A 72,089-nucleotide genomic window follows, 5' to 3' on the forward strand; every position below is an offset into this window, starting at 1 on the left:
AAGTGCTTTCAATTGAATTGATGGCTTTAGAATTTCACAAGTGGGCACTTGCTAGAAACTAGAAGGAGCAACTATCCCATTTCCCCACCATTGCTTCTTTCCCTCTCCCTGTACTTTTTTCAGTCTCTCATTCATTCCCCTCCTGCCCATTCTCTTACTCCTCTCGCCTCTATTCCTGCCACTGTCTCTCTTTTTGCCCCCCTCATCACTCACTCTTTCTGTTGGTCCATCATTCTTCCAGCCTTGCACCTGCTTCCTCTCCACCTCTCCTAGCAGCAGCAGTGGCCATGGCTCTTCTGGAATCACAATGGGTCTTCCATTAATAGAAATCAGTTCCCCTTGTTGCCAGCTACAGGTTGGGTAAATCCTGGAGATGTGGGGGTAGGAGCATTAGGAGAGTGAGGCTTGGGGTGGAAAATAGCCTTGAAAAGATACAATGCCATAGACTCCACCATCCAGAGCAGTCATTTTCTCCATCTCTCTCTGGACAGCAGTTGTAATTCTGGGTGATCTCGCGCTCTCACCTGGAGTTTTTTAACGCTGAATCCCCTGGAGGACTATTTTTAAAGGTGGCATCAATGGTATTAGACTTTTCTGAGGTCTCTTCCCCTCCTCAGACACTACCTTTCAAATCTCCAGGAATTTTCCAGCCTGGAGCTGGAAATCCTATTTCCTTCCCACCCAACAGCAAACCTATCTTTCTCTCCCTCTGCCTTACATTTTCCATCTCATCTCCTGCTGCAGCCTCTACCTTGGAAAACTACACTTTTTTTTCACAATGGGAACCAAAACAGTGGTGGGATTCAAATAATTTAACAACTGGTTGTTTACAAGCACCATTTTAACAACCAGTTCTGCCAAAGTGGTGCGAACCTGCTGAATCCCACCACTGAACCAAAGCAACTTACTTGGGTCTCCTCTCCTCCTTTTTATCCACACAACAATTCTGTGAAGTAGGTCAGGTAGAAATATGGGACTGCGCCATAATCACCCAGTGAATTTCAACAGCAAAATGGGGATTTGAGCCTGAGTCTCCCATGCACCGCACTGAAGCTCTAACAGCTGCACGACAGTCATAAAGTGGCTGTTGTTGAACAGTAGCAAGCAGCCAAGCTAAGTCGACTCATGTAAGTCAGGTGGTCTCAAGTCACCCAGAGGTTACTGTCAGGCCTGAGGTTGCCAACATCCAGTTGGCACCCAGAGACTCCTTTGAATTACAACTGAACTCCAGACAACGAGATCTACCCCCATCCCTGAAGAAAAGATCTACTTTGTAAGATGGATTCTACAGCTTTATACCCTGCTGAGGCCACTTCCCTCCCCAAAATCCATCCTCTTCCATCCTCTTATCAGACTTCACCATAAAATCTCCAAGAATTCCCCAAACTGGAGCTGGCAACCCTAGTCAGGCCTCGCCCAAAAGTGGCCTCCTTCAGAGGCCAAAATAGGCCTGGAAAAAGCATATATTCCCACTTTTTACCTGCAGAACCATGCCTGTAATTTGTGGTCACCTAGCAACAATCACTGAGGGAATCTGTTGCTTAAAGCTACAGGTACTCTTTTTATCACTTTTGGCTTTTTCAAACTCCACACACAGAAACACACACACAGAGGCTTAGATTTCATCTATTTCCCCTTCCTTAGCAAAACCATGACAACACCAATCAGAGGCTGCAGCTCCCTGCCCTACTGTCCTTGGTGCCAAGCTCTTTTCTGCCCATTCTGCCATCTAACCCCTTCGCTGTACTTTTGCTATCCCAGATGCCTAGTCTGCTTACTTACAAAATGTAAGGGTACAGGTGGATGTAAGATAAATACGAGCAGCCGGTGTAATACAGTGGGAAAAAAGGCTAATGCGATCTTGGTGTGTATCAACAGAGCCATAATATCCAGATTGCAATATGTCATAGTATCACTGGACACCACATTGGTCACACTGCACGTGGAATACTGTGTGCAGTTCTAGGGACCTCGCTTTGAAAAGAATGTGGACAGGATTGAGACGGGGTGCAGAGGAGAGTTATGAGGATGATGAGAAGTCTGCAGACCAAGTCCTATTAGGAAAGGCTGAGTGTCTTGGGAATTTTCAATACAGAGAAGAGGAGGTTGAGGGGAACCCTCCCACCCACCAAGTGAAGCTGGGCCCCTGGAGGGTCTGGCAAATTCCCTCCCACTTACTCAAGTGAACCCTCCTACTACCCCAAACCTCACTTTTCCATCCTCCCCTCACCCCAATACTAACCTTCCAAACTGCCACCACCCTCACCCTCACCTTTCAACTCTCCTGCCACTCCTAACCATACCTTCCAACCCTCCCGCTATCCCACTTTGCCACCCTGTTCCACCAGAACCTTCACCTTTCCGCCTCCCCACCTGAAGCCTGTTCCACCCTCTCCCAATCTGCCACCCAAACCTCGCCTTTCAATCCTACCATCACACCAAGCCACTCCGTCCCATCCTCCCCACCCCACCCCACGCCCTACCCCAAGCCACTCCTCTCCACCCTCTCCCTATCCTCACTTTCCAACCTACCCCAAGCCATACCTCTCCCACCCCTGAGCCACAAACCCAGATAAGTGTTGCGCTGTGAGCAAGAGTGGGGTGGGAGTTGCTACAGCCCCAGTAAAGCCCACTGCAGAGGAAGATACTTCCTCATCAACCCTTTGCTAGGACCCATTGCATCTCCCCCACAATGGGCTTTGCTGCTTGTAAGGAATATATGGGTAATATGAGAAACTTCTGAAAACTTCTTGAAACATAAAATCATGCAAAACCTGAACTAAAAGCAATTTTAAAGGTTAAAGGGAATATTAACAAGCAAGATTATGCTATTGCAGGGTCCAGCTGATCCCCAGGAGATTTAGAAAAATGCAGGGTCAACTAAATTACATCAAAGGAGGCAAGTTTAGAATTTAGCCTGCAATTTTCTCCATAGGCATTTAAGATATTTTTCTAGCTTTTTGTTCAGATATTCAGTCACTTTATAACCAGCAACTGTGGAACAGTGGGCTGCTGATAAAATTGCCTCTTGAAAACAAGATTAGAAATTCTCCACATGAAACTGAGAAAAAATGTGAAGCAGTGTTGGACAAGAAAACTAAGATACTTGGTCCCCTAAAGTTGATGTCAGTCCAAAATATAAGTCATGTATCATATCCTCAGAAGGGTGCAACCAAATTGAACTGACTTTATATTATTGTTGAATGCTGAATCCGTCAGTCTTGGAAACTTTATGATCTGATCTATCCAGATTGCAATTCTATCAAATCATGTTGCGATCTATTTCTAAACGTTTCTTTAGCATGGATCCATCTGCCATTATCCAAAATTAAAATTAGTTATTGTAGTTCTATTGTATGCTGTAATTAGTTTTCCCATTGCACAGAAAAATATAGAAATATAGAAAGATGAGGAAATTAGATCATATCTAAAATATACCTGCAGTGGTAAGAGAAGTGCTATTCTATACTCCGAATACTTGATTTTTTGGGGAAAAAAGTTTGTACAGAAAATAGCTATTCAATATTGTAATGCAATTAAATAGGCAAAGCTGATGCTGAATGGCATTCATGTAAGTCGAAAGAAGCTATTTTGCTAGTAGCTGCTTTTTTCCCCTAGGTACATCCCACCTGTCTGCTCACTACCACTGGCTCACTAAAATCAAAACCCAAAGCTTCAAATAACTCCTCTTCCTAAATGGTACACTCAAGTTGATTATGGTGACACAATCCACACTTAACTTCATTGTCCTCTTGCCACTTGATTACGTTATTATGATGATAAGAGATGAGCATAACATTAATTCAACAATGTTTTCCAAACCCCATGTTTGTCCACACTCACCTTCTCCAAATGCTTCATGTATGCCATGAGGGGTTTCTAATTTTTTGTGTGCTTATTTGGGTAAATGATGCTTTATGGATTCACTGCCTGAACAAAGGTCGGACCCGGTTAGGGCCCACGTTTTGCCAGTCAACCAAGATTCTTCACGTGGGCCCGGGAAGCAAAAGCAACCCGGTGCGTGCTCCCTCGTGTAGGTTAGTTGCCGAGCCAAGATGGAGGGGCTCCCCGGATCCTGGGTATCGGCACCAAGAACTGGGAACTCTCATTGCCAGATAGCAACAAGTTTATTACAGAACATTTGTGAGGGAGGAGTTCATGGCACAAAATACATTTCTAGCCCCTGGACTGTTGAACATAGTAGTCCTTAAGAAGATACAAATTAATTACTCTTACATTACAGGATTTCTTGAAGTAACATTAGTACCTTGGTCAGTGACTGGAACAGTAGCCCCAATGTTGAGATGGCCTTGGATTATAATAGCACTAGGCATAAAGTTATCTGGCAGCCAGAGAAGTACAGCAGACAGAACAGTTAACAGAAAGAATGGGTTAGCATATAAGATAGCAAAAAAAGAAGATTGGAAGAGGGCATGGTCCTGAGGAAACGGACACAAAATAGAGGCTGGAAAACTGGACTAGGGTTACTTACCACCAATAACAGGAAAAGTGAGAAAGACTAAAAGTTCACATACTTATAGCCAATCCACTCCTTGGCAGGAGATCTTTAACTAACATTCACCCACTGCATACTGTCTGTTACTACAATTTACAGAGACTTGTGAATCCCTTGCAAATGAAGCCCACTCAGTACCCTGCCATCTTTTCATGCAATCATTCATACTTATGACTAATACCAGATGATTTTCTCAGAATGCTTTCCTACACTGTGCAATCAAGTCTCACTGTTTATTCAATACAATCACTTCAGGACTGTACAGTAAGAAGACAGATCTCTTCTCTACTTTTGCCATAGTTTAGATTGTAATTTCTGGGATGGTTGGACTTTTTTTCTTTCTTTCTCTGCAAAAATATTTCGAATATATTGGCCACAAGGCTTTTCATCTTAAAATGCCACACATTTAACATGAAACAACCACAGAAGGTTGCAAGCTCATACAAGAGGAGAGAACTTCAAAATATGCCAGTTAAATTCTTAGTACAGCTGTGCAACTGCTATTACACCAGCATTGAACTGGAAGACAGCTTTGGTTAGGTTTTCATCACAGCAGTGGTACAGCACCAATGGAGGGGGGTGCGACGTGGCTGGGGGGGTTCTGGAGCAGGGGCACAGGGTGTGCGTGTACCCCGGGCGCAGTTCCCCCTCGCTCTGCCCCTGCATCAGTGTAAAGAAATCTTATTAGAATCTTCATATGAGTTTGAGCTGATCGACCAATTAAATCTCTCGAAACTGATGTCTGAAAAAAACCAGACAGTTCAAATGACTAAAGCTTACTGCATATTTTAAATGAAGCATTTTACAGCAGTTGTAATTGTAGAAGACGCATTCCACTTTTTATCATTTAGGATAAAACAACTCTTCAAAGATTATCCTGGCAATCTCTAGTTTGCATGTGTTTTTGGTATTAAAATACTACTTCTCTGCTTCCTGTTTAACCAAGAGCACCTGCTTAATTAAAATGTTTTAAATCAGTTCATCTGGTTAATCATTGGCACAGCCCTACTTTCTGAAGAGTGCCCACTTTTAGATAACTTTAGATTTTTCAGTGTGACTTCAATTGGACTTTGCTCAGAATTCTAATTGATTCACCTTGTTGCATTATGGACATTAAAATAATGGAAGTTAAATGTGTCTAGATGTTCTAAAGCTACACACACACACACAATTTATATATATTCACTTATCATATGAGCTTCCTCCATTAAGGACCTCAACCATAGCCTTGTGCTTGAATGGGGCTACTAATTCTGGCAATGCTAGACAGAGGCATATGGACAATATAAATTTGGCCTGTTTAGGGGTATTCATTTATCATATCAAAACAGTGTTCATATTCAGAAGGAATGGACGAAGATCTAAGAAATCTCTCCAGAAGACTTAATGAGACGGCTACCACAGGAGACTACTAAGCCAGATGTTTCCAAATCTTCAACAATAATATATTATATTATATAATTATAATTATATTATTATATTATATTACAATAATACATTTCCCACAGATTTTATCAGTTTTGTTGATCAGAATTCATTTACAAATTCCATTCTTAGAAACAAAAGCATCTTTGTACTGAACCCAAATATCCACTCCTAGCAACACACTTAGGAAGATCCCCAACTTTTTAATGCGAACTCAGCCTGTAATTTGCCGACACACATTACATGCCATGGCACCACTTGATCACATTTTACTAGACAATCCCTGTGGGCACTTGTCCCACGATGCATCACTCTACCACATTGTTCATTTTTGGGACTTTGCAGTCTGTATGATTAATTGTTCAACGAACCGCAAAAAAAAAGTGAAAAAAAACTGATGGAAATTTATTTATTCAAGGAAGATGCATGCAAAACCAATTCCTGGCAGAACACTCACACACAGTTTCATGAGTGCATTGAAAAAATACATTTCTGAAATAAATTCCTATGCAGAATGAAGCACAGAACTAAAAATAATAAAGACCTCCTCCTCTTGTTGGACTCTGGTTGTCATCACAACTCATCTTTTGTAAATTGTCCTCAAATGTTGTTATTTAGCAGCTAGAAATGGACATCTATAGATTTGTATAGTATCGATGACGGTTCTGAAAATCTCTATATGCATATTTTGCATCTTGTTTACTGTGAGGCACTCTGCCAAATGGTTCGTGATCATTGAAACAGGAGTCAAAGACTTCATCCACGGCTTTCTCGGCTACCTCTTTGCTGACTTTTCTAACAGCCAAGATGGAGCGAACAGCTCTGTCTCGTACACAGATCTGGAAAAAGAGAGAAAAAAACACAGGGTCATGTAACAAGCTGTGAAACCTCAATGTATTTACATCTATCAGTGCCCATAATTACAAACCACAGGAACATTTCAAGAGGATTGCTTGCTGCGATTGTTCACAAATATACTAACTCAAGCCAAATGGACTTGTTTCCATTTTCAATATACGCTATAACCTTGGGAACATACCAAGATGCTCAGCTTGACAGCCAGTATCAAATTGTTTATGGTAGATATTTAGTAGCTATGAGTCAATCCTTGGAGAACAGCTGCCTTGATTGGTGCAGCAGCTGATGGGAACAATCTGCATCCGACTTGGACAAAAATGAACCAACATTTCATTATACCCAACTGAGCTCTCATTTGCTGAACCTCAGATACAGAATCACCCAACTATATTAATTCAAGGAATGCTGACCTGATGCAGCCAGTTGCTGAAACAAAGCTAAGACAAACGTTAGCATTTATCAGAACATTTGATTAGAACCACACTGAAATAAGAAAATGTTCCACTTGCCCAGTAAACAGCTGTTCCAGGCAAGGCAACAAACAGCAAGATCTACCCTTCCAGCCATCACATCTGTGTTGTTGCCATCTAAAATGAGCTCCTTAAGACTGAGGCACGAAATTTGCAATAGCAATTACTTACTTTACTTATCACAATTATACTCTACTTTTTGCCCCAATGGAGACCCAAGGTAACCTATACAGTTCTCCTCTCCTCCACTTTATCCCTGTGAGATAGGTTAGGCTGAGAGTGTGTAACTGGCCTAAGGTAAGCTTCCATAGCAGACTCAGAATTTGAACTTGGGACTTCCAGATCCTTGTCTAACACTTAAACCACCACATCACATAGGATATCCACATACTTCCCTTAGTGCAGAAAAATTGGCAGCTGCTTCACCTGGGCCCTTCTGTTGTTACAAAAGGGTTAAGACACAGCTTTTCTAGTATTCTAGCATTCATTTCAACTAGAAAATGGGCAGTAGGTTAGTGCTCCTTACAGTGAAATAGGAGATGGTGTATGAACAGGCAGGGTGGCAGGGGAAGAAAAATTAACAAAAAGGAAAAGCAATTCTGGTTGTGATGCAGGATTTCTTTTGCAAAAGCTGGAATGCCTCAATATGTACCAAATTCATTTGGTGTGTTTGAACAACTGAAGTTGCACCCTACTGTGTTATTGTGTACTCGTGTGCACACACATACATGGGCTCACACACACAAAGAATGGCTGAGATGCTGCAAAAGAGCAAAGAACAGAAAGGTTTCTGACAGGGTGGCAAGCTGGTATCACCGCAAGAGACAATCTTCTCTCAGTCTTACTGTACCTTTTATCTCTCAGCAGTTCCCCTTCTATCAGAGAATTGGAGCCTCAGAATCACTGGGACAGCCCAGCCCAGCCCAGTGTAAGACAACATGTAAATGGGAACTCCCTTTTCTCTCAGGGATCAATTCCAACTTACTTGATGGTGTTGCTTCAAGCCAAATTTAAACCGGGACATTTCATTCATGAGTGAGCAGTCTCCACTGAGATTAGCAGCTCGAATCTAGGAGGAAAAAAATAGCAGCACAGGAAAATATTTTTAGAGACCTTCCAACATAATTACCTATATTTTAAGTATTCTCTGGACAAGAAACCACTAATCAATAGACTGAACCAAAGAACATTCTTTTTAATAGGCCTCCGTGCTTCCCTAAATCTACCTCGTTTCATAACTACTTGAAGCTACAGAACTTGGGGAGGTGACAAAGAGAAATCTATCTGTGGGAAGGCCAAAATTAACTGGACCTGATTGGTTATTCACACAAAAACTTTCAGTAACATTCCATGGTTGTTTCTCCAGCACTGGTGAAAGGTTAGCTTCATGATTTATTTAGCATTTCTTTGCCACTTCTGTAGGAACCTGCCCACCTTAACAGAGCATTGCATTCCTTGTTCTTCATCAGTGTCAAACTGGTCACAGTCACCTCAGCCATTGCCCTACAGTGCACAATAACAATCCCACTTTGTTTAACAAAATGGGTCTTTAATTCCATCAAATGACTAATCCTCCAGAGCACTGGTTCCAAGTAAAAGTGGTTAAAACTCCATCAGTTTAAGGTGTTAGGAATTAACACATGAAACTGAAGGATTATTTATTTAATTATTAACATGTTTAAGTGAGTTGCTTGGGAAATATTATTGTTTGGCCTTAACCTATGCTTGGGGATTAACCCCTGCCCCCCACACCTTTTAATTGGGATGGGAGAAGAAAAAGACATTAAGGATTCAGTTCAGACGATCCTACAAACTATAGTCAGAACATCAAATACGTGCTGCTGACACCCTTCTCGTTAGTTGATTCCATCTTAATTAGGAGTCATCATGACTCCTACATCATTAGTTGTATTTTTCCCTGTATTGGTTATATATGAATTCCATTTGGTTTGGTTGTGATGGGTTTTCCAGGCTGTGTGGCCGTGGTCTGGTGGATCTTGTTCCTAACATTTCCCTGCATCTGTGGCTGGCATCTTCAGAGTGTAACAGACTGCCCTCTGTGATACACCTCTGAAGATGCCAGCCACAGATGCAGGCGAAACGTTAGGAACAAGATCTACCAGACCACGGCTACACAGCCCAGAAAACCCACCATAACCAGTTGAATCCGGCCATGAAAGCCTTCAACAATATATTACATTTGGTTTGATTATCTTGCCATTAATTTTTATAAAAAACCTGCATATTTTCCCAATTTTGAATGTCAGAATGGTTCAATCAACATGGCCCATTTTAACAAATACATTGAAAGTGGTTCATTTTGTTTTACACTAAATATGTAATATAAATGCCATTTTTAAAAAAATTGTAAATAGCAAACCTGTACTGTTTTTTTATTCTATATCTCCCACCTCTCTCACTAGGAATGGCAAGTCACTCCAATGTCACCATTAGTCTGTATTTTAGTCATCAGAACTAGAATTCAGGCCCTTACCGCACGGGGCCAAAACAGCAGCCCAGGGACGGAAAAACACCGGTCCCTGGGGTGCTGTTCGCACAGGCGCCGCTGCTGCAATGCAGCAGCGCCGTCTTGTGCAGCCCCGAGCAGTGCGAAGGCGCCGCTTTCCACCTCCCTTCCCGAGGGAGGTTTTTGGAAAGCATCGCCATCGCGTTGGTGTGGTGTGAACAGCATCGCGCTGTAGACGCCGCTTTCCCGTCCCCCCCCCACTCACCTCGTTCTCCAGTGTCAGTCTGGAGGGCTTCTGAGACCCGCCCACGCTGCCCTCCGCCCCTGGAGGTCAAAGGGCAGCATGGGCAGGTCCCTGCAGCCCTCCAGACTGACACTGCGCCGGCCTCTTCTGCGCCGGCCTCTTCTGCGCCGGCCTCTGCGGTGGCTGCTCGCATGCTCCCATGCAAACGACGCCCTCCCCTCCACCGGCATAATTTCTGCCGGTGGAGAGGCACCCTTTCCGCCATGCGGAAAGGGCCTCAGATTGTACAACTAGGAACCTGCAAGACTCAAGGGAGAAGTATCACCTACTCCCCCTTGCTGGTTAAGCTGACTGCACATCTGATACCAACAGACTCCCTGATTCACAAGGGTGTTGGTGGTGAGGCAGCTCCAGCTCCCCTCACTTACCTTCCAACTGCAGCATTGTTACCTCCTTCTGCATGATTCATAGTGTTGAAGCTCCCGCTTTCAAATAAATCCCATGGTTTAGCTGAATAGCTTTAGATCCTTTTGCTAGACAGGCATGTACATTTTTTATATTTGTAAGATAACAAAATTTGCCACATAAGACAACTTGCCCTTTTTATTTTTGAAAATTCACTATATTAATAGAACTTCTTATAGAGACTTTTAAATTAACTGCAGAGTTAATGAACCTTGAAAAATTAAGCTTGTGTTGGATAAATCTTCTATTCTATGCCCATGGGTCAATGTAGGGAAGTCTGTGCAGACTTGAACCAGCTTCTTCATTCCTTCTACAGTTTTTGTCTATATCTCAAAGGACAGATGATATCACATCTTCGAGGCATACCAGGATTTCCTAAGTCAGTCCACGTACACAGTTATCCCTAAAGCACATTCACTGTACAAAAAGCTTAGTATTACGTCTAAGTGAAGGGCAGACACCAGATACAATATTTACTGGAGCATCCTGCAGTTAATATATAAGCTTGATCAGCTTACCAAACAAAGGGCAGTCAACCCGCAAATCTATATACACATATGCATGCATGCAGAAATGTGCATTTGCACACACAAAATTAACCAGGCTTCAAATTTTAATCCAAAAAAGGAACTGCATATCAAAACTTTAGAGAAGCACTGTTCAGCCATCTTACAAAGATATTGTCCCCTTTTCTGAATGGTGCATCACCGTGTTTAATTTATTTACATATACAGGGCCATAATCTATCAGCTTTTTTGCTGGTGAAAGAAGGAGGTGTCCTTTCAGATGGAAAAAAAGCCAAATGGAATGGATGCTTCATTGAGAAGAGTCAGGCAATATTGAATGGAAAAACTGGCCAGATGCAACCCATTTGATTTATTCTGCTAAACACATATCAATCAATAAAATTAGGCATAAAAACTCATATTTATCATCTGCATTTTTAGTTCCCTAACCACAACCCTTAAAAACAGCTCCTTCGTAAAATAAAAATACTACGGAACTCAAAAAGATGTATGGCTTTATGATTTGCTTGCTTTCCCATGTCCTGCTTTGTATCTTTTTCACCCTTTTGAAATGGTGATTGCTTGATTTTTATTTACAGTTTGAATGGAACAAATTCCCAGATTACTTCTGATTGCAAAGACAAAATAAAACCTGTCTCAAGAATGGAGCAAAGAAAATCAACCCTGCTATCCTAAGAACGATGGGAATAGTCCCCATTAAAAATATGGAACTTCCATCTGAGAAAACCTGCTTAGGTTTTCTCTTGAAGTCATAGAGCTGAACTATATTCTGGATTAATTATACATTCCTGCAGCATTATTAAGTATGCATTCCCACAGCATTATTAAGTATGCATTCCTACAGCATTATTAAGTTAGCTCTCTAAATGAGGCCAGTGTTTCAACTTACCTCTGAGCAAGCTAAGTGCTTGACGTTGTTGAACCAGTCCACATGCGCACGACAGTGATCAAATGCATGGATAAGTTCATGTGTAACAACTCTGTTCATGTGCGATTGATAGTGAATGTTGTTTTGACATAGAACAATCTTTAATAAAAACACAAAAACAAATAAACCAAGTAAGTCCAAAGATGTTTTTACCTGACAGTTTTATGTCTATTTGCTTTACAACTCTGAACAATAAAACCTCAACCTTTTCCCTTTCAAATACTGAATAAAATATTTGGGGATGGCCATCATCTGACACTGATTAACTAGATTTACAAAATAAACATTCTGCCTCTCCAAAACTTTGTTTGGTTAAAAAAAACCTATAATAAAAACAGGCATTAAAATATCAGTATATTAAAACTAGTCTGATACCCCCAAAATCATTTAATGTTCTTATTTAGGCCCAACACAGGTAGGCAAAGAGCTGTTTTCGCTCTAACAGCTGAGTGACACAAGCATTGGGGTGGGGGGGAGAGATACATATCTTCTTGATGAAATATGAAAGAGGGGAAAGAAAGAACACTATATTCCAGTTTTCCTACATTTTATGTGAAGGAACAAGAAAGGAAAAGATTGACAGGTTATGGTATAGCCTAACAGAACAAGGTCTCCCCATCTCTTCTTCCTTTCACTCAGGTAATACGGAGTGAACTTGCAAATATGCGTCTCTGTCAAAGGAGAAGCCAGTCTAAGAACCTTTAAATGAGGCACTCCAGCTCTTATGTCCCCTGGCTACACTGAACACACCCAAGGCAAGAAACTACTGCAATGCCTCTTAAGTACAGCACCGTCTGAAATTTGCACCAAGGAGAACATTACAAAAAATATTCTCAAGTGAATACAATCCCAAGCTGTTGTAGCTAGTGTTCCTAGCATTACTGTTTTTATGATGGCTTTTTGTTTGTTTGCTTGCATGTTCTGCCATCAAGTCACAGCTGACTTATGGGAACTCCATAAGGTTTTCAAGGCAAAGATTTTCAAAGGTGGTTTGTCATTGCCTGCTTCCATATCACAACCGTGGTATTCCTTGGAGTTCTTCCATCCAAACACTAGCCAAGGTCAGGACTGAGAGTGTATGACTGGTCTAAGGTCATCCAGCAAGCTTCCATGGCAGAATAGGGATTTGAACGGGACTCACTGGTTCTAGAGAGACAGCCAGTGTGGTGTGGTGGTTAAGGTGTCAGGCTTGGACTTGGGAGTGCCAGGTTTGAATCTCCATTAGTGCCAGGGAAACTTACTGGATGACCTTGGGCACACACACACAGCCCTGACCCTAGTTGGATGTGTGCCCTTAAGAAATACCAGGAGCATTATGCAGAGGCAAGCAATGACAAGCCACCTCTAATTATCTCATCTTGAAAACTCTACAGAGTCACCATAAGTCAGTTGTGACTTGATGCGGGGGGGGGGGGGGGGGGAGGGAGAGAGAGGCCAACACCTTAACCACTACAACACACTGGCTGTCACATTATGACTTGCAGCCAATACAAATGAAATTTACTACTGCTAATTTTTGCATAGGACAACTATTCTGCTAATTTTTGCATAGGACAACAAATCACCTTTCGGAACACTCTATTTTAATGGTATTTCTCTAACATGCGATGGATTATTCCCTCTCTAACCACTCCTTTGATAGAGTGGTTGGAGTACTGGAATAGGACCTGTGAGACCCAGATTTGAATCCCCACTCCTCCATGAAAGCTTTCTGGGTGACCCTGCTCGAGTCACATATTCTCAGCCTAACCTACCTCAAGGGTTGTAATGAGGATAAAATGAAGAAGAGAACAGTATAAGTTGCTTTGTGTCCCTATTGGGGAAAAAAGAAAGGGTATGCATGAATACAAAGCCATTTGTAAGGCGAGTACTGTTTTCAAATATTGGTAACTTTATTATATTCTCTCAACAAACCTACAATATACTTATCAGTTTATAAGAAATCATGAATATAACTGATTCCTTATTAAAATTATGCAGCAACTTTCTTTTGCTAATACAGTAAAGTATAAAATGATTTTTGTCAAGAATACAAGATATTGCTCAATATCCACCTGTGACGTTGAAGAATCAAATCCACCACTAACACATCCATCACAGTCTTCACAGGAAAAGTGTCGATCTTTGAAAACAGTGCTAAGAAATGCAAGCATAGTGATATAAAGTACAAGCATAATTCCCAATTTTACCACAAACTTAAATTCAGTAAATATAAAAAAGCTTGGGTTAAGAACAAACAAAAAGAAAAACCTTACTTACCAGCCAGAACTGTTCATAGCATCAAGTAGCAGTTTAGCATATGGATCTAGAAAAAACAGCAATACAATAATACATATTCCTAAGCAAACCTCTTGTGCAAAAAAATGAAACTACAATGTTTACTGTCATAGTATATCATTTATTCATTTGAAAAGTTACGGTATTCAAACTGGCTGTGATGTTTTCACTGTGTAAATATCCTTGTGTGTTGGTTTAATTCTGTGTTTTATATATAAAAAACATAAAGGTAATTCACTGTGCAAGCAGTGAGTCATTACTGATACATGGAGTGACATCATCTCACAACATTTACAGGTTCTTTGCCATTATCTTCCCCAGTCATCTAATTTTTACCCCCAGCAAGTTGGGTAACTCATTTTACCAACTTTGGAAGGATGGGAAGGCTGAGTCAATTTTGAGACAGCTACCTGAAACTAACTTCCACCAGAATCAAACTCAGGTGTAGATTAAAAAGCAGGCCTGTGGAGTAAGAAAGAAGGAAGTATATGGGTGACTGAAGTGTGTTATAACTGAATGCTAGCTGTACCCGAAGGCATGGAGTTGAATGGATTGTAAAGAGGGAGGGTGAGACAGTGAAGTGTGTGAAGGGACTGGATGAGGTGCTGCAGAATGTTGTGGGAGAAATCTTTGTGGAAGTGATTAGCCTAAGTGGCAAGTGAGTTTTTGTGGCTAGGTTTATTTAAGGAATTTCAGAGAACCTATCTAGAACCATTATACTTATGTACCTATTGGAAACCATTAAGATTATTAAACATATGGAAGCTGTTACAGTGTTATACTTAAATTCTATGTTTAAGAAAATCAACTGTTTTGTTAGGAATAAAGGATCCTCTTTTACCTCAGAGTTATTCCCATGCACTGACTATTCTGTCATTCTACCATATACAACTAACAATGCAATCCTAAAGAAAGTTACACCAGTCTAAACTCATTCATTTCATTGGGTTTAGACAGGACTAACTCTGCTTAGGATCATCTTGTTCTATAGATTCAGCTAAGAATTAAAAGGTGAGAGCTTTTGATGGCAGCAAAAATAAAGAAGGCAACGAGGCAGCTTAACACAAGTCTCTTCAGAACACTACAAAGAAGTACCTTTCAGATGTTCTCTTAGCGGCCTCACAGAAAAGGATTGGAAACCATTACACTGGCTTATAGACATAATGAGATAATGATAACCAATCCAAGATACAGTTTTTATGGGCCTTTAAAAATGTTTCTAACATCCAGCCTGACAAAGAGTTCCAGTGAACTCAAAAGTTGTTGCGCTGTTTTATGTAATTTCTATTGAAATAAACAAAAAGTATTGTGTGGACTGTGATCATGGTTATAAATACTCGCTGATCCGTTGCCTTCTTAGTTATCCACAAGCCTTAGTTATCCACTATCCACAAGCTAATTTTAACAACTGGTTGTTTACGAGCACCATTTTAGCAACTGGTTCTGCCGAAGTGATGCGAACCTGCTGAATCCCACCACTGACCTTAGGGTAGGAAACAGGTTCACTTATCCATGGCCAGGACCTGGGCAGTGATGCTCCCATACCATCCCACTCTCTACAGATAAAATTAAGGATTATGTTTACTTAAGCTATTGTTGCCCACGCCCTACATGATACATTGCCAAAGATTCTAACTTAACAGTTGTACTTTAGCCTGTAATTGACTGGCCCATACTGTCAAAAAGGCAGTTTGCCCAGGAATACCAAGATAAAAGTTCAAATGTCTGCAATGTGTTCTCAACAGCAGCAGTGTGAGAAAGTCACTCCAGGGACTTTGCATTACCTACACCTGGTTCACAAAGGTAGAAGAACAATGTCGCAGAGTGGACCATACCACTTCAGAATGGAAGCTGGAGATTCAGAGAAGCTTTTATTTTTTAACATGAAAAACATTTCTTCATGTTAAAAAATAAAAGCCTCTCTGCCAACAGAAAACTATCATAGAAGGGAGAAGGGAGAAAGTCTTTTCTTTTTTTGCCATCAAATCGAGCTAACTTGTGGCAAGATATTAGGAGGTGTTGGTCATTACTTGCTTCCGCATCATGACCCTGGTATTCCTTGGAGGTCTCCCATCCAAAAAGTAGCCAGTGTCAGGCCTGAGGGGGTTACCCAGCAAGCTTCTATGCTGTGAGCAGGAATTCAAACCTGGGTTTGCCAGGTCCTAGTGCAACAACTTAACCATTACATCACACTGGCTCTCATAGAAAGGCTCTACCATGCTCCTTTCTGCTTGCAGTGATATATTTGCAGGGAGATTTTTAATACAAAGGAGCATGCCAAACCATAATCCTCCAGCTGCATTCTGAAGGCACTCCTACTACCCTTTGTGTTTATTGGCTTCTTCCCTCCAGCACGTGGGAATCGGCCCAGTATATAGACATAAGAACAGTTTTTCCAGAATGCCATCACTCTGTTAAACAAATAATTCCCTCGATAATGTTAAACTATTTATTATATACTTATTATATAATTACTGCACTACTTTTTTCATCATTCCTATTACCCATCTCCTCCCACTTATGACTGTATGACTATAGCCTGTGCTGACATTTTATTTTATTTTATTTTATGATTTTACATTTTATGTTTTCATTACTACTGATTGTTTCCTGATTGCTTACTAGACCTATATGACAATCATTAAGTGCTGTACCTTATGATTAAGTGCTGTACCTTATGATTCTTGACAAATGTATTTTTCTTTTATGTACACTCCGGAGCATATGCACCGGAGACAAATTCCTTGTGTGTCCAATCACACTTGGCCAATAAAGATTCTATTCTATTCTATTCTATTTTATTGTATTGTATGTACTGACCTAGCCATGTATATATTGGCAATATACTCCCCCTTTTCCATTTTCCGGGAGTTAACTTCTCTGCCAAAGGAGCTGAATCCTGAAGAATAATAGTTCCAGATAGTCAAAAAGAAGGTCAGCGACATATCAGGAACCAGTAAATAAGGCTGTGACTAAAACGTGGAGGTAGTTGGATCTTTGTTCTCCCGCTCCTACTCAGACACATTCCAGGAAGCGCTACCTCTGCTTTGCCCTCTTGCCTCCTTCCCCAGGGGAGATGGGCACTTACTGGAGACCAGGGCGATCTTCAACATCACCTGGCATTTGTGGTTGAAGGTGAATAGGCTGTTGTACAGGAAGGACTTCTGCTTCGTTGCCTCACTGCGTCGCCGGTCTGGGAACAGGCCGTACCCGAAATCATCCTCTTCCTTGGTGCTACTACCGCAGCTTCCTGAGTCCGGTGGCTTCTCCGGGGCCATCGGGGAGTCAATCCCACGTATTCAAGTACGGGAAACGGAAGCGTGAAAAAACAAAGTAGAGAAACGCTTATTTCCTTGAGATGTGCCTTCTCGGCTACCGTAACCTGGAAGGCAACTTCTCTACTCCGCCTTATTGTTTCCACCAATCACAAACAAGATTGGAGCTAGCTCTCTCTCTCTCTCTCTCTCTCTCTCTTCCTTCCCTACATAGTATCCGTAACTATGATACCAGGAACGACGGCAATACGCATGCGGGCTGGAGATAATCGCAGAGAACCTAAGAGGAGTTAGAGGGAAGCTTTTAATCTTTGACGGTAACCGGGCTCTTTCTTGCGCGTGGGATTCTGGGAAAGAAAAGGGAAGCGCGGTCTCAGTGGGGTTGGAATCAAGCAGGTCAGGAGAAAAACAATGTCTAGGGACCCTTCGAGTTTGGGTTATTCGCCGCAGGGGAGTCTGAGGTGGTGACTGTAAAAGAGCGGCCTGTAGAGAAGGGGTGTCAAACTCAGTTGCACAGGGGGCCAAAGCTCAAAGCACACTTTAGGTCGGGGCCGAACAGGCTAAACATTTATTGCCAGGCATGAAAAACCCCTCGGCCCCACGGAGAAGGCAGCAGCCTGCTCTGTTGGGCAGAGGGGACTGCAGCAGTGGCCTACCTGGTGCTGCCGGCAGTACCGGGCATGCAACCCCCTCTGCCCCATGGAGAAGGCAGCAGCCTGCTCTGTTGGGCAGAGGGGACTGCGGCGACGGCCTGCCTGGTGCTGCCGCTCTTGCGCCGCGCAAGCTGGCAACACCAGGCTTGCAAACCCTCTTTACCCCACAGAGAAGGCAGCTGTCTGCTCCATTGGGCAGAGAGGGGACTTGCCTGCCTGGTGCTGCCGCTCTCATGCCACATGAACTGGCAATACCAGGCTTGCAAATGCTCTCTTCCCCATGGAAAAGGCAGCTGCCTGCTCCATTGGGCAGAGAAGGGGCAGCGGTGCCAGGCATGCAAACCCCCTCTGCCCCACAGAGAAGGCAGCTGAGCCACCTGCTCCATTGGGCAGAGAGGGGATAGCAGCGGCAGCCTGCCTGGTTCTGCTGCTCTCATGCTGCGCGAGCTGGCGATACTGGGCTTGCAAACACTCTCTTCCCCATAGAGAAGGCACCTGCCTACTCCATTGGGCAGAGAGGGGGTGGCGGCGGCGGCGGCCTTCCCGTTGCCGGCTCTTGTGCTGCATGAGCCGGTTGCACCGGGCATTCAAACCCTCTCTGCCCCACAGAGAAGGCAGCCGCCTGCTCCGTTGGGCAGAGAGGGAACGACAGCAGCAGCCTGACTGGTGCTGCCAGCAGCACTGGGCATGCAACCCCCCTCTGCCCTACGGAGAGCAGCAGCTTCTGTTCATCCCACATGGCAGCCTACCCTGCAGGTATGCACAGAAGTCAGAGCAGGACTCCTCTGGCGCAAAGCTGAATCTGGACCTCCCATCCGCCCCTTCCATACCCAACGCATGACCCAGAGATGGGGCAGCTCTTGCAAAAAAATTCATGCAAAACACCAGGCAAAAAAACACACACCAACTTCTGCCGGCAAAGAGATGCCACTAGACTTGGAGGCGGGGAGTTTGCAAGTTTGGGTGGAGGGAAAGAGGAGGGCTCGGCCTTCTTTTGGCTTGGAGTGCTGTAACTCACGCCCCCTTTTTTGCATGGATTACAGGGCTGGGGGCGTGCGTTTGCAATGGGTCAGCTCTCTTGCAAGGAGAGGAGATTATTTTCCTTCCCCTTTTGGGTCTGCAACTTTAGGGAGGGGTGAGCATTACTTACAAAGGATTGCAAAGTTTGCATGCAATACAATTCCCTGGGCGGGAATCTCTCATCCAGGCAGGCCTTTTGCAAATGCGGGGTTAAAAACAAAAAGCTGCAGAACAAAATGGAAACTGGAGGCAGCTGATGCTCAAGTTGCAGCCCCAGAGGTTCAGTTGGAACTGCTCTTCGAGTGCCAAGAAACCCCTGCTAATAAATACGAGTGTCCCGTGTGATTCTCTCTGCAGTCCCCAGAGCAGGTTTGCTGCCAGAGAAGCCCCAAAGGACAGCAGCTGGGACCCAAGGGAGGGGCAGCTGGGCCCAAAATGGAGCCAGAGCAGCTCGGGGTGGGGAAGCCCGCCCAGCCCGTCCACTACCCCCCACGCCTGGCCTGCCTGCTTAGTGCTTACCAGTTGAGTTGCTTCCTCCTTCGTCCCTCACTGCAGGGTGCAAGCTTCAGGCTCCTGCTGTTGGTTTGGGTGGGTACAAGAGGCTCCCTTGGCTGCAGCCTTTCCCTGACTGCTCTTCCCCAGGTCCCGTGCACGAGATCCCGTCTTTCGCTGTTGTCTTGGAAGCCTTGTATGTATATATATTAGTTTTATTAGAAAATTGGGTATTAGCTAATAATAAAGTAATGTCTTGATAGCAGGACCTATAGTAAGAGCAGTTTCCTTCTTGTTTACTGCCACTCTGCATATTTGTCTGTGGGTATCATAGGGCATCTGACCTATGGGTGCTTGTTTTCAACTATATCCATATTAAAGGATATTGAAGCATGATTGGCCTTTCTTGGCCTTGGCAATAAGTAGGAAATTGCGAATCTCCTGCACATAAAGGGTACTTGAGGAATGGAAAATATTCAGAAAGGCCATGTATTAGACTCTTCCTCATCCAGGATAAGAGATAAGAACATTAGCCAAAACACCATTTATGAAACCTTGCAGCAGAAGGTTTCAGCTTTGCTGGAATGTTGCCCTAGATCTCATCAGCATGGCACCCCTAGAACCCTCTTTGAATATAATTTTCAGATCATGGGGTATTTGAAATCACCTATTATCCTATGTAAAAGGTTGGTTGTTAGTGATATAATCAATGATGTTTTTGTGATTGACAGATATTTGCCTATATAACCTCTAAACTTTGACTGTAATTTTGCTTCTAATTTTGGTTAGTTGCTCCTGGCCCAGATTGCATTCACCCAAGAGTTCTTAAAGAGCTCAAGCATGAAATTGCTGATCTTCTCACTTTAATATGCAACTTATCCCTGAAATCAGGTTCCATCCCTGAAGACTGGAAGATGGCCAATGTCACACCAATCTTTAAGAAAGGGTTTAGGGGGGACCCGGGAAATTACAGGCCAGTCAGTTTGACATCTGTTCCTGGCAAATTAGTAGAATCTATCATTAAAGATAAAGTTATAAAACATGTAGAAAAGCAAGACCTGCTGAGAAAGAGTCAGCATGGCTTTTGCAGAGGCAAATCCTGTCTTACAAACTTACTAGAGTTCTTTGAGGGTGTAAACGGGCATGTGAATAAGGGGGAACCAGTGGAAATTGCAAAGGAGCAGCAGTGGCGTAGTGGCTAAGAGCAGGTGCACTCTGATCTGGAGGAACCAGGTTTGATTCCCAGCTCTGCCGCTTGAGTTGTGGAGGCTTATCTGGGGAATTCAGATTAGCCTGTGCACTCCCACACATGCCAGCTGGGTGACCTTGGGCTAGTCACAGTTCTTCGGAGCTCTCTCAGCCCCACCCACCTCACAGGGTGTTTGTTGTGAGGGGGAAAAGGCAAGGAGATTGTAAGCCCCTTTGAGTCTCCTACAGGAGAGAAAGGAGGGATATAAATCCAAACTTTTCTTCTTCTTCTTCTTCTTCTTCTTCTTCTTCTTCTTCTTCTTCTTCTTCTTCTTCTTCTTCTTCATTGTCTACTTGGATTTCCAAAAGGCTTTTGACAAAGCTCCAAGACTATTGAGAAAACTCAGCAATCAAGGAATAAGAGGGGAAGTCCTCCTATGGATTAAAAACTGGTTGAGAAACAGGAAGCAAAGAGTGGGTGTAAATGAGAAATTCTCACAATGGAGAGATGTAAGGAGTGGTGTCCCCCAAGGATCCGTTTTGGGACCGGTGCTCTTTCACCTATTCATAAACGACCTGGAAGTAGGGGTGGGTAGCGTGGTGGCCAAGTTTGCAGATGATACCAAATTATGTAGTGTGGTGAGAACCGCAAAGAGCTCCAAGCGGACCTTGATAAATTAGGTGATTGGGCTAAGAAATGGCAAATGCAGTTCAATGTAGCAAAATGTAAAGTGATGCACATAGGGGCAAAAAATCCAAACTTCACATACACGCTACAAGGGTCAGTGCTATCAGTCACAGACCAGGAAAGGGATTTGGGCGTCTTAGTTGATAGTTCCATGGGAATGTCAACTCAATGCATGGCTGCTGTGAAAAAGGCAAACTCTATGCTGGAGATCATTAAGAAAGGAATTGATAATAAAACTGCAAGGATTGTCTTGCCCTTATATAAAGCAGTGGTGCGACCGCACTTGGAGTACTGTGTCCAGTTCTGGTCGCCACATCTCAAAAAAGATATTGAAGAGATAGAAAAAGTGCAGAGAAGGGCAACGAGGATGATTGAGGGACTGGAGCACCTTCCTTATGAGGAGAGGCTGCAGCGTTTGGGACTCTTTAGTTTGGAGAGGAGACGTCTGAGGGGGGATATGATTGAAGTCTACAAAATTATGCATGGGGTAGAAAATATTCACAGAGAGAAATTTTTCTCTCTTTCTCACAATACTAGAACCAGGGGGCATCCATTGAAAATGCTGGGGGGAAGAATTAGGACTAATAAAAGGAAACACTTCTTCACGCAACGTGTGATTGGTGTTTGGAATATGCTTCCACAGGAGGTGGTGATGGCCACTAACCTGGATAGCTTTAAAAGGGGCTTGGACATATTTATGGAGGAGAAGTTGATTTATGGCTACCAATCTTGATCCTCTTTGATCTGAGATTGCAAATGCCTTAACAGTCCAGGTGCTCGGGAGGCCAGAAGACCATTGCTTTCACATCCTGCATGTGAGCTCCCAAAGGCACCTGGTGGGCCACTGCGAGTAGCAGAGAGCTGGACTAGATGGACTCTGGTCTGATCCAGCTGGCTTGTTCTTATGTTCTTATGTTCATCTGCAGTTCAAAATAAATGTATTTTTCTACCTCTCACTCTTGACGTTGGAGTGATTGGGCTTTGTGTAGCATCAGATCCCAAGCCTGGACCTTCAAATTAGTGGAATATCCTGGTAATGCAGTCTTGTTGAGAGTTACTTCAGTCCAAGCTGATTGTTTGCAGTGGGCATAGACTAGACTAATTCTGAATAGGGTTTCACCGTAAGAAAAGTCACAACAGCCTTGGTGGTCTATGGGAGGAAAAAAATACCCTCCAAAACACAGCAGTAGAACAATATTGTTCTTATAACGGAGTCTTGACTGTATAAGGAAGTTTGTATGTGGTAGCATCCACACTGGAGTGGACTTGGTGAGATCATTATTCCCAGGCATCATCCCTTAATTGGCCATTTTTCAGATTGACTCTTGTTTTGGTCCAGTATTTCCTAAACCTGGTTTGATGAGATTTTATTGGATTGCAGTGTCCTTGCATGCTGGATAGCCAGGAAGATGTGTATTTTTTAAGGTCTCACACATGCTATTTTTCTTTTCTCGGCCCCCATTGTACCACTGGAAGGCTCTCCCTCCTGTCCAATTTGGTAGTTGCTAGATTGTTATGACAGTTTTGTACTACAGCAATCTATTGCTATTATCCATTAGCTTATCTGTGTTCCCATCTTATTTTTTTTCCAAATGAAGGTCTTTAGCCTTTTTCTTTTCCTCTCTCCTTAATGAAGTGTTTCTCAAATGTTTGGTAGCCTGGATTTTCCTTATCACGTAAAGTAACCAGATGACTTCACCAAGTAAAGCACTGGAGCTACAGCTGCAAGTACGGCAAAATGCAGAAGAGCTACAAGATTTTGTGAAAGACTTAGAAAGCTGGGAAAAGGATATTAAAGAAAAGGATTTAGATTTAAGGAGGCAAACTGGTGCCCTAGAAAAGGTAAATGCCCTGCTATAAGAGTAAGATACGTGAATGTTAAAATACAACCTGTATTGCTTCATTTGATCTCAAATGAACTACAATCTGCTTTTAATGCAGTGACAGAAATGTTCTATATAAGTGCTTCAGATAAATAAACCACAAAATTGATTTAATTACAGCAGCTTGCATTTAGTATTACAGTTCACCCATACATTGTATCCAAGGTTGAAACTACTGAGATATAATGTCTTTTAGAAAGGAAAGTACACCCAGTGGCTTATGGAAGCTCAAGGAAGTTGTGCATTGGCAATAGTGATTTTGGTTGATGGCAGTCTAAGCAATAATGCTGACAACAGATAGTAACTGATAGTGTGGTGTCATATATACGGGTTATACACATGAAATACTGGGTTCAAATAACTATTCTTCTGTGAAGTTCACTGGGTGTCCTTGGGTAAGTCACACTTTCTCAGCCTCCTGTATAGGCTGTGACAATAAAATGGATGTAGTGGATTATGTATGTCACTCTTGAAATACTTGAAAAATGGGACCTTAACTAAAAATATTTGTGCTAAATCACTTCTATTACTGACTTGAAAGTAGGAAAAAACCCTCGGTTTTTCTTACCAGGTGTGATTCAAACCTTTGTAATTCAGAATCCATTTATGAATATAGATAGATCCAAACTAAATTGATATTTTCTGCTGAAAACTCCCTCATGTCATTCTGCAGTGTCCCCTACACTCCAGGAGCATCATTTTGTTAAAGTGGGAAAGCAGGAAAGTTCAATTCTGCCATTGAGAACCCACGGCAATTTTCTTGAAAATCACCAAGCAGGGATATTCATGTTCTTTATTCTGTGAGGTTGATTCTGATGTCAATCTACATGCGCACTGGTTCCTGCTGGATGCATCTCTGTGTAGATAGGAATGTATATCCTCAGCTGGAGCAAATATGCAAAGTCTAATAGCGAACAACAAAGTGCATTGGCCAGTGCTGATTTTGTGCTGACAGGCTACTTTTATTACTTTTATAACTCTATATTTATAACTCTAAATTATTAAATGTTGTGTGAAAGTGAACTGCCTCATCTTCCTCAATTTAGGATTTACCTCCAATTCGAAATGAAACATATAAGAAAAAGAAGAGGAAGAAGATTAAGGCAGTCTCTAAAAAAACCACTGAAGAAAATCAAAAGAATAAAATAAAATCTTATGATTATGAAGCATGGGAAAAGCTTGATGTGGTGAGTTAACCTGTTCATACATTACAGCAATTTTGTTTTGTGAGGTTTGGACACATATTGTTAAACTTATTATTGATTTGGTTTTACTATTAGAAATACTTAGATAAATAATTATGAAATTGTTTTCAAGGTGAACTATCTACAGTTTAATAGGTTAATCATTCATATTTGAACAACTTTTTTCTTTTGAAAAGAGAAAAATAATCATTACCTTAATATCAATGTAAATAGTTTTATTTAACCAAGACAACAACATTATAGCATATGTATTGTATTTTCTTAAACATCCATGTTTGTTAACTGATATGGTTAAGCAAAATATATTTTTAAAAACTTAGACTATCAGGCATGAAAAACTTAAAATACTGTCTTCTGTATCTCACTCATCTTCATCCTCATTTTCTTGTTTGTTCAAATATGTAAAAGAAAACAAGCTTTCTTTATCAGTCCCCAACAATTTCTCAGTTCGAAATGAATCAGTCCAAAGGAAGAGAATATTTTTTCTATGCCAGCAGAAGAAGCTACTGCTGTTGAAAGTCTTTTGATAACATGTTACTAGTATTCTAATAACACAGTGATTGTTAATATCTATGCTGCTTAATTTGTAATAGTTCTTAACTTCTAAGAGTTTCTAAATGTGCTTCATTTCAGGATAAGATCCTCGAAGAACTAGATAAGCAAGACAGTACCCATGATTCAGTGTCTCTAGAGTCAGATTCTGAAGAAGATGGAATTCATGTAGATACAGAAAAGGCACTTGCTGAGAAAGAAAAGGTTGTTGCCTTGTTTTAAAATGAAGGGCACCTAACTCTTGATACCCACCCTCACCCTCAATCTTTTAGATGAATTTGAATTATCGTAATTTTATTTTGAAAAAACTGGCTAGTTCAGTGTGAGATTTCAAAAGTGATTCTTACTTATCTAAAATTGAAAGGGGGAAATCCAGATTTTATTTACATATCCTGCCTTCACACCACAAAGTGGGGTTCATTGCGGCTAACACCAATCAATTAAGTACATTTCACAATGTACTTTCACATTTTACAATAAAAATACAGTAACAATTTAAAAACACTGTAAATAAATATATTAAATTGCAATTTAAAACTTTGTAAGCCAGCAACCTGACAGCTTGGTTTTCTCTCTGAGAGCATTGTTTTTTGCACCCTCAAAGAAGCCCTTATAATGCATTAAAACTAATGAAGTGTCCACAGTTTATGATACAGCTTGGAAAAGGTACTGGTCTTCAAAGTAAAATAAGTTCCCATGGTATAATGAAGCTTCCATTTTTTGTACCATAAGCTGTGTTAAAATTATTTAGCACCACCACTCAGTTGTGAAATACTTTTTCTTGAGGGCTTACAAAAACTGTTTGTATGAGAGTGGGTATCTGTTTGTTCTTAATTAAGAAATACTTTAATGTCATCACTTACCCAAGCTGGACTTCAAACATTCAGGCCTCCCAAATTGTTAATGCCGATAGGTTTTATTGTCTGTGGCAGATTTGCTGTATTATATTGCATGATGTTCTTACAGTTGCATATAAGATGTCAAAACTCAATGTTCTGAAAATCTTATTAGAATACAGAAAACCATGGTAAACATATGTGTGTGCATACATACATTTATTTATTTATTATATTTCTACTCTGCCCTACCCCCCAAAAGGCTCAGGGCAGCTTACAATGGCATAAAGCCTAAACTCATACATAAAATTCATAAAAACCTAAAAATAACCATCAATAAAAACAAATCACAAAACCATTTAAAAATCCAACTAAAAATCCCAAATGGCATGACATATTGTATCTCTCACAGGAGGCTCAGGGAATATATCATAATCAGGAAACATCCAGCTGACATGATGGAAAGGCCTGGCAGAACAGCTCCATTTTACAAGCCCTGTGGAATTGGATCAGGCTCTGCAGGGCCCTGATATCACTCAGCAGCATGTTCCACATGGCGCTTATTACAGCCAGCCGGATATCGCTTGGGCCTGGGACCACCAGTAGATTCCTCTCCGCTCAGCAGAGAGGTATCTGATGGTGATATTGGGAGATGCGGTCCGGCAAGTATGTGGGTCCAAGGCCACTTATGGCCTTATAAGTTAACACCGTACTCAACTGGCAGCCAGTGTAGATATCCCAGGACCAGTGTTATATGGTCTCTGCTGGCTGCTCCTGTAAGCAGCCTTGCGGCTACATTTTAAACAAGCTTTAATTTCTGGATCAGTGACAAAGGTAGGCCAACATAGAGTTGCAGTAATCTAGCCTGGAGGTGACCATTGCATGGATGACTGTAGCGAGGTTGGACTGGGAGAGGTAGGGGACCAACTGCCTAGCCTGGCAAAGGTGGAAAAACACAGTCTGGGCTGTTCTCATGACCTGGTCCTCCAATGAAAGGGTAGAATCCAAGGTCATGCCAAGATTCTTCATTGATGAGGCCAGCACAATCTCACCTCGATCCAATTGGAGACAGACCTAATCCATAATGTTAGGTAGCATGGTCTCCATCCCATGACCAGCACGGAAACCAGACTGGTAGAGATCCAAAACTTTTTCGTTATCCAGGAAAATCTGTAGCTGTTCTGCTACTGCTCTCTCAATTACCATACCCAGGAACAATAAATTCGAAACCGGGCGGTAATTGGCCAGATCAGGCAGACTACTGCCTCTTTTAACCACCCTGTAAATACTCTTTGCTCAAGGAGAAGTTGATAATTTTCAACAGGGGTCCCATAGCACTTCGTCCCTGGCCTTCACCAGCCATGATGGGCACAGGTCAAGGGAACAAGTAGTGGATCAAGTAGCAGCCAAAAACCTGTCAACCTCAGTGTGGTCAAGCAGTCTGAATTGGTCTAAACAAGGACCAGTAGATGGACAAGGGTCCTCTAGTTCATTTACTGTATTAAATGTGGCAGGAAGGTCACAGCAGAGAGATGAGATTTTACCTGCGAAAAAGCTCGCAAAAGCCTCACAACTAAATGCCATTGCCTGTATTCAAGGTCGTAAGTGTCCGAATTACCCTGAACAATTGTGCCGGGCGTGACCTCGCAGCATCAATGTTAGTGGCAAAAAATATTCTTTTTGCCTTCTTCACTGCACTCTTACAGGCTTTCATAAGCATCCTAAATGAGTGTCTCAATTCCTCTTCACGAGTACGCCGCCATACTCACTCCAGTCGTCTCAGTTCCTGTTAAGTTCTCAGTATGCCAAGGGGCAGATTTGAACCAGGGAAGGAGAGGACGCCGTGGCACAACAATCTTGATCGCTTCGGAGAGCTTGGTTTCCCAGCTCCCTATCAGCTCTTCAAGATAGTTGCTGGCAGGTGGTGACTTCCGCAGGATGTTCTGGAACCCAATGGTGTCCATAAGTCTCTGCTTGCAGGGCCAAATATGCCTGTCGCCTAAGCAGGGGGGAATAGCAATTTCAATCTGGACCTTAAGAGCGAAGTGGTCAGACCATGGCGCTTATTTACAGAGGATAGGACCACATCCATATCTGCCCCAAAGATCAAATCCAGAGTGTGGCATCCTTGATGACTGGGGCCCTCGATGTTCATAAGGAAGAGACCTAGCATCACCATAAACAGAAAAGCCTCCCCATCTCCATCAATACTTCCCACATATTTTGGGTGGCATAAGTCTAAAGCCACTGGCAAAATAAGCCAAATTCCCCCAGCCATGCCCTCAAAATGCTGGCACTGCATCCCACTGCTAGGCAAGTGCCCTGGGAGAGCAAATCTGCCAGCATGGTCCTGTTCCACACCCACTGGCGGATTCGGCCCTACCTTGGATGGGGCTGTAAAGCGAGCACTTTAACTGGATCCAAAACAGTTTTGCATTTAATTCAGGCTTTTTAAATAAGAGTAATATGTTCTTGGTGATTATGCCCATTAATAGTTGAGTACCATCTGTATGAACCAATTAAAAGTTTCTGGATGTCTTAAATGGTAATTCCATGTTGATTAGGTTACACTAGTCTAAGGTGTGCATAGTTAGTAATTAAGTCTCTCGGTTCTAGAAACCGGCAGAAAGTAAGTCAGTAGATAGGTGAAAGATTGCAATACAATTGGTTGCTCTGGCCAATGTGTGTGTTCTCTTCTTTTTAAAAAAAAAAAACAGGGCAATGACCATTTTAAACAAGGAAATTATGATGCTGCAATAGAGTGTTATACAAAAGGAATGAATGCAGATCCTTACAATCCAGTTTTACCTACAAACAGAGCGTCTGCCTTTTTTCGAATGAAAAAGTAAGGCTTATGTTGAAAAACTGTGTGCTTTGCTTGATCTGTAATTGTAAGAAAGGAAGGTTGCTGAGAATTACGTTCATTTGTGTGGTTGTGTTGTAAAAGAATATGAGGTCAATTCTGTTATACTATCACTACCTTTCTTAAAAGATTCTGTCACATTTTGTTCTGACTCAGAAGCTTCAAGCTTTCTATTCAAGATTCATTACTGTATTTAAGAAGCTAGAATCCTTTCGGGACTCATTTGTTTCTAAATTCATAGTTTAGTTTGTCCCAACTTTTTAAAAATGGAAGAAGATGGATTTTGTTCTCTCATTTCTTTGAAGTAATATAAGAACTGGAGCCCTATTCTATATATGCTGCCAGTAAAGCAAAGAAGAATCCAAAGGCAAAAATAATACACTACTTAAATAGTTGCACATGCTTTAATGAATGAAATATGAACATTGCTGCTGCCCTTTGACCCCTCATCTCTGGAATCAGCTCTTCCAGGAGCACTAAATTTAATTGTTTTATTAAGGAGTTTGCGTTGGAGAAGTCTTCTTTTTTCCCTGGTATGCGATCATCAGGAGTCTCTTTTCCCATAAGTCCTTATAGATGTTCATTTCCAAGACCCCAAAATTCAGAGATCCCAGAAAAACAACACGAGCCCATGTTTTGAAATGTATGAGTAAAAACTCTTTCAAAGCTAGTCTTTCAATGACAGAAAAGATACACTTTAGTTTAATTTTTCAGCACATTTCTTCACAGAGTTCAGTTATACTCTTCTACAACATAAGCAAGCTACCAAAGAAAACTTTCAGAAGTAACCCTTTTCTTGCCTAAAATGCATATTTAACTTCTCTTTTGCTTTTTATCATTGGATTTATGTTGAAGTGCAGGGGTGATTGAGTCACAGAAAGTCACTGAAAGAGTCATATGGGCACACCTATTGGACTTCAAATCAATAAAAGTCCCTAGTTTCACAGACCTCATGGATAAATGATGACACATGGATTTGGATTCTTCTGCGTTTTAGTCTTTCAGCCCCACTTGAGAGGCCAGATGCCCAGCCACAGCAACATCAGGCTGCCACTCCCATGGAGGCTTCCCAGTGGTGCGGTGTGGCTTGCAAAATGAAAAAGCCTCCCTACCATCAAGGAATCCCTATTGGGCTAAATGGATTTACGCCACCTTTTTCGTGGAAGATTATTGGAGCAAAACCCTGGGATTAAGCTGGGAGAATCCACGCATTCCTTGCTTTTCTGTCCTATGTCTTGGAAAAATGCACCCACTTAGTCAGAGATGCAGGAGTCAAACTTCAACATTTTCTACCAGTTTTCTTGTTGTTTTACTATAGTAACTGTTGCTGTTAACCTATTATAAATATAGTAATATGTGCTGATAAATACTTTTTGTTAGATTTGGCATGCTTCAGACCCGTTTTGAAGCACAGCTGTCTCTTCTAGCATCTTGTGTTGCTTGGAAGGACAGAGTTCAGATTTCCAGAAAAATGTGCAAGTATAACTGATACTCCCATTAAATATGTAGCAGCTTCTGTCCCCTTCCCTCTGCTTGTTGAAGCTTCCCAGTATGCAGAATTCTTGGGTGAATTTTGGATGTCACTCCTATAGCAAGAGAAGAACTGTAAATTTACAGAAAAGCTGTAAATAAGTGAAACCAAAAGATAAGTAATTCCTGCATCTGTTGATTTTAAGGGATGTTGGGCATCACATGGTGTAATCCAAAATCTGCATACATGTGTTCGGTAATCTACTGGGAGTTGTTTATGTTTTCTGGGAAGTATCAGTGATAGCTTGTGGACAAATAAATAGGCGAAGCAGAGCTGTGGTACATGATCATGTTCTGCAAGTTTCTTCCTGAACCAGAGGGTTGCTCTTCAGAAGCTCATGAACTAGTAGTATAGACCAGTGGATTTAGTACTAGATAAAACAATATTTTAGAATGAGAATGGAATGCCAGTGCCTTCCCAAAAGATGTAGGCTTACAGTACTGAAATCAGCAACAACCTTGCCTTCTGAATATGTAATCATTTATAGGGGGGATGCAAATAGCAGACCCCAGACTGTACTCTGAGGCAATGAAGAACAGAATATAGTCCAGGATGTAATATTCCTGAAAGTTGTTTGCAGTTTACCATCATTATGACTACCAAGCAGTTGGAAAGGCATCCCCACTACAGATGTTTGTATTGAATGCATGTGTATTTTGAGTAACAAACATACAGTATTATTACAGGTATTCTGTGGCGGAATCAGATTGTAACTTAGCACTTGCTATAAATAAAAATTATACAAAGGCTTATTCCAGAAGAGGAGCAGCTCGCTTTGCTTTGCAGAATTTTATGGGTGCTAAAGAAGGTGTGTTTGGTTCTTTTATGTTTGTTTTAACTATATATGTCTATTGAACTGTTTATACCTCTTTTATTAGGTTGGATCCAGCAGGAGTGGAGCAAGGGGAAACTGTGCCCAGGGCATCCGTGCGCCTTGCATCCTGCCCCATCCTGAAACGCCCCTGCCACACCCCCGCCATACCCCCGCAGGGGCTCGCAACCCAGTGCATCGCACACACACCGCCCCCTTGGTACTACGCCAGTGGTTAAGAGCAGGTGTACTGTAATCTGAAGGAACTGGGTTTGATTCCCTGCTCTGCCACTTGAACTGTGGAGGCTTATCTGGGGAATTCAGATTAGGCTGTGCACTCCAACACACGCCAGCTGGGTGACCTTGGGCTAGTCAAAGTTCTTTGGAGTTCTCTCAGCCCCACCTACCTCACAGGGTGTTTGTTGTGGGGGAGGGGGGAAAGGAGATTGTCAGCCCCTTTGAGTCTCCTTACAGGAGAGAGGGGGGATATAAATCTAACTCGTCTTCTTTTTCAGTGTCTTACCCAATTTCTTTCCATACAACAGCCCCTACCACATATGGTTTTTAAAAATGCAGACTTTGCAGTTCTCAGTGTAGCCTTTTTCTGTTGGCTCGTTCCTTTCTTACCATAGAAAATCTGGTTGGACCCAGCCATTGCTTGCATCTGAATTTGATTTATGAGTTAACTAATGAATATGTTGCATGCTGATTAACTCCTTCCTAATTAAAATTTATTGAACAATAACAATGTGCAGAAATTTGACAGTAAGTTTTTGTACTCTCTTAAAATTAAGACATTTCGATTTTAGAAGCTTTCTGTTACTACCCCCTAGACAAGTCAGAGATGTGTCCAGTGTCATCTTCCAATCTGAGTAGTATATGGTATTCCTAATTTAGGTGTATCATTGTGATGATATGTCACCTGTGGAAGAACTACAATTGACACATAATATGTTGTGGCTAATTATAATTGTTCTAATGCTTCATCTATCTCCTTTCCCCCTGTATACACTGACATTTAGTACAGGATTTGAAAATATTTCATTTTCACATGTTTTATTGTTTAGATTATGAAAAAGTTTTAGAATTGGATCCAAATAACTTTGAAGCAAAAAGTGAACTTCGGAAAATTGAACAGGTAAAGTAGTTCTTAGAATACTATGACAGTTTTGTTTTATAGTAGCAATGGTTTGCATATATTATTTACTTTTATATTCCAGGCTGTCATGTCAAAAGAAAATTCTCAGTCTGAAGAAACAGACAATTACAAGAGCGTGCAAACTATAGAAGAAATTAAACAAATTGATATGGAACAGCTTAAACAAAAGGCTATTGCAGAAAAAGATTTGGTAAATAAAATACTTAACAAGAACGGGATGGTTGGAAGGCTGGAATCTTACAGTAATGAGATCATGTGTCACATTTCTTGGGTGTTTTTACATAGCAAATCTATTAATTGTGGAACTGGAGTCTCATTCACGGCGTCTGTGACAAACAGAAATGGACTGGGCTATTCCTGATTAAATAACTTTTAAACATGGTTGATACAGGACGAGAATCTTTATCAGCAGATAATTGAACTGAATTTATTTTTTCAGTCCGCCTGGTGTGGTGGTAACCTCCTTGTAGTATTACAGGGTTATCAGTGCTTTTCCTGTTTGCCACTTACAATTCAGTCCTTAGTTGGCAACATCTTACTTTCAGTGTTTACTATATAACAGATTACTTTGCTTTAGGAAATTTGTTATTGACGAGATGTGTTGTTTGCAAGAATGAATGGCCAGAGTACTGATAATATAACACTATTGCTTGTCTTCTTTATATAATTTTGCATTTATAAATTTTATTTTTAATGTATAATTTTTCTTAATGACTCTTGAGATCAGTGATACTCTTTAGAGACACCTAATATCTATTTAATATAGACTGGTTTTTCAGAGAGTTATTGATGGGTATAAATATATTGGCTCCCTGCACTATAAATTCTCCTTTTTCCTTCCCAAATATCTTAGGGTAATGGATATTTCAAAGAAGGTAAATATGAAGCGGCAGTAGAATGTTACACACGTGGAATTGCAGCAGATGGCACCAATGCTCTTCTCCCAGCAAACAGAGCTATGGCCTATCTAAAAATCCAAAAGTGAGTGGTACTGTATTTACAGTTACTTCTCTGTATATTTTTTTAGACATCAGCTTTAAAATAACTGACCTCTAATTTTCACAACCTTCTTTAAAATGTGCAAGTAGGAAATCTTGCATTTCATTCCACTTTGGCATAAACTATGGGAGATTATATTGTCACCTCAGCTGGGCTGTTACCATTCTCTTAAAACTCCATGAAATTGGTCTTCCTCTTTCTTGAGAACTGAAGCAAGCTGTGCTGACTTCAAACAGATGGTGTATAAAATTAAAAATTATAAAATTGCAGAGAGACATTGTGCAATTACTCCTATCATGCATGACACCAACTGCACTATGCATGTTTATTTAGAAGTAAATCCCATTCTGCACAATGATTTGCTTCCCAGTCAGTGTGTATAGCAATTGAAGCCTGAGAATAGTTTAAAGCTATGTAGAAAAAATATGTTCAACACTAGCGTCACCTTACAAGTGTGTGATTGATTCCATTTACATATTTTGCTGTGATACAGCATCTTTATGAAGCTTTCAATGTCTTGGATTTGGACAGAATTTGAGATTATGACAAGCATCTGTAATGCATGTCTCTTTTTTCAGTGTTTATTATATCATCTTTTTCATCAAGTTTGACTGCCAAAAGCAGTCACAGGTATTTAAACGTACCTTAAAATGGAATATCTTATAGTGCTTTGAGATACATTTAAATTCGTGAGTCCTCTTTTGGTGAAATAGTAAACGAGACTCTGGAAGCCAAGCACAAGCGGTTTTCGCAATAAAGTCCGCTTGCAAATATTTTTCTTCAAGGCATAAAGCCTCCTTATCAACGTTGCTTGAGTTGAATCATATCCCTATGCTTTCTGACAGCAATGCCATAAGGTGCGGCTGTGGCTCTTGCGCAGCCCACCATTGTGAGGTGGGAGGGCCTGCCCTGGCGAAGGCAGCATCATTTCCCTTACAAGGGAAATAATGCTGCATCAGGACCCGGCCCGTGCATGTGCAGGAGCTGTGTCATCAACGGGCGCCTGGTATATATGCTGGCATTCACATAGGGTAAAGTTTGCCCCGCCCACCCGTCCCTATTTTACTGTTATGTTCAGTTTCTGTTTTATTGCTTTTTGATCTGTCATAGCCGGCTGGCAGATTGTGCATGGGTGTGTGTGTGTGTGTGTGATCTGTTGGGAAGGGGGAGCTGCGGGTGCTCTCCTGGTATAACACCTCCTTGAGGGGTTGGGGTGGAGCAAGCCGATGGGCAGGATGCCTGGCAGGGGCTACCAGGCTTGTGCCCTAGCGGCAGATTGGAACAGATTGGAACAGGCACCAAATGGGTCTATCGCCGAACTGGCATGCCCAGTACAATCTTGCCCTTTGCAATCAATTCCTCCACCAGGCGGGCTGAGGAATTGGGTGGCTCTGGGGAATAGCAAATGTGCTGCCCAGATGCATTGATCACCCCCCCCCCCCCCAGTAAGTATGCACCAATTTGTCTTCCTGTTAACTCCTTGTTAATAAATACCTCCGGCTATGGCCAAAATTTTACCCGCAAATAAGTTGCTGCGTGGTTATTGTCCAAGGATGGATGTAAGGTTGGCTTGAGCTCACAGGATCCATTCTCAGCCCGCAAGGAGTCTTGGAAAGCAAATGCTCTTCTGGTAGCCAGCCTTGATGAAAAGGGTACATGCTGTTATATATGGCAGTCTCTTCTAGTCCCTAGCAGTGATGTTAACGGTAGAGAAGATGCCTGGCTCTTCTGTCCAGATTAAGTTGTCAAAAGGTGCATACTTACTGAAGGATTGGCAGAATAAGTCTTTCCTAAAAATAGTTTAAAATAAATTAATGTTATTCTTTACTGTATTTTAAGGTGAATGTTTAAAAATTTCCAAGTTTAAAAAGGAGACGACCAACCAGCCTTGCCTTGATTAATCCTAGCACTTTCTCATGTAGACTCCAAGATTGACTTTAAAAAGGAACAGATAATGTGCTGAGGTCCTGATACGACACACAATAACACTTGCATGTTTGTCCACTTCTTGACTGTCAACCTGGAGTAATTGAAAGCTGTAAATAATCAAAATAGTGTGTATGTATGTGATAGGCAACAATGAGTAATCTGTTATAAAATTCTCTTTGAGGTATGAAGAGGCAGAGAAAGATTGTTGTCAAGCTTTATTACTGGATTCTTCATATTCTAAAGCCTATGCTAGAAGAGGAACTGCTAGAGGAGCACTGGGAAAACTTGAAGAAGCTATACAAGGTGAAGTTTTCAATGAAGCAGTGTGTTTTGATGCAGTAAATCCTTGCTCACATCTAAGTTGATAATATAGAACCATTTAAATATAGCTATATAAGTAATCCAACACCAGTTAAACACAGCCTTCAAAGACATATTAATGCTATTAGAACAAGGCAAAACATAACAACTGCATAAAACCACACTAATTAAATCACACTGAAAACAGCTCAACCTTCTTTAGTACCCTCACCTGCTGCCCACAGAAAGGAGTGAGAGTCCTTCCCCACCCACCCCATTGGAAACACCTGCAGGGGGTGGGTCCTATGTTTATTGATGCTATGTTTATTGATTTTCTTTTGCTTGATGTTATGATTACTGATGTTTGGTATTATACTGTTGTTGTTCACCGCCCTGAGCTGTTCAGGGGAGGGCGGTATACAAATCAAATAATACAATACAATAGAACCCAGCTTCTGACATTTTGATGGTTTGTGAATCAGTAATATTGATTTTGATAACTTGTGTAGACAAAGACTGAATTCCCACTGAAAATTTAATCTAGATACAACCAAGTTTCAAAAGAATTGGCACCTTTTCATCCAGGTTCCAACATCCTCACTGCAGCATGTTTCTAGTGAAGATGTCTAGGCCTGTCCCGGGGAAGGGGGTGGGGGTGTCTGCTGTCAGGGGTGCAATTGTTAAGCTAGCAGCACCAAAATTTCAGAGTATCTTTAAGAGACCCTCCTGATGATACCACCCAGGTTTGGTGAAGTTTGGTTCATGGGGTCAACGTTATTGACCCTCAAATGTGTAGCCCCCATCTATTAGCCCCCATTGGAAACAATGGGGGATGGGGCACCCCCTTTGGGAGTCCATAGCTTTGGACCCCCTAAATCAAGCTTCACAAAACCTGGTTGGTGTCTGTAGGAGGCCCTCCTGATGATACCACCCAGGTTTGGTGAAATTTGGTTCATGGGGGCCAAAGTTATGGACCCTCAAATGTGTAGCCCCATCTCCTATTAGTTTTTTTCCAAACGGTGCATATATAAGCAGGTCCAGGAAAATCCCATAAGGGGGGGGGGGGGAGCACCAGAAACAGGACTGATCTTGTTCTGTGGTTCAGCAGTGGGGCGATTGCGAGGAAACCTGGATATTTCGGGTGACTATTCCAGGATTAATCGCCAATGGGAAATCTCCCAAAGAGCTGTCTTTTTAAAAACAGGTATATTCTCTAAATAGGTTAGTATATGTGACCATTTGCCTTTCTTGTATGTATTTGTCAGATTTTGAAATGGTCTTGAAGCTGGAACCTGGAAATAAGCAAGCAATTAATGAAATGGCAAAACTTAAGAATGTAAGTGTATTTCTATTTTGCATTTTCAGTAAATAATTTTTAAGTGTTCTTTTTTGTGAACTTTGAATTGTTCAAATGTATATTAATGGCTGTCTGACTAATCATTTCAAAGGACTTAATCACAAAAGGCCTGTGCCCCAATCAGAAATGTCTTGGACTATTAAAGAATGAGATGGAACTGCAAAACCTAGTGAAACCTATTGATAAACCCATTCATCATAGATCAATAGTAAGTAAAAAGAAAAGATATGTAATTATAGAGGCATGAATACTTTTTTCTGATATTTCTGAATAAGAATTCCTGCATGTACAAATAGTTAATGAACAAGAACTTGTGTTAAACACAAGTATATCCTTAATTTGCTTCCTCATTGCATTTTTAGAGATTTGTGGCCAAGATTTCTTGCTTCTTGAAGCTGGTTTGATCTGTTTTTGCTGTCTGTTCCCATTAGTTTATTAGTGCTCTGTTCCCATTAGTTTATTCGTGCCCTAACAGTTAACTCTTTATGCTCTGAACAAAAAAGTTGGTGGAACCAGGACAAGCTGTGTAAGAAAGGGAATCAAGCTGTCTGGAGAAGGAGAGCAAGCTTTGAATAGCTTCCTTGCACATGTAAAATACTTAATACTTAAAACAATTTAATGTAAAATACTTTAACAGCGGGAAGGCAGAGAATGCAGGGTAAAGCTGTAGACAGTTCTGAATGATTTCAGTTGGTGTGGTTATGTACTTATTATATTTGTATTCCAACTGTCTTTGATAATGATACTCAAGGCTCCTTGCATAGGATTCCCTGTGTAGGAGATGTTGACTGGAGTGGGATTTCCTTAACTTCTGAAAAGCTGCAGTATTATACCCTCTTAAACCATAGGATCTTATAGGGTAGATCCTGTGAAGCACTTGTAGAAGGTACTTCTGGAGGTGGATTTTCACTTCCTTCTTGTAGTTAGTTCCCTGTGACACCACCACCACCACCACCACCACCCCCACCCCCCCACACACACACACCGCAAAAAAAAGACTCAAGGGTTGGGAGAGCCTGGTGGACAAAATATCAGCATTGGGGGTGGGGGGCTCAAATGAGGCAGAAGAAATGGTTAAAATATCCATTTTTTTTCTTGAGTAGAACGCTTGCTCTGCTAGCTAGGGTAGGAGAGAGCGATGATTTCACTCTTCTCTCTGAGGCTCTTTCCCCTGAGGCTCTCTGAGGCTCTTTCCCCTTTTTCTCTCTGAGGCTGTTTCCCCTGTTTTCAGAGTCACAGAAGATTTCTGTGGGAAGGCAAGGAAGAGCCATTTCCATGAGCACAACAGTCTATTACAGCGTCTGGTGTCATCTTGAGTGATTTGTCTACAAAAGTTCATGCCATGTGCCATTTTTACTATGATACGCTACCACAATTGCTTTCCTGTTGCTCATCAGCTTAAAACTGAACCTATATACCCACCACTTACTACAGATATGTGTTGCATTTAGAAACCCTTGAGAAGAATAATCATTGAAGAAGTGGATGATGAGATGCCAAGCATTAATTCAACAGCTAACATCGACCTACACACTGGTTGGCCCATTTCTTCAAGTACAGAACCAACGCAAATCATAGCGCCTACAAAGAATCCAGGGAAAGATTACTTCTGTTCTCCGACTGAAACTCCCAAAGCAAAGCTACTGAAAATTGAAGAAATAAGTGATTCTTTAGCTATACAGTAAGTGCACTGATTTTTAGTATCCTGTATGAGTGGAGGTTGCAGGGGTATCGTAGATAAATTGGCTTGGATCCTAGACCTGTTTGTGATGCTGCCCTCCTTTGTACAGAGGTGGTTCTGTGCTGCACAGCACATTGTTCTTGTGCTAGGCACTATTCAGTTCCTTGATGGACATCGTCTTGTGAGTGGAAGGGTCTGTTGCCAGAAAATATGGTGTTGTTCGGTGGAAACTTGCCTTCATAATGGACAGAGGGAGCGGAAGCAGAACCAAGGTATAGGATCCAATCCTTTGTTTATGGAAAAATGTTAATGAAACTGACATGCTAATGTTTAGTGATACTTTTGTTTCTTTCCTTAACTTCCTGAAAATTTAGCCCAAGATAGTTAATGTAAACAGTTGTTCAGACTGCAAAACATGCTTCTTTTAAATGGATCTTAGATGTCAAGTTTCAAAACTGCTTTTCCTGGTCCAATACGTGAAGTACACAAATGAAGTGAAGTACACAATAGTGTGGAGGCTTTTTATTCCCACATCTTATAGCTTCTAGAAAACACTATGTATGGTATCCTTTTGACAAAGTTAATTCTTGTAGTCAAGTTTCAACCTTTTGAAAGTAAGCCAAATGGAATGACAGATAAATTACAGGAGAGCAAGTGGCTGCACTGTAATCAGTGCTGACGGTGCTTGTACGTTTGATGTGCTTTTACTTTAGCAGTATGAAATTTTAGAAAAATGTTTGACTTTTTGGAGCTATGGAAATTCACTGTTAGTGCTCTGGAACTGAGGATTCTTTCTAAAACATAATTTTGAAACATGGTTTTATTGGCACATGGTTTTACATGTATTAAGCAGTTTGTTTTCTATTTATTTTTTCCTCATTCCAAAGTTCCTTTCTAAAAATATAACATGGAAGCAAAGATGCATTTTTCAGTAACTGAAGTGTTTGTCTTTTGTATTTCGGTACTTTTAAAAAAATGAATTCAGCTAGAAGCCTTGTATGATTGCCAGGAACATTATAACTATGTATACCTAGGCCTGTTTAAAGAGCATTGTAAGAGTTGTGTACTTCAAAGTGAATTGTTTGCAAGGTTAAGCTTTGAAAAATGTTTATTGTGTAAGATTGCTTTTTCATGCAAGCTACTGTTTATGTTGGGAAATGGTCTAGTCCAAAACAGTCACTGCTGGTGCAAAATCATTCCCTTTGTCAAATGAGCTGTAGTTTGAAACTTGTATTATGATCCTCATCTTTTCTTCTCTTCCTTCATTATTGTAAGCTATCATTTTCAGGGAAGGGATCTTTTCCCCACTGGTGTTTTCATTTATTTCTCGCCTGATTCACTCTGTGCAATTTAGTTGCATGGGTGCTCATGTGAGTTATGTTAGTCATAATTTAGAGGAGGCAAAAAACAGTACACGGTTTGAGGAGGAGAAATATGTGTACCAAATACACTCAGATTGTTAAGGGATATTAGGACACCAGCAAGTGAAATGAAATATGATAAGACTGTTAGTGCAGATTTAGGTGCACAGTCCACCAAGATCTGCTGACAAACTTTAATTCATTTTGATGGTATTAGGGCAGAAGCCCTGAAGATATTTTTGTTATAGCAGAGCTTGGTACTTTGCTTATTATGTCATTGAATGGTATAGATGTTTCTCAAAGCAAATTTTCAAACAGAACCACAATAATGTTTTTGTACCTCTTAGCAATGAGAAAGAGGGACCATCCTCTGCTCTACAGTCTTGCAGTTTGAAAAAACAGGCTGAGACAGAAAGCCCAGCTCTCCTTCCTGAATCTATATTTGCTGTGCCTTCAGTCCCCCTGAATGCTTTCCAGCTGGAATCGGATTTCAGAAAATTAAAAGGTTTCCCTGATCAGTTGTACACTTATTTGAAGGTAAAATAACTTTTTTTTAAAAAAAGCTGAAATTTGGGTTAGAACAAGATCGTATTTCAGATCTTCTCTAACTGTGTTTGTATGTGTGTTTTTCCCAAAGCAAATTGATCCATCACTTTTCCCTAATCTATTCCAAAACTCCTTGGATCCAGATGTATTTAGTGAAATTTTGAAAACTCTGCAGGGATTTTACATTAGGTAAGTTGATGAATTTTTAGGTTGTTGTTCAACACGTGTGCTTTTCAGTTGGGCTGAGTCCAGAAAAGCTGTTTTGATGTTTTTTATATGACGTGTCTTACTTCACTGAACACTAATTGTGGAGCTGATTGAAACAAACAAGATGTCAATACTTGAAATTAATGCTTCTTCAGATTATAGATGTGATGTTCTATTAATTAAAGCAGACAATTTAAACGTCGGGAAACAACTAACAAAATTGTTGCGTACTGAAATGCTGAGATGCTTTTTGTACACATTTGATACTTGAATGAAAATCCAAAATGGGTTGCTGTGAAACGATCCATAAACAGAGTTACCATGACAATCATCTCTTCCCTCATCTGGTTTTACAGTGTACTTTGGAGGCCCTGGAGCTTCTGAAGCAAAGCACATAGTTAAAGATAAGCCTTTGGCCTCTGAGGTTTGTCTCAGAGTTTAAGTCTAGGTAGTTTGTATCATGAAAAATTTGCTTTTCAACGACTTGTGAGATGAGAAATTCATTTTGACAGCAATGTCCTGGAGTCTGTAGACTTGTTTTCTTTCTAACAGATGTCAGGAACTGAAATTTGAACTGTATATGACTGCTTCATTGAGCCATATGAGCTTCTCACTTTTTAGTTTACATAATTACAAGGATGTGCAACATCCTTGCTGCTATGTCTAATGCCAAGCATTTATACTACATATTTGGAGGTGAGATGTTGAGAGAGGAGTAGCCAGATAATTTCATCAAGGTAAGATGAGGTTTTCAAACAGGAAATAAGGCTAAGAGAACAGCTATCGGAATATATGTAGGTGGGACCAGTGGTGAGATTCAAATAATTAAAAGCCGGTTCCAGTGGTGGGATTAAAATAATTTAACAACTGCTTGTTTACAAGCACCATTTTATCAACCGGTTCTGCCGAAGTGGTGCGAATCTGTTGAATCCCACCACTTGAATCCCACATTCCAATGTATAATTGGAATGTCAGCAATGTATAATTGGAATGTCAGCAATGAGATATTGCTCTTAAATAACTGAGGAATCCCAGGTATTCCTTAAATGGAGTTTCACTACTTAAATGGAGTTTCACTTATTTTTTCAAGGTGCTTATTTTGGAAGTTAAGCTAACAAGAACAGTTTCTTAAGGTGTTCCTGTGTCTCTCAATATGACTTGATTTTTAAATTATCAGCAGGTGCATATTTGATTTGCAGCTTGTCATAAGGTGAGCTTTTAGCTTAAATACTGATTTATTTATTCAGTGTTACTGACATGCAAGTATTAGTTTTTAATTCACACACTCTGCTTTGACTTGAGGTTGGCAGTACTATATTTGTGTCATAAATTTTCCCAAAGTTATTTTTTCATATCTGCAACTGTCTTACTCTCTTGTAGAAAAGAGGAGCCTTCTCTGATCTTAGAAATTCTGCAGAAACTGTCGGAATCAAAACGATTTGATATGGCAGTACTGTTTATGTCAGACTCAGAGAAAAAAGGTAAGTGAAAATTTAGCCCTAAATTACTATTGGAATCTAATCAGTAAATTGAGATTACCATGGCTGCTGATATAGAAGGCAATAACTTCAGCAGAATCTTGAGCTGTAACTTTTAAGGAAAGGTTTCTGTCCATCTTTTTGAAATAAAATAATTTGCTCTGAAAATTTGTTCTGAAATTTACTAAGAATATGCAACTTCACATATTGGGTTGTTGTTTTTTGTAAAAACTCCACATCCCTACTAGTCATTGTTGATTCAGCAGAACTAAAGTATGTAAGTCTTTTTCTACAGCCTTATGATGAGATCCTGGGGGAATAGTTGTATCATGACCAGGGGTGATGCATCTGCACCACCACCAAAGAGGCTTGCTGTGTCGTGGATAGCAAGCTGAAAATGATGCTGCCCCTTCCATCATGCAAGCGGCCCATGCAGCTCAATGGGCTGTGCCACTGATTTTGCTTGCATAAGTCTGCACTAGCAAATGGGGGCATTCTCAGACTGAAAGGGCTCAGGTAGCCAACTAAAACTAGCCCCACCCCCAGCATTTTGGCACCAATGCTGGCTCCTGCACTGGAGAAGTTATGGTGCCACAGCTCTACTGGTACATGGACATTGTGCTGCTACATGGTTCCCCAGCACTAGTGTAAGTACCCTTACGCTAGTGTGAGTGGCATATACACTGTTGCCCCCACCCCCCAGGATTGTACTGTGTGAGTGGCATATACACTGTTGCCCCCACCCCCCAGGATTGTACTGTTAATCTGTACGATTCTAGTGATGAGACTCCAGCAAAGTATCTGACTTTGATAGAAGAATTACATATAGTCAGTTCCTATACAAGGATACCTAAACTCATTAAACAAATGGATAAAGTGAATCTCAGACCCATCCAGAGCAGGGGGCTTAATCCACCAGTGGGAGCACTTTCTCCGGTGGAGGGGCAAATCCAATGACAGCAGTCGCCAAGGCCCTCCCTGGTGGAGGGACACAGCGCAGCATGTTCCACCAGCATCTCTGCAGTGCTGCCAGCTAAGCAGGGGCATGGCCAGGGGAGGAGCCTATGTTAGTTGGCTTCCTCTTGGCCACTGGCCTCAGTGGCTGGCACTTCAGACTTCTGCCACCCAAAAAGTGGTGTAAGTTTATTAATCCTCTTGGGGGCTTACCAGTAGCAGGAAGATTTTTTTGCATTTTAAGACCCCCAGCATCTTTTGGGGGGCAGCAAGCTGGCCCATTGGATGGGGCTGTCTACCTCTGCAAATAGAATCCCAGCAGCATTGCTTGGTAAATATAAGTTTCTGTTGCATAAGATTTCTAAGTAATAAAGAAATTCCCATCTCATCAGCCAAGTATGATTGGCTGCTAACTACAGAAGTTTTTAAAAATTATGTCCTATCCATTTTTAAAGAACTTTTATTTATTTATTTTATTTATTTATTAGGTTTATAGACCGCCCTCCCCCGGAGGGCTCAGGGCGGTGAACAATATAAAGAGCACAATCAATTAAAATACAATATAAATATAGTTAAGATGGCTCTGATAAAAATAAACCTTACTCTATTAAAATGCAGCATTAATACTTTAGTTCCAGATGGCTCCTGTTATCATTCCCACAGAAGCCCCAGAGTGGGGGTTTATAGGTCTTCATGAAGAAGAACAAGAAGGGAGGGAGGGAGGGAGGGGGCCCCTATCAACGGCTAGTCTCCCCAAAGGCCCGGTGGAACAGCTCAGTCTTGCAGGCCCTGCGGAACTCAACGAGGTCCCGCAGGGCCCGGACAGCTGGAGGAAGAGCGTTCCACCAGGCTTGGGCCAGAGCTGTAAAGGCTCTGGCCCGGGTGGAGGCCAGCCGTATCATGGAGGGGCCAGGAATCACCAGTAAATTGGCCTCTGCCGAACGCAGAGACCGGTTCAGATATTTACATGTTACTGTTACTTGCTTGTTGTGTTGATTTTTCAAGAGTTTATGATAGTATATAGTTAATTCACTCCTTTGAAGTATCGTGTGAGAAATTAGGTCCTATGATGGATTTTTGAAATGAGCATTATTTATATATAGAATGGAAGCTGGCCTTTGTACTGTAAAGGGTATGAATGAATAAATTCATTAGTGAAGCATCACTAAATTCCTTTCATCTTTTATTATTTATAGCTGTGCGTTCATTGTTTGGTCATTTGGAACAGGTGGGATTAAATGATTCTTCAGTTAAAGACCTCAAGACAAGATACAGAATTTGTGGCTAGCTGCCTACATCTGTATGGACGAAGACACCAACTGTCTGTGCACCTTTACTGTAAGGCATTTGTAACTTTTAGGAAGAGATTCCAACCTGAGCAAAGTGCCTTCTGCTCATAAATATGGGAGTTAATTTCCACAATCCCAATTGTATTCCCCTGTGCTGATTCCCATATTATTTAGGTTCCCAATCATCTGTATTGGCTGGGTAAGAACGCTGCATGCATGGTTCTTCGGATTCAAGCTTATGAAAAGCTAAAGGTGTAATGCCTAGCGTTGATCTTCCAGTTAATCAGGAGACGTTCTACAGTGCAGTAGCTGACCCTTGATTTAAGCAGGATTTTTCATTCATATTGTAGAATTCAACTGACATTGTGCTGTTATGCAATTCTTACAATCTTTCTGTAACAAGCAAGATTTTTGCTTGTTAAAATCCTTTTGGATTTTTGTTCTTATAAATAAATTTACAAATACTTAATTCCAAAAGTTGGTTTGAATAATTACTCTTGTTTTTACAGTTTTTTGTCTTTTACTCTGAGTGGGTGTTGCATAGTTCTTACCCAAGATAACAGCAATCCAGATTTGGGGGTGGGGAGGCTGAATGATACAAAGCTGAGGCACAGCTGGCTGCTGGCACCTCTGCACCCCCCTGCCTGTGAGGGTGCTCCTTGTCCCCTCCGCTGGCACAAGGAGCACCCTCACAGTCAGGGGGGTGCAGAGGTGCCAGCAGCCAGCTGTGCCTCAGCTTTGTAGCGGCAAAACCTGGAAGTGTAGGCTGCCACAGAGCAACACCAGTGTTTGCTGAGACACCAGTGTGCATTCTCAAGCATCGGCACCCACCAGCACCCACAATTCAGGCATGGGGAAGGGGAGGGGGAAAGAAAAGGGAAGATGGTCCATCTTCTGGCCTGGTCCACCTACACTGGTGGAAGCAGGGGGAGGGGAATGAGAGGGGGCCCACCCTCTGGTCATGGCCCACCCACCCCGAGGGAAGGAGAGGGAGCAGTAGGGGACAGGGCCTGTCATCTGGTGAGGCACTCTGGGGAAAGAAAGTAGATGGAGCCTGTCATCTGGTCAAGGCCCTCCCACTTTGGGTCCAAGTAGGGTGGGGGAGAGGGGAAGGGAATACAGCACTGGCTTTGCCATGCCATCTCTAACCATCACAGTGCTCCTGCCCCCCAAACTTCCATTAACTTTTTTGATGATCGCCAAAAATAGAAATATTAAACATCCAGATTTTCCAAAGTCTAAAGATCATGTTGGCCATTAAGGGAGTGGGGAGGTTATATCAGTTTCTTAGGGTTCTTAAGTAAGGTTAGCACAGTGACATCAGATGGACATTTCTTTTATTGCTTCTTCAACAAAGGGAGAAAGCAAAACTTTATAGCTGAAAAGTCAGGATCATGTTTCAGGTGCAGTCCCAACCTCCAGGCAAACATAGAAATCCTCCCTGGTTGGCGGGCATCCCCAGCTCTTGTTCATCAGCCTCAAATACCCATCAGGTCAGTGGTACTCAGTCCACAACTCACAACTCACTGAGCATCATATTTGCAATTACTATCAACCAAAAAATAATCATATTTACTTACATTTCTGGCATGAGCCTGCATTTTAAGGCAACTTACAGCTTACCTGTTCTTTTGGAGATAGCTGTTTCAAGGTGGCAACCATCTGTCAACCACCAAGCGAGGACCTTGTACACTTGCCTGAAACTTGGGGCAGGTGGTACACTGGGGAACAGTGCTCAGAAGTGCCACATGCTACATCCAAACCACTGAGTATCACCATAGTTGATATACAGGAAAAGGACCTATTACTATGATAACAGTTGCTTAATTAAAACCAAACCATGGAATTCACAAACTACTTCAAAACTGTCTTGAATGCTCTTGCTGACTTCCAAAGCATTGTTAACACCTGAAGATCAAGCTGCACTGGAAGCCATGAACAGCTCTAAGCAGTGCATTATTTCATATTAATCCACCAGTAAAGATAATTCAAAGTCACAAGCCTAATATTAGTTATAATTGCCAGTTAAAAGAGAGTGTCCAAAGAACAAAACCAAATGTGCCATGGTTGAAGATGAAATGGTCACTGATTTAGGATTAATTACCGAAAAGTATTAGACAGCTGCAACATGGACACTATTTTGAATCACATTCAAGGAACTCTTAATAATCCTCGTCATGGAGATCTAGCCGCATCTAATTGAGATTTTCCCAGTCAGAAGATCTACCTCCAGATGGTTGCCACCATCGCCACCTGCAAAAAATTCCTCAGTAGATGAATCTCAGGAAATAGACTGGATGACAAATTCATCACAATGGGCTTATGAAAAGGTATTACCTTTCCAAAGTTGAAATAATAAGCACATACATTCACCCTGACATGGCCTGGATAGTTATGAGTCTGGAAACATACTATAATTTTCTTTTGGTTCTGTTCTAAATATTTATGCCTAACACTGTGCATACATTTTGAAAGTTTACATTTTCTACGTCTTAATGGGAGGCAGAGCAGCTCTCTAAACGGCTGCGATTCTCTTGAGGGTTTTGTTAGAGGTCCAGGGCAACAAGCACAAAGGGATACAAAGTGTCTGACAAATATAACTCTTTTGGGTTCTCTGTTAAATAGGAGGACCATAGTCCTCTGAGCTTGGACCCAAAATCAATAGTTTGAGTCGCCTGTATAAATAGTATTTTACTTGGATTCCTATATTCCTATATATCTATATCCTGCCATCACTCTGTGGGTTTAGGATTTACATCGTAAATCTTGAGCCCAATGAAGCATGACCCTTTGTTATCATTTGTTTTGAGCTTTCTACTGTCTGCTCTACCAGCAGAAATAGTTTTCCCAAGCAAGGCAGTCAGTGATCAAATATCCATACTTTTCATCCCAATATCAAAAGATAAACTCACCTGCTTAAAACGCTGGTGACGGTGGTAGGGGAAGGTTGAACAATGGAGATACACCACTGGTTTGTTCCTCTTAAGGGAAGGCAGTATAGCACTATAGCCACCAGCTCAACAGCAGCACTGAACACAAGAATGCTGATGCCAAAAGGCCTTAAAATCAAGACCTCAAACACCTAATCTCTTCTCCCCTATGATGGATTGCACACTGTTCTATGTTATTTGGTTGGTGTTATGTGGATTGTACTTTGTTGAGCAACTGGTCCTCTTTTGGCATTCCATTTTTACCTGTGCTCCTTTGAATATCAAAAGCTCACCTGGTTACCACACTGATGATCACCAATCACTCTAAAGCAGTTCTGGCACCAGCTCCTGGCAAAAACGTTGGCCTCCAAACTTCTCACAGAGAGTTTAATCTGCATTTTTTGATGCAGTCTATGCAGGAAAAGGACAATCCTTCTGGCATGGTTTAAAGAGTCAGCTGCAGGGGAAAGGGGGAGGAAAGCAGGATGGTGGCTTGTGGGAGGCAGTTCTATGAGTGTTTTAGTGACTTCGTTCAAATCTTAAAGTGGGTTTAAGAGACTCATTTCAATTGAGACAATACTGGCTTGTTCCAGAATGTGAGGGTAGATGGGCCAGTGTACTGGGCCAGTCCAGTACTGAAAGGTTCCCATCCACATGATGCTCTGTCCAGCTTAACTGTTGGGGTGTGCGAAAAGGACTGTGCTACAACTGTAATGATTGAGGCCCTCCAAAAGTAACTTGAAGCTCACTGGGTGACCTGGGCCAGTTACACTCTTTCACGATAACCCAAGTCACAGGGTTGTTGTGAGGTTAAAATGCAGTTGATGAGAATAGTGTGAGGTTAAATGCAGTATTATTAAGTGCCACATGTCCTTTTATGTAACTCCACCCCAACTCAGAGGGGTTAAATGATAGGAAGGGAGGCAAAGCACTTGATGCTCTGAAGCAGCAGCCATCTGATCACTATGGTACAAAATGAATCTGTGCTGCTCTCTTTATACCATAAGAAGCAGCTCAGGCTAAACTTGTTCTGTCTTCTGAGAGATCCCCTTCTCCATTAGCCAGGTCCTGATGATTTCCTTTCTGGTTGCAGTCATGGGAATGTTCTCTGACCTCACAGCATGATTAGATGCACCATCCATCACAATCACTTTCTCTGGAAGCAGTTTGTGGAACAACTCTCCAAACCATTTTTCAAAGTTGTCACTATTCATTTCATGTTAATAATCCCCTGTTGTTTTACTGAAACAGAAGCAGTGCATCTTCCACAAAAACCTTATTTGCCCCCACAGTGAGTGAAAATCAAGTGACTGCCCCTGCCAGATGGCTTTTTCAGTCCTGCAGACAAACCCCTAAGGAATGCATGTTTGGGCGACTTCACAGTTTGATCTTGCCAACATTTTGAGATTGTGTGCCCTGCATTCACACATGTCTTATCCAGAACAAAAATATTCCTCTCCTCTGATTGAAACTGTCTGATCTTTCTCAGATAGCGGTGCCTCCAAGTTAAGGTTTCTGGCTTGCCTGTCAAGGCAGAATCCTTAAATCGGCAATTGTAGGAAAAGCCAATGTTCTTCAAAATGCAGTACAGTGTCATTTGGGAAATGCAAGGCAGATCCTGGATGCTGTCCACATGATTGAGTATTTTCTTCAGTGTTGGTGGCTCATTTTTGAAGAAATACCTGTGCACAATAGCTCTAATTGTGTAGCAAGAAAAACTGTCATGTTTCACATTGCTTTCCTTTGTCCCAGATTTAAGTGGACATTTCTTGCCTGACGTCCTGAGGACTCCACCTGCTGTATGCCATAGCTTCTTTGCATTATAGATGGGCACAGAAGACATGTTGGCTAACCCTGGGGTTTCTTCCCCACATTCCTTGATAGTGAGGCTGAAAGCGATGCTCTTCCTTAATGCATGAATACGCATTCAAGGCTACTTGCTGGGTCTGGCTTTGGGTTGTCTGCCGTCTGTGATTCAATTTAAAATAATACCAATAAAATAATACTGCAACAGCTGAAAAGTGTTCAAAAATAAATAATGATTTGTTCTCTTAGCAAAGTACCATGTTTATAGTGCTTAGAATGATGTGTTTATTAGCACAGCACTAAAAAAAAGATCATTTACATGGCATAAATACTCTACTATTTTTACCAGCGGAAATGCTCCACTTTCACTTCTGCCTAACACAAGACCCACACTTTCTGTGGAAAAGGGTATACAATGAAAAAATCATTCTGTTTCTCTAAGTTCAACACCATCAGTATTTTGACCAAGATGTGACAGTATTTCACTTAGGTCTCCCATCATGGAAATATACTATCCAGCCAAGTTGCTGTGAAACAGAGAACTGTCAGTAGGTTCTATTACACCAAAACAATTGTTCTGCAGTATCCAAAGGGTTACTAATTTGTTCCATGTGTTCTCGTAGGAGCTGTCTTTTATGGAGTCCCACATCATGCTCTGGCCATTATACAGAATAAGAAACCCTTCCTCTAGGATTTCCTCTTGTGATATATACATTTACAAAGGAGGGAATAAAAGTTCTCTGCAATTTTTTCCTTTTTTCTGGTAATTGTAGTAGTGAAGCAGGTTAATAGTAACATCTCATTAAATTTCTCACTGTACAAAAGAAAATGAGGTTTCATACATGGAGTAATTTATTTCACTACCATTCCATTGGTACTAGAGGCTCCCTCTTATCTTCAGAAAGTAATTTTCAGACTAGCATCATCTTAAATATAGGCATTAAATGTCAAAATGAACAGAATTTGTATTCCTGCAGAAAAATGAGCATTTTCTGCTAGATTATTGTAGATTTAATAATGAAAAAACTTCTTCATTGAAGTGAGATGAGCTTGACATTCACCACCACAGCTACTGTTTTCATTTAAATACTGGAGGACTGTAATTATTAATGTATGACTGAAAATGTCAGGTATATAATTCAGTAAGTGCTTACATAGATATTTAAACATGCATGGATAGATTAAAATATTGACCCTCTCTTGGATCATATATCTTTTGTTTTTAAAGTGATACAACATGATGCCCAATTCTAGGTGCTATCATTAACCTTGAAATAAATCTTATTTTGTTCTTGTTGACAAACAAACATGATTAAGTATTTGGTTGATCTGACTGTCTTCCAAATATACTGGATACATCACCAAGACCATTTGGACCTCAACTGTTAATAGCTCAGTTTTATTATAACGTATCTTCAACAATTTACTTAAATTGCATTTTTGTTGGAAAATTATTTCTGCATAATGGATACTAGTAGAAAGCCTTTACAAGTTCAGCTCAGGAATTCCATTTCTCAGGGTCTAATGAAGGACTTGTCCTGGAGTGAGATGGAAATTCTGGGAAACCAACACCAATGCTTGTTGCAAGGCCTAATCTAGTGTGTTACTGGGCCTCATCTAGGGGGAAGAGGTGCTGGTTTTTTTCCTTCAATACAAAATATATAAACTGTATGTTAATTTTGTCCCTCCATTTATACAAAATCTAAACTATGTGGAATGTAACAACTGTTTGGCATCTGTTTTGTCACTGTTTTTGTATTTTAAACACTTGTGTTGGTTTTGTTAAATTCATTATTGGCTTTGTTCAATCCATTATTGAAAGTAATTTCAGTTTTAGTTATTCAATTTCATTTTTTCATTTCTATTGACTTCAGTGGGCATGTTTCCTGCTGTAACTCCCCTTGCTGTGGAGATGAAATTATTAGGGATTGCACCCCTGATTCAAGGGATATAAAATATCAGATAGGTAGGGAAAAATGTATCTCTCTTTTCACAGACAATTAGGCCCTGGGGACACTACAAAGTCCTCATGATTGCCACAAGGAGTTTTGATTAGACATGTACTACGTTTTATGTGTCCTGGCATGTGCAGGCCCAGTTTGGATCAGAACTGCAACATTTTTCTGACCTGAAACAGCCCCAGAAAACTGAAACGTGTCCAGCGGTGGGATTCAGCAGGTTCATACCACTTCAGCAGAACCAGTTGTTAAAATGGTGCTTGTAAACAACCAGTTAAATTATTTGAATCCCACCACTGGAACCGGTTGTTAAATTATTTGAATCCCACCACGTGTCCCATTATGGAAAGTATACACTCATTTCCTTACTGGTATAACACTCTTTGGGGCCATTTCTGATTGAAAAAATGGTATACATGTTAGGGTGCCAGAAAACAAATTCCCTTTGAGCCACAGTCCCAAATCTAATCCAGCCTGCCTGACTAGACATGAAGTTCGAAATATGGAACTCCTTCTGCATGTCTTACCTAAATAACTTGGGTTGGATGCATTGAGGACCTGACATTTTTAAAAAATATGTGTGGAAATATACACATATTCTAAAATGATTGCTGAAATGGCAGACACACAGAGAAAGGGTGACATGGTATAGTTGGTGCCAATAATACATAAGTAATAAAATACCACTGCTTTGGCACCATATCTAATTGTCAGCTCTTCTGCCTTCTCTGTAACTTTGGTATGTGATTTTTTCCCCCAATGGAGGAAACTTCCTGTTCTCAAGTCTACCACATCAACAGTGATGTTTTAAATAAAAATGGAACACATGGTTGAGAGCAGCTAAACTCTGCCCAACCAGACACCTTATATTTATGAACTTCAGTTCTGACTGCCACTGTCTTTCTCTCAGTTCAGCTCACTTCCTATATAAGAGATGTGGGAAGAAATACACATAGTTGGATAAAGGGGGAAAAGTATAACACAATGGGGTCAAAGGCAATGGAATGCAAGGTGATTTCAGTTTATTTACTTCATTACTTTATTTACTTCATTTTAGGGAGCCAGCATGGTGTAGTAGTTAAGAGCAGGTGGATTCTAATCTGGAGAACCGGGTTTGATTCCCCACTTCTTGACCCGAGTGGCACAGATTTATCTGCTTCCACATTCCTACATCCCTGCTGGATGACCTTGGTCACAGTTCTTTGGAACTCTCTCAGTCCCACCTACCTCACAAGGTGTCTGTTGTGGGAAGAGAAAGGGAAAGGAGCTTGTATGCCACCTTGAGTCTCCGTAAAGGAGAGAAAGGTGGGGTAAAAATCCAAACTCTTCTTCTTTTGTTATACCGTCCCTTTCTTCCCAGTGGGGATGCAAAGCAATTCACATCATTTTCCTCTCTTTCATAGAATCTTACAACAACCTTGTGAGGTAGGTTAGGCTGAGAGTGTATAACTGACCCAAGGTCATCCTGTAAGCTTCTGTGGCAGTGTGGGGATTCAAACGTAGAACTCCCAGATTCTAGACCAACACTCTACAATCTGGTTGATTTTCTTGAACCTCGATGAGCTGAACTAATCCCATGTAATCAGCACCACTAACATGATTACAGTTTCCCAGAGGCATAGCTCCAAGGGTGCAGGCGGTGTGCGTGTGCCCCTGTGCTTTTCCTTTACATGGTTCAGTTTTAATTCCATTTCTCTTACTATCAACATAGATAACTATTGTAAGATTCTTATTTACTGCAAGAAAACTCTCAACAAATAATTCTCAACATTAGAAGATCCAGGAGTTGACTGCCTTGGGTATAGCTAATCCGATCTGATGATCGGTAAGTAAGATAGGGTTGCTGATATCCAGCTGCACATCTCAACAATTCATTGATAAATGCTATAGTTCTTAGTTGGCATAATATGGCATTTAATATGGCATATAAAACAAACTACATTAGCAGTGAAAATGAATGAAATAGAAAGACTCACAGCAAGATAGCCAGCATGGTGTAGTGGTTAAGAGAAGTGGACTGTAATCTGGAGAACCAGGTTTGATTCTCCACTCTTCCACACGAGCCACAGACTCTAAGCTGGTGAACCAGGTTTGTTTCCCCCACATATGAAGCCTGCTGGATGATCTTGAGCCAATGCCAGTTCACTCAGAATTCTCTTAGCCCTACCTGCCCCACAAGATGCCTGAGTTCTTCGCTAACTCGATCCTGGCAGCTGTAATCTTCTATATATACAAAAATAGCGTGTTTGTCCCTGATGGTCTCCCTCAGAAGCTGCTGGACAGATCACCCCCAAATTTTTTCAGGACGTCCCTCCCTGTTGCGAGCAGGTAATCAGACCTTCAAATCACCGAAAGTCCATACCTGAGCCAGGTAAAATGTCTTTTTCCTGGCGCACCAGGCCATTAAGCTGTTTGTGTTCAACTGTCACCCTTAGAATGTTCATGCAGCTTGTCTGCCTGTGGCCTGAGGGCTTGGTATGAGGGCTTAGAATGTTCGTGCAGATGGGCAGAGATGAGCAGTGAAAACAGTAAATAGGTAATACTGGTAGGTAATACGAGGGGAAGTGAAACACATACACACTTTGCCGTGTGAGACATCAGGTGGGGTTCCCCCACACACACACGCAGGTAACTTTCACTCTCTGTGCCTCACCCACTGCTACCACACAATACACATCCAGCTCATCCTCACACACCTCCCTCTGCCCTCCCTCACATCCAACCACCACTTACCCACTTCCTCACCCATATTCACCACAGCTCTCTTTTACTAAAGCAAGTTGGAGTTTGCCTTTTTCTTCTAAGAAAATCTGCGGGGTGGGGGGGAACCAACACTACTGGCTCCGCTTCTTTTGCATGTAGCCCTTTAAGAACCCAGAGAGCTGGCCTCGATCTGAGCGCCTCACCACCCTGCCTCTGCTGCCTGACTGGGATAGCCTCCTTGCCCCAGTTCTGCCTTACCCAAGCCAAGACTGTGCGTGTCAACCAGCCTCATGGACAGCAGGATTCGCACTCTGGACAGTTCCGTTGTGGAATGGAAAGGGTTACATTATACTAAAAAAACCAAGACACCACCATATAACAATGTGAATTGAAAAGGGAAAGAGGGATTCCATTTGACCACCCCAAAAGGCTATGCTGCAGATCATTGGACCTGCATGGACATCTGTGTGGGTTGCGGACTATGATGAGAAGGACAATTGCCACAGCAAAGCGTGGTCGGGCCCGCTAGTCATATATAAGAACAGATGTAAATGTGCCTTCAACTTTGTATCCTCTTCAAGCATGGGACTTAGCAGGTAAGTCAAGGCTGTTTTTTTTTCTATTTTATCTCTAGTATATGTTCAATTTGTCCATGAATTTTATTCTAGCATTGTTTAACTTTTTTGCAGGACCACCACATATGGGAAAACGAGCCAACGTCATTCCTACATTTCCAGCACTGAGGTAGGTATCCTTTCTGATATTTTGACAGTTCTATTGGTGTCAAGTAAGTTCTATAGAACATCTTTATGTTGTTTTCCCAAATGTGTGTATTTGGAGAATGTTTATATACATTCTTCCCAAATGTTCTAGTGTTATAGTTCTACCTGTATTTTCCACCCATTTGATCATTTTCACTACTTCAGTTTTTGTACTTTGTTTCAGCAGGATTTGGTACAGCTTACTTCCTTTTTTTGGACCTTCATGCAGCAGTCCATTATCTAATTCATTATGATTTTTGGATATCCCTCAGTTTTTTTGGTCTGTTATAAAATTATCTCTTATTTGGAAGTAGGTAAACCATTAACATGGGTGTTCTTATGCTTTTATTAGTGTTCTAGGTTTAAGTTCGTTATTATTGTCTTTCCACCATAATATCTCTGAATATGTAAGCCATGTCTTTTTATTAACATTATCATGCAATTGTAAAGCTTCCATTCTGGATAGCCATAATTAATGAAGTTCAATCAAGGCAAGTTCACCTGGTGATTTTGTTTTGGTTGAAGTTTTCAACATATGTGGATTGCCATCATAAAGTGACAAACAGGAATTGTATTGTTATTATTAATGAGGTAATGGGCGCTATAGCTACTCAATGCCCCCGACAATCATACAGCCACATTCTACAGAGCGCTCAAGTTGCAGTTGTTCCCTAATGTTAGACACAACAGGGTTTTTAACAGCAACAATATATTGGTGTTCAATGGCTGTGAATATGCAATGTCCCTGAAGAGAAATGTTTCTTTTAGAGAAGGCTATGATTCCCATGCAGCAGATTAGCATCTGTTGTGCAGCAAACAAACTGTCTGGAATGGCTGTAGAATTATACAAGAATGGAGCAACTGAGATGTGCCATCTCTGCTCTCCAGTTAATTTAACATTGCTTTGGTATTCTGGGCTTTCCCTTTTTTGCTTGGTTTTTTTTTTAAAGTTGCTGTTATTTTAATTACCCTCTCAGCACACCCAAAAATACTCCTATGTATTCATGGATGTTAATTAATTATACTTGTGAATGGTAATAGCTTTTAAATGAGTATATATACCAACTGGGTCGTCTTACTAGGCTCTATTCCATAAAGATACGCAAAGAAGTACTCCCAGGCATTCAATTTAGCATGTGTTTTTGCAGAAAGGATTGTATTTTCATGCTTAATTTGGCAAATGGATTTCAGCTGATTGCAAAATCATGATTCTGTAATACTGTGGAAACTTTCCTAGTACAAACAATTGAGATTTGTAAGTACCACTGCAATCCTAACCCTCGAACTGTAGCCATGAGCAGGAGCACAATTGCTACTAAATCCTTTATGCTGGTGTATCACAGTGAAATCGCTGCGGCTTAGTGGATTTATATAAAATATAGTGCAAGAGTTCTCTTTTATGTCCACGTAGTCATGGCCTAGCCAGACCATAGACTGCTCAACAGTTGTACCGGTACATATATTTTGGACACATGCCAGAAATATGTACAATGTTTTTGTGTGTTTTGCCATGAAACATTCATTTCTATGTCCAGTGTACAAATACAAATCAGATTTGTGCTGGTCAAATGAGCAGTTTTAAAGTGCTGAATCAGTATTTTTTAAAAAGATAAAGAACAAACTGCTTCATTTGACGAACACTGCAATTTACATGGTTTGTTTTAGATTTGTGTCCTTGTATAAATGTCAAACATCTTCACTTTCATCTCGAGGTTGGGGTTTCTTCTGGCCTCCTCCTTGGAATAATGGATTTGTTATTTAGCATCAAGGAATAAAATAACTCTGTCTATATGTTAAAAATGTCAACAATTGACATGGTGAACAATTAACATGGTGAATATGGGGTAGGAAATGGCTGTGAGAAAAAGGAGATGGATGACAAGAAGTGTTCACACAGAGAAAGAGAGAGAAAGAATGTTCAGGTGTGCACTACATGTGCAGAGGAAGAGAATATGCTTATTTTCCATGTACCAGTTCCAAATTTTACCTACCAAATCTTTCACCAATTTCAAATTTCACAGCTGCTCTTGTCTAAATTTTCATTATAAAAAACTATTTTCCTTTCTACTGGGAAAAACCTACAAAGATTTTTCAGTCCCATCCCCGCTCTCCCATCCCCATCCTTCTGCTTGGAGGTTTTCAGGGAAAGCTAAAGTGGATTAAGGGAAATGTAGAAATTATTACCTCGTCTGGGTGGGAGAGAGGGGTTTGAAGCATCTTTAGGCTTCACCTTATTGCCCAGCTTAAAGGTATAGTACAACCTTCAATCACCTCTGACAATTCCGTGTGTGCTGATTCTTCAAATATTGTCCAAATGCTTTTCAGTTGAGGAACTCACAATCCTTTCAGTATTTTAAGCAGAAGTTCATGTTTAAACTAGCCAAAACAAATATGTTCAATCTTGACATTTGTGAGTCCAGAAGCTTAGCAGGCAAAAAGGTCTTCAGTCTCAGTATTCCAGTTCCCTGTAGTATTAATCCATAGAAAAAAAAGTATGCAAGAATTAGATTTAGGTAAGGTGATGTTTAAGCACTGCAAACTTTAAACAGTTCTGCAATGGCACATGATGCTTTGGGAGCTTGTGGGATTGTCTCATTTAAGGGTTTTAAAGAAAAGGCTAGACTAATGTCTGTTGGTGATATTCAGATAAAGGAGGCCGCCACTGCTGACAGGGGAAGGGGGCGCTTCTTTCCTTCCCTCATCGTCACCATCAGGACAGCAGCGTGGCTTCTGGGGTCAAACTGGGAATGCGCAGCGGGCCTGCACAACCCATTGGTGGCGGGCTGGCGCAGGATGCAACGTCCTGACATCAGCCTACACGCCGCCCCCTTTTTTTCTCGTTAAAAGGAATGGCCGGGCAAGACCAGGCTCTCTTTGCCCTGCCTCCTGGAAAACGTTCCCTCCCACCATTCCCTGTTTCTCACGGTCTTGTGTTCCACGCTGTGTTTTATTATCTTCTTGTCTGTCATAGCCCTCTGGCGGTTTGAGCAATGCTTCTTTGAATGTTGACATTTCATTGAGGTTTTTAATGGTTTTGCCTTCTTCCAGTAGCCCCTTGCACTCTGATAAAGAAAGGGAAGAAGAACAGGAAGAAAATATCATTCACTCTATTAATGGAAGTACTAATGCCATTTACATTGCTCTTCTCAATCATTTTGAAAAATACATGGCTATGTTATAATACTGTATTAAATTATTATACTGCATTGCTAGAAAAGGTGGACTAGAAACATAATGAATTTTTAAAGTAAAATTTGAAGTATCAGTTGTTATCAAACACGTAAAAATGAAAATCAGCAGAACAATCAGAAGTAACCATCTAAATGTATATCTGTGTGAAGATAAGCTTTGTCAAATTTCTAGCTTAACACAACACAGCCAAATCAGCAAATTCTTGCAACAGTCTATTAGTTCATGGCTTCTAAACACATTATTGTTGGTTTTTTTAAAATGAATGTGAAAATGTTATTTTTAGCTGCATATTACTCTTTCCCCTTTTTGCCTCCCAACCAATTGTGAGTGTTAGATGAAATCTGTGACAGATCCAGGTCTCCTTCAGTTTAAAAAATTTACCCTTGGAAAAACTGTATCTCTGGGAATTAAGTTGGGCATAAGATCTACTGTGACACTTCCTTGACTTGGGCAATGTGCTGTTTTTTGTTGTTCATTCTATGTGGTTCACTCAAACTAGGTCACAGCAAAGCTATATGCAGTAAATCCATACAGCACATTTTTCCCTTCAGCAGAGACTGAGAAGAGCACAAATTTAAAAATGTCTTTGTAAAAGAAAGATGTCATAGCTAGGGGCATAGCTAATAGGGGTGCAAAGGGAGCAACCACTCCCTTTGAGCACATTTTTCAAAATTTCTCCCCTGCATTCAGCCAAGCCCCACCCCCAGGGCCTGGCTTTTCCTCCCCAGGGTCTGGCATGCACTACTACCATGTGCCATGATGCCTTTTTTATGTGCTTGCTGCTCTGACTTCAGAACCTCTATATCCCTGATGTGTCCTGCACATGTTCAGAAATCAAGACAAGACAAGACACAGGCAAGAGAAGGGGGCAGTTTATGACTAATGACAGATTTGTACAAGCATGTTCATTACTTGATGCTACAAGCATGTGAGAATTGACTGTCAGTCTGATTAAATATTACTGTGTCCTCTGTCCACTGCTTCAAAAATACTATTTGCTGGATTTAGGCAAGAGCCTCTCTAACTGTAGTCAATTCATATTGAGGATAATTTGTAATGTGGGTGATAAATCAGTTCATTTGTATCAGTAGACCTGACTATTAAGATTTGTAGGATTGTATTGTGATAGATCTTGGCCTGGATGACTCAAGCTAGACTGAACTCCTCAAATCTTGGAAGCTGAGCAGCATCAGCCCTAACTATTACTTCGACGGGAGCTCATTAAGGAAGTCTAAGGTTCCTACAGAGAAGGCAATGGCACACCACCTGTTTGTCTCATGCCTTGAAAAACCTATAGGGTCACCTACATCCAGGGTCATCTTCCTGTTAGGTAAAACAGGTCATACTTTGGAAAGTAATTTTTTAAAAACTTCCCTAAAGGGAAAGGAGGGAAATTTATCCAAACAAGTAAAAAAACAAGTGAAGCAAAGCAACAAGCAATTAACAAAGGAAAGGGGGGAATGATGACTTAGCTGTTAGTTCTGTGGGGCCAGGACCGCGTCTCTGGTCCTACACAGCTGAATTAGTTTAAAGTTAGAAAACACCCAAGAAGCAGTTTTGAAACAGAAGATAAGTTTACTGGACAGTATAAGTATCTGATCAGGGTGTCCTCTTAAGTAAGAGGCACACCCCCTTGATACAAAGGGACCAATTTTTATAGACACAAAATACAGACGTCACACAATCATCATCATAAGATTTACGTACATAATCCATACCTCTTTCACGTGCTACAAGCATGTACCTTAAAAATCCCATTGGATAGATCTGTCTCCTGGTCACAGTAAGACAGCCTCTTATTCTACGTGTTACATTCCTTAGCTCATGCTGTTAGCGCGTGCCCTCTCTGCCCATATGCAAAGGGCAGCAATAAAACTAGCTTCTGCCTTCAAGAATAACTTCTTCTTCTGTTTTTCTAAGTTTGCTCCCAGAGAGAGATATGTCCTTAGAGTATGCAGCATTCTGACATTCCTTAGGATCATAAAACTTTTCTTTACCAGTTTGAAATGTTTTAACTTCAAATGATTTACAAATATTGATTCTAACAACAATTATACCTTCGATTCTAAGACAATAGAATTATGATCAAATACAAGTAAGAACATAAGAACATAAGAACTAGCCTGCTGGATCAGACCAGAGTCCATCTAGTCCAGCATTCTGCTACTCGCAGTGGCCCACCAGGTGCCTTTGGGAGCTCACATGCAGGATGTGAAAGCAATGGCCTTCTGCTGCTGCTGCTGCTCCTGAGCACCTGGTCTGCTAAGGCATTTGCAATCTGAGATCAAGGAGGATCAAGATTGGTAGCCATAGATTGACTTCTCCTCCATAAATCTGTCCAAACCCTTTTTAAAGCTATCCAGGTTAGTGGCCATCACGACCTCCTGTGGCAGCATATTCCAAACACCAATCACACGTTGCGTGAAGAAGTGTTTCCTTTTATTAGTCCTAATTCTTCCCCCCAGCATTTTCAATGAATGCCCCCTGGTTCTAGTATTGTGAGAAAGAGAGAAAAATTTCTCTCTGTCAACATTTTCTACCCCATGCATAATTTTATAGACTTCAATCATATCCCCCCTCAGACGTCTCCTCTCCAAACTAAAGAGTCCCAAACGCTGCAGCCTCTCCTCATAAGGAAGGTGCTCCAATCCTTCAATCATCCTCGTTGCCCTTCTCTGCACTTTTTCTATCTCTTCGATATCCTTTTTGAGATGTGGCGACCAGAACTGAACACAGTACTCTAAGTGCGGTCGCACCACTGCTTTATATAAGGGCATGACAATCCTTGCAGTTTTATTATCAACTCCTTTCCTAATTATCCCCAGCATAGAGTTTACCTTTTTCACAGCTGCCATGCATTGAGTTGACATTCCCATGGAACTATCAACTAAGACGCCCAAATCCCTTTCCTGGTCTGTGACTGATAGCACTGACCCTTGTAGAGTGTATGTGAAGTTTGGATTTTTTGCCCCTATGTGCATCACTTTACATTTTGCTACATTGAACTGCATTTGCCATTTCTTAGCCCACTCACCTAATTTATCAAGGTCCGCTTGGAGCTCTTCGCAATCCTTTGTGGTTCTCACCACCCTACATAATTTGGTATCATCTGCAAACTTGGCCACCACACTACCCACCCCTACTTCCAGATCATTTATGAATAAGTTAAAGAGCACTGGTCCCAATACGGATCCTTGGGGGACACCACTCCCTACATCTCTCCATTGTGAGAACTTCCCATTTATACCCACCCTTTGTTTCCTGTTCCTCAACCAGTTTTTAATCCATAGGAGGACTTCCCCTCTTATTCCTTCATTGCTGAGTTTTCTCAACAGTCTCTGGTGAGGAACGTTGTCAAAAGCCTTTTGGAAATCCAAGTAGACAGTGTCCACTGGTTCCCCCTTATCCACATGTCTGTTTACACCCTCAAAGAACTCTAGTAAGTTTGTAAGACAGGACTTGCCTCTACAAAAGCCATGCTGACTCTTCCTCAGCAGGTCTTGCTTTTCTACATGTTTAATAATTTTATCTTTAATGATAGATTCTACTAATTTACCAGGAACAGATGTCAAAGTAAATGTGAATCACTCATTATCATTTCTGTGTTCATTCAACATAAATAGAAAAACACTTTTTCCTTATTTAATTAATCACATTGATTTCGCTATCCCCTATTGCTGGTTCTAACCCAGAAAAACAAGGTTATAAATTTATATGGCTTCTGTCACATAGTAACCTGTAGTTACAAGATCTTAAAGATGTTCATCTGTACTTGCCTGCATCTTCACTGAGAAGTTGCTAACATGCAGGCCTGCTGGTTTCTATACAGAGAAACCATTTTGATTCATCAAATCTTTTGTTCTACACAGAATCCATATTTCTTGATTAAATACAAATTTTATACATTCTGGTCCATCTCCACAGTTAACATTATATTTCAACATGTCTACCTGTGCCTCATATGGCTTTTACACTGGTAAAACCACCCAGCAGTCTTTTCTCTTTTCCAATATATGCTCATTTACTGAGACTGCAGATCCTGACCTCCATTTTTCCATGTTCTCCCATTTTGGCATGTTTCTGGTTGCATTATTGACACAGTAATCATTTACTTTTGATAGTGTACTATTATGATAATTTACGTGTGACCATGTTTGTGGTATAGGAGGGACTCATAAATAGATTCAGTTCATCATGCTGTATATTTATTTTTTTATTTATTTATTTTTTAAACTTTTATACCGCCCCATCCTCTAGGGGCTCTGGGCGGTGTACAGCATAAAACATGGTAAAACAAGTCACTAAAATCTTTAAAACAGCGGTAACAAACATTAATAGTAATAATAATAATAAGAAGAAGAAGAAGAGGCGTCCGACCGGCCCCATATTTCATTAAAATTTTCCCAGAAGAAAAGAGGGGAGGGGAGGGAGGCGAGCCACATAGATGATAGCCTAAATAACAGGCCGACTGGGTCATCCGGGTATATACTATTCTGACACATCAGCCAAATGAGAGAAAGAATGGCTGTTGAAAAAAGGTTTTTCCTTGTTGTTTATATTTTGTCAACATTAATGAAAGAGGGCAATAGTAAAACAAATGCAAAAATATTGACATGGTTACCAATTTCAATTCTTATACATTTTTTCAGTGTCAAACTAAAAAAGCTTCATCACCAAAGAAATACTAAGCGACCTTAAATAGCTATTTTAAACTATTACAGTTAATGTAATGCAGGAGGATCCTATACAGAAATAAATCCCATTAAGCTCAATGAGATTTACATTCTAGGAAAAAGGTTTAGGATAGTAGCCAGTATTATGCCCCCAGAGAAGCTCTTATTATTTTCTTATTAAGCAACAGTTATCCCTATAGTTATAATGGCTTAGTTCCTTGTATACCGTTCCAAGGGAGGGAATTTTAGTTAGACCCTGTCCCTTTAAGAAATCTCACTAGAGCAGGAGTGGGCAACTATGGCCCTCCAGATGTTTGTGGACTACAATTCCCATCAGCCCCTGCTAGCATGGCCAATTGGCTATTCTGGCAGGGGCTGATGGGAATTGTAGTCCACAAACATCTGGAGGGCCATAGTTGCCCACCCGTACACTAGAGGCAGTCTTCCTGTTATTACCCAGTAATCCCCCTGTTTAGCTCAGTCAGTCAGTCAGTCTAAGTGTCTAGAGTAGTTGGAAGGCTGCAATACGTGTTATGTCCAAGGTGTATCGAGATAGCATAAAGTTAAGGTGTACAGAAATTAGAATCCAGTTAAAGGACACTCAAGGAACCAAGAGAAGCACAGACAAAGTGGACTTTCTTGGAAGAAGTCAAAGAAAGAATAAAAGTCTCAAACTTCAAACAGTTCCAGTCAAGCAAGTACTTTATCTTAATCAGACCTGCATGGACATCTGTGTGGGTTATGGACTGTGATGAGAAGGACAATTGCCACAGCAATGCGTGACCGGGCCCCGCTAGTAGCTTTCTAAATACATTTCCAACGTTGGTGCTTTTTGCTGAATAGCCTTTTCATCTGTAATTTGAATTGCTATGCTCCAGGTTGTTAAAGGGGTGTATGAGTACTTTTATTCAGAATATATTTTTCTTTAATAAGAATTCAAAATCCAATTCCATTATGAATTCCTTTTTGTTTATTTAAAAATAAGCCTAGATGTGCATTTTAGCGAAAGTTAACAAAACAGTCATTCAGGAATCTCAATGAAACAATAGTTTATTTCCTTATGGTGAACAGAGATTGCAAAATGGAGCAAGAAGCCTTCAGGAAATAAATCACTATCTGGAGAAACTTGTTGATTAAATATATCTCACTTCAAGCAGCAGATGTGAAAAAGAGAAAAGACTAATTATCAGCACAATAGATGCTAAGCAAATGTTTGACTTATTGATTACAAAGAAGAACAGCTATTAGCGGCAATTATTTCTTCCTGATGTATTGTTTTTCGTCTGCTGTGAAATTGTATTCTTGGTTATTAATAACCACCTAATTTTCTCTAAGACAACAGCTTTTGGCAGTAAGCTGTTTTATTCAAACTGTAATTTATTATGGCACTCATGAAGAGAGCAAAATAAGACTAACTCCTCTTTAATTTTCACCTGCCTATGTGGATGCCTGCAGCTCCAGCCACCCCTTACTATATCCTGATGAGAGCTGCAGATCAACCTGTGGGAGATTGGAATAAGAGCAGCAACACAGGAATAAGACCCTGAACAACAATGCCAAAGTAGTTATTGTAGCACCATCAAATTAGCATGAAGTGAGGGGTTAGAAGATGAAAGGGTGGAAAGAACAATGAAAGCACAGCATAAGAAACTGGACCCTGCCCACCTGCCCATCAGTGTTGTCCACATTGGGTTTCTCCAAGTGAGAATCTAAATCTGTTGATAATCTTCTCATCAGAAGAAAAATAACTGGGACGAAGCAGTTATTTGGCTGTGGAGTCAGGTTTCATTCTAAACCTTATCCCTACTTTATATGGATTATGCAAGTTCCAAGTTGAGTCACTTTTGTTAGCTTCAGACATTACAATGTTTGCATTGAGTAATTTAGAGTCCATTGAAGCAGAGTCAAGAGGAATCAATACCAAAAGAATGCATCAAGAAAATCAAAGCATCAAGCAGGAGAGAATATTTGACATGAGTATTTCTGTAAATACAATTCCAGACTTTAAAAAATGGTGTTGGATCAGCTAAACTACCCGTATATTCTTGAAATGTGCTGCAGTGTCAGCACTAGTATGGCAATAATTAAGAATTGCAGTTTTAGACTGTATTTGGTGGTAAGCTTTGGAGTGTCCTTGGAACATGATAGTTGAGACTAGATATCTTTACAAACTCAACTTCTTCACAACTATTAATCTTTGTATTGGGGTATTCAGAATACCAAGATCTGCACTGATGTGCTATTGCCCCAGCTTTCTACCACTAATGGGGTTTTGCTGCTGGTGTCATGATATTCCAAAGGTTTTACTGCAATGGGTGTTCATGTGCAGCTTCTATAGATAAGGTACAGCCCATAATTCCTTAACCATTGAAAAGACCTCCATTATAAAAAGTATTGCATTGTAATCTAGATAAATCTTTTTCTCCGAACTTAATTTCTCATTCACTTTATGATTAGAGTGATTTTTTTAAAAAGTAGATACAGAATTTCTGCTTGCCTCAATCTATTGTTAATTGAAAAGCTTTCAGTGTTCTAGAAATAAAGAATGGAACAAGCAGGATCCATCACTTTCTACATTCTACAAATGTTTTAATGAACAGAAACATGTCTATTGTTAAAAGTCTTATTGTAGGCATGTAAGGCATATATCCCAAGTGTGTATGAGTAAACTGAATACATTTACTGCCAAGTGCACAGGAGAATATACAATGACAGGTATTAAGTTGGCATCTTAATTGCTCCAGCAACTTGAATTAAAATCCCACAGGATTCTTCATTTTCTTAATGGAGGATATATCAAGTCAAATGAGAAAACCTCCTAGGAACAGTTAGTACTTTTTTGTAATTTGAATGAACAGGTCCATAATTACTTGTTCTTACATGTTTAGTTACAGAGCTCCGAAATACTGGGGAGATTAAAATCCACTATTGTAATCAAAATTAAAAAGATTTTCAGTAATTAGTAATATCCAAAAAGTTCTTTACTGACTGACTTTTCAAAGGATAACAAGGTAATATTCTGCTATTCTGGTTGTTGCCCCATGACAGTTTTTTAAAAAATCAAGAAATTGCAGGCAATTTTTACATGTAAAAATATTCTAGGTACTGTTTTCTGCAATTATTTTGAGCCACAGCATGTAGTGACTGGTTACCTTAACAAAAGTGGAAGGAGAACAAGAATCCAAATCTTGTCTCATTAGAAGACCACAACACAAAAATGAAACAACCATCCAAGAAACAGTACAACCAATTGTTGAGGAGATTTTTAAAACAGGAAAGGTAATTTCTGATGTCAGTGCATTTCAAATGAGATTCATTAAAAACAAACAAAAATTGTATAAAAAAGCTTTTCTCCAGAAGTCCCTTGTATTCCATAAAAACCATTTTTTTAAGTAAAGGCCTTTGCCCAGTTGTAATAAGTACCTTACTTCCTTTTCAATTTTGTATCTCAATAGTTCAACTGCTAACAAACCAGAATCCATCCTGAATATCAGTAATTTCAAAACAATTTAAAAATCTATCATAGAAGAAAATTATAGAGTAAAAAGTGCCATTATTTAAGGATTTGGGGGAGAAATCATGGTATTCCACCTTCTACATTTAATCTGTCCTTCATCATGCAGCTCTAACTACATAAAAGTCCTAAACACAGCTATTAGTACTTGGTATTTTATACGAATTGCAGCAATATGAATGGAAAAATAAAATGGACTAAAATATCACTTAGTAAGTGAACAACAATGAAAAAATATAGCTGATACAATTGCAGTAGAATACCCCACCTGAACGTTACTGCTTATGTTATTTTCATTCAGTATTATCATTGGGCATTTTAAAAATTTCAATAGCATACGTGGGAATTAACTTTCATGTTCGCTTTTTGGTCCCATACCACTTTGGCATCATCCTGTCTCCATCAAGAGGGCTTCTCAGCAGTGTGGAAGGTTAAAAACAGAAAAAGCCTCCTCGCCATCTGAAAGCTCTTAATTAGGCTCTATGCACAATGAAGCCTCCAGTGCTGTCATTCCAGTGGGCAAAGGTTGGGTGGAAGCTGACTGATATCGGCTCCACCCCTAGCCACACCTCTGGAATGCTGCTGCTACATCAGGAGAGGTGGCGGGGGTGCAGGCATACTGAAGCAGCACTCTGCACCATGTCAATCATCATGGAAAGCTGCATCAGCTGCCCGCCAGCAGATTTGCCCCTCTGCCAGGCTAAGTGCCCCAGGGAGAGAAAATTCACTGGCACAGCCCTGTGCTGCCTCCATAGGCAGATTCTACTCCTTGCCCAGACCGGGGTGTTATTTCATTATAATATTTAATTGAACTTTTTAGACAATGCAAGCAGGAAGTGCAGCACTAATCCAGAACATAAAATGAAATCGCTACTAAATGGGATGTATAGAAATCTAGAAAATCTTTCCAAAGCCAGTGGCAGGAAGTGGAAAATTGCACACAGAAATTCACGCTAATTTTTCAGGAACATCTACTATTCTAGGTGGAATATATTTTCAGTTCTTTAGATTGTAATTTACCGATAACATTGTCACTACCACACTACCCTCCCTACCCCCGGACCTTTTTAACTTGGTGAAGGCAACCCTGCAGGAGCAGGTGCTCACCTTCTGGGAAGTTACCCACATGGGCTGGACGAGGAGCCCTTCCTGCCTCTTGTCCCAGGCTCCCGACCACATATGCTTCGGCAGCTTCTATGGAGACAGCCCAGCGTGGAACCTCAAAGGGGGGGATATACCCAGTGTCTGAGAACAACTGGTAAATATGGGCACACCAGCCACCATGGGTTTCCCTCATCAGACTTTGAGGGGATGTTGATATTAGAGAGAAAGGGGGACCTTACCGGAGGAGGTTCTCCCAGGGGAGGAGACAAGGTTCTTGCATATGGAAGACTATGGTTACTTATTATCCAAATGCATGTCAGCCCTGCATATTCAAGGCCATGAAGGGGGGAACCAGCGGTAGACCTGGACACCAGGTCTACCACCACAGGCAACAGGGAGTTTCTGCTCCACGCACTCACTAAGAAGGTTTTCCCTTTCCCGGTGTTCTTTGCAAATAAGCTGCAAGAAGAATGGAAGAAACCCTTGGCAACAGGCAGTTCCTCCCCAAGGTTAGGGAGATATATGCATCCACCCCACTAGCAGAGGAGTCCCTTCAGGTCCCCCTAGAGGATGCCCCAGTGGCTGCAGTACAAGTGTTGGGACTACTGTCAGTGGACGGAAGCAGCTACTTGCAGGACTCACTCAACTGTTGGGCTGACCCCGCCATTAAGAAAGCACACAAGGCCTTAGCCATAACCATTGAGGCAGCCCCCACAACTTCCATCCTCAATTGTGCGACCATTGTATGGGCCAGAAGAGCCATTCTGGACTTTCAGTCCCTCAACTGGTACATCTAACAGACACGTCCGAATGGAAACCCTCCGTTCCATAGCGGAATCCCTTCAACCAAAGGAGTTCCTGACCTCAATAGACCTTGTTGAGGCATGCCTCCACGTCCTGATCTTCGCTCAATCCTTGCAGGGCATAGAAGATGCTTGAGATTCTGCATCAACAACTACCACTGCTAGTTCTGGGGCCCAACACCTGAAGGTGAGGACGTGCCTCCAGAACCACGGCTCCCTAGCGAACACAGCCAGAGCTATCTCACTCCCTCACAGAAACTCAAACACCTGGGGGATCATTATCAACACAGCGGCAAATTGGACGAAGGCGACAAGTCAGCACCTCTTGGACATAAAGGCAATAAAGGCTGTGCCTGTGACAGAGAGACCTTTAGGGGTCTTCTCTCAATGCCCCAGAAGAATGGGGACTGGAGGGCTATCTTGAAACTCCAGTTTATCAACAAACATATCAGACCACACAGGTTCAGGATGGAAACACGGCACACCATCATGGAAGCCTTTGACAAGGAGACTTCATAACATCAATAGACCTGACATCATTCACCCATTCTGGACAATGACCACCTACAAACCCACAGAGGCAATCTTATTGGCAATGTGTTTATTTACTTTCTTGATGCCTTCGTTCTTCTCCAGAGCGCTGCAGGCTGGCCGGTCTTCAAACAGGGTGTTGGTGTCGGGATTGGTGTAGACTCAGCTATGCCAATGTCCTTAAGGAGACAAATGATCCATCCCATCTCCCTGCATGCACTACAGGCAGAGATGCATTCAGATTCTGCAGATGATCTGGCAACTACAGACTGTTTCGTCTAGTCCAACTTGTCAAGTTGATCCCATAGAGAAAGACATGTCCACTCGTAGAGCTATAATCCACTTTATCTTCACCCCAGTCTGCTTCTATACATACCACCTATGGTGGCCTCTTGCAAGGTGAAATTTTCAGTTTTAAGGCCATAGTTGATGAAGCCTTTGGACCACTCTTCTGACAGCATGCTGAGCATGGTAAGTGGGTGGATTCGTCCCTCCACTTAGAACTTCAACAGGACCAGTACCCAGGCATAGGAGCTTCCTGATGGATTCTCTGTGCTGAACGTTGTCTTTGGCTCTCCATTTGGAGTTTCAAGTACTCAGGTTCCACTGGTGTACATACTCACAGTTTCTATTAAGACCATAATACTGGGTTTCTGGTTGAGAAGAAACCCTCTCCAGTTGCATGCCCAAGTATGATTGTGTTTCTCCAAGCTGTGTGACTTACACAGACTGACTCAAGGTACTGGCTATTTCTGCTGCATCCTCATGGCTCTGGCAGCATACTAACAGGTCATCTGCAAGGGTGAGCACATATCTATGCTATCCATCTTCATCTTGAGAACAAGCATGGTCCAACCTTCCTTGGCTCTTTAGTAAAGCAGTGTGGGCATCCATATAATTTCTTCACAGTTCATGGGCTCAGTTCAGACTGCTTATAGGCATAACATATATAGTCATTGCGTTTCCTGAGCATAACTTGTCGCCTCTCAGTGATTGTCTCTCACTGGACAAGTTCTCTCTGTTATCAGGACTGACCTACTCGGTCACCCCTGCTGACAGGATAGCTTCCAGCAGCACGCTGGACACCACAGATGCCTTGCAGACCAAGTCTGAGAAGGTGTTGCCCTTAAACCCTTGACCAGGTGCTCGCACCTCATGGGCAGGGTGGTCGGGGACCCCCAGGATGTAACTTCATCCAAGTAATCCGCTTTCAGAATTTCAAGAGAACTTCAATAGAGGAGTTATTCCAGGCCGCTGCGTGATCCTCTGTGTCACCCTTCTACAAGGTTAACCTTCCAGCTCCTCTGATGTGGCAAAACCCTGCTGCATGTTTTGCTTGGCAACCCACGCGATCTAGAAGACACTGCTCTGGGTGGTCCTACAAGATGTCCTCCAGCCTAGGGAAGAACGACCATTGGTACTTACCCATGAAAGGGTCTTCTCCTCTGGGCGTTCAGAGGACATTTTGCCCTCCTACATTGCCATCCTTCTCTCGCTACCTCTACACTTCGTTCAACTCTTCCCTTGCATTCAATGGGCCTATTACCTATTGTTTTCCCTCACAGGTAATCCAATACATGTTATAAATAAATATTGTAAATAGTTAACACATTCCTCTTCTGGGACCAAGTGGTAAGGGAACCAAGTTGATGGTTGAATGACATTGTTGTCTAGATACCTTCTAGGTTCATGCTCCAGCCACTGCCTCTCAGAGTATCCAAACTGAGGAAATGGGGTCGGTCTCGCCCAACAGGAATGGGGGAAAGGTTCATTTCCTGCCTCCCTGATGGGACAGTGAGAACCACCCACAAGATGTCCTCCGAACGCCCAGAGGAGAAGGATCTTTCACAGGTAAGTACCAATGGTCACTTCGTGCATCTTCTTCTTACAACTATGAAAAGCAGACAGACTTCTGGCACTTCTTCCATACATGTAGTTTAGTTATGCCTGTACTGCATGCCCGTAGTGCAAATTGGGTAGCATGGACCCATTTTAGACCCATTTTATAGCATGTTAGAGTTGCACTTTCCAATACATTTCTTTTAACCACTTTTCCACCCAGGATAGCCAGAGGTTCTGGGTCAAGAACAACTTATGTGGGTGTCACAGTTGAGGCTTTCAGTTGATCGACTCATCATTCCCTCTCAATATATAGTCAACAAATTCTCACAGCACAAAGGAAGAAAACATTCAAGATTAGAGTCCAATATAGAGCAATCTTTTCCAAATTGTTGCTATTGGCCAAACACCTGGTTTGAAACAAAAACTGTTTTTGTTCCAGTAAAAGCCTGAGAACAAAGTACTTGCTTAGGCATTTCATTCAATTTTTTGCCTTGTGTAATGACTGATTTTGTATAACACACAGATCTGCAGGGCAAGTTCAGTCAATCATTTTTGTCTGTTCTCACAACATGGAACTGAAGGCAGCATTTGTTCCTTCTTTTTAAAGCACCCACATGAACTCCATCAGCCCCAAGTCAACAATAGCTAGATGTGTCTCTGTAAAAGGAGCTGTACACAGTCCACTTCAAGCCATGGATACGAATTGTTATTTTGATAGCTAGGGAAGTGATGCTGTGATACTAAAAGCCACTTTCGACATCATTAGACACAGTTTTCCCCAACTCATTCAGTATTCACAGTGAAAAGGTGTAATCTAGGGGGCTTTGCCATTCTCCTTTCTCTGTAGCTTATTTTTGAGGGTATTAATTACACGTCTTGGCACTTTTTTATAAGATTTGAGTTCACCAGGATATTACCGCTGCCAAAGTGGCTTGCAAACAGTTTAATAACACAGTTGCTTTTTGCCAGTGATTCAGGAGTCATTGGACATCCCTTTTCAATTGTACCAAAACATGGAAACTTGTTCCTAAATAGCATCTAGTATTCAGACATGCTCAACACTGTTTATCAACATAAGACCCTCTACTAATGTTATCCTAAGCAAACTGGTATATGTCCCCTCACAGCTAAAGGAAAGTCAGAAGGCTATATCCCAAGATGCACTTGCATGAGTAGAAAGCATTTCTGAAGGGGGGAAGGAAGGATGATACAGATTTCCCACTCATAGGGTTGGTGTGAGGACACAATTAGGAAAGAGAGTTGGTGGGGAGAAAGCCATGTATGTTTTGCTGGTGGTGGGAGGTGTTTTGTGAGCTGGTGCAAAAAATCATTGTGGGGGAGGGTGGTCGTCCATACCTGGGATGGGGGGGCACCAAACTCAGATTTTGTCCCCGGGCTCCAGTTTTCCTAGATTCGCCCCTGAATGTAGAACATAGGAAGTTAGAAAGATCCATTGTATAAGTGGAGTTCCCACTTAGAATCCAAATGGAGTTCTTAGAATCCAAGCCATGCAAGTTGTGAATGCTGCCTTGATGCCAACACACTTTCTACTGACATTTCCTCAGTTCCTAAGAGGATCAACATTAGTATAGAATTTTGCCACATCTATGGCTCTTCTACTGCCTGACCTTCTTTTATATAATAGTTAAAATGACAAAATAATTACATTTCTGTCACTCTAGAAAACTGATACTTTCTAACAAGAAAAATATATATTTTTAAAAAACCCTAGGCTATTAACTGCCAGAAATCCTCTAAAATAAAACAGGACTTTTAAAATTTCTCTCAAGAAGTCACAAATATTTATCATTCAATAAATTATGGCATAGTTGTTAAGA

The 72,089-nt window shown here is 41.2% G+C and overlaps 2 protein-coding genes across 9 annotated transcripts; one reads left to right on the forward strand and one right to left on the reverse strand.

The window, feature by feature from the left end:
• Window positions 1-6,336: 6,336 nt before the first annotated feature.
• ATP23 (ATP23 metallopeptidase and ATP synthase assembly factor homolog) lies at window positions 6,337-17,699 on the reverse strand. Of its 5 annotated transcripts, none has more exons than XM_048499805.1 (6): window positions 17,266-17,699; window positions 14,160-14,205; window positions 13,955-14,036; window positions 11,862-11,999; window positions 8,255-8,338; window positions 6,337-6,780 (listed from the first exon to the last, which is right to left on the reverse strand). In XM_048499805.1, exons 1-6 carry the CDS (start codon window positions 17,453-17,455, stop codon window positions 6,577-6,579), a joined length of 744 nt encoding a protein of 247 aa, XP_048355762.1. In that variant the 5' UTR covers window positions 17,456-17,699; the 3' UTR covers window positions 6,337-6,576. The 5 variants fall into 5 exon arrangements, with proteins under 5 accessions (XP_048355762.1, XP_048355763.1, XP_048355764.1 ...); XM_048499806.1 differs by having other exon boundaries at window positions 17,294-17,426; XM_048499807.1 differs by lacking the exon at window positions 17,266-17,699 and adding an exon at window positions 13,655-13,713.
• On the forward strand, window positions 17,596-44,911 carry RPAP3 (RNA polymerase II associated protein 3). 4 transcript variants are annotated; one of them, XM_048499803.1, is made up of 17 exons: window positions 17,596-17,848; window positions 23,130-23,335; window positions 24,423-24,563; window positions 25,215-25,337; window positions 28,687-28,814; window positions 31,050-31,171; window positions 32,242-32,312; window positions 32,395-32,523; window positions 33,187-33,314; window positions 35,443-35,564; window positions 36,827-36,897; window positions 37,010-37,126; window positions 38,370-38,599; window positions 40,308-40,497; window positions 40,598-40,695; window positions 42,094-42,194; window positions 44,342-44,911. In XM_048499803.1, the coding sequence occupies exons 2-17, from the start codon at window positions 23,183-23,185 to the stop codon at window positions 44,431-44,433; spliced, it is 2,016 nt and encodes a 671-aa protein (XP_048355760.1). In that variant the 5' UTR covers window positions 17,596-17,848; window positions 23,130-23,182; the 3' UTR covers window positions 44,434-44,911. The 4 variants fall into 4 exon arrangements, with proteins under 4 accessions (XP_048355760.1, XP_048355761.1, XP_048355758.1 ...); XM_048499804.1 differs by having other exon boundaries at window positions 23,151-23,335; XM_048499801.1 differs by having other exon boundaries at window positions 17,596-17,769; window positions 23,151-23,335.
• The last annotated feature ends 27,178 nt before the right edge of the window (window positions 44,912-72,089 follow it).

Source organism: Sphaerodactylus townsendi, linkage group LG06 (genome assembly GCF_021028975.2).
Source record: "Sphaerodactylus townsendi isolate TG3544 linkage group LG06, MPM_Stown_v2.3, whole genome shotgun sequence".
NCBI lineage: Eukaryota > Metazoa > Chordata > Lepidosauria > Squamata > Sphaerodactylidae > Sphaerodactylus > Sphaerodactylus townsendi.

Coding starts and splice junctions, on each gene's coding strand:
- ATP23 (XM_048499805.1), bottom strand. CDS start 17,455: ATGGCCCCGGAGAAGCCACCGGACTCAGGAAGCTGCGGTAGTAGCACC. Junction 14,037..14,159: donor GCTATGAACAGTTCTGGCTG/GTAAGTAAGGTT, acceptor TGCATTTCTTAG/CACTGTTTTCAAAGATCGAC. Junction 8,339..11,861: donor AGCACTTAGCTTGCTCAGAG/GTAAGTTGAAAC, acceptor TTTTCCTCCTAG/ATTCGAGCTGCTAATCTCAG.
- RPAP3 (XM_048499803.1), top strand. CDS start 23,183: ATGACTTCACCAAGTAAAGCACTGGAGCTACAGCTGCAAGTACGGCAA. Junction 24,564..25,214: donor CATGGGAAAAGCTTGATGTG/GTGAGTTAACCT, acceptor GCTTCATTTCAG/GATAAGATCCTCGAAGAACT. Junction 28,815..31,049: donor GCCTTTTTTCGAATGAAAAA/GTAAGGCTTATG, acceptor GTATTATTACAG/GTATTCTGTGGCGGAATCAG.